The following is a 72,089-nucleotide window of genomic DNA, read 5'->3' as shown; positions in this document are numbered from 1 at the left end:
GCCATCCTCCATGCAGGTGGCCAACAGTTTTTTCAAAGTATAGGAACACCTCTAGATTTGTGGCCTGGCATTATGCAGATGCCCACATTCTTAGTACTGTTCAAAATGCAATCCCATTTCTTTGTTAGCCAGGCCCCCTGAATCAGGAGACACTGCCAAATCAAAAGCCACGCCTTCCTCTTGCTTACATGTCCATTTCAAAAGCTTTTTAGGCCACCTCCAGATGTACTAGATCAGCGGTTGGCAAACTAAGGGCCGCGAGCCAGATCGGGTCCAATTGCCTTCAGGATCCGGACCGCGGACTGTCCGTGGATTGGCATGGGGATTCTGTTCGTTCGGGCTGCGCCATTTTTTCCCCTGCGCCGTTCCATTCCCCCCCCCCCACAAGTGGTACCTCCTCCCTCCCTCCTCCTGGCTTCTCCCCACCCTGCCTAGAGGAGGAAGAGGGCTGGGCTGAGCTGGCTGAGCGCCATTTTAAGCAGACCCTCTCCGGAGCCAGCCCTTTCGCGCCACTCATCTCCCCCCTCCTCCTCCGCCCTGGTGCTCCTGTGGGCCAGAGAGCGGAACGGACAAGCTTGCTCTGCCTACCCACGAGAAGTAGTGGCGGCAGCGGTGACAGCCTCTGGGAAGGCAAGCGCAGCAGCTGGGGCTGGGGAGGAGGACTACTTGCCCCCCTCACCTCTTCTTCCAGTCCCCCCCCCCCACCAGTGCTGCTTCTCTGGACCGCCACAAGGTCTGAGGGACAGTGGACCAGACCGCAGCTAAAAAAAATTGCCAACCCCTGTACTAGAGTCTCTCTTAGGAACTTCTCAAATCTGCCACAGAGAGGTGGGCATGGGTGGGCATGCAGAAACTGAACTGTTGTAGAAACGAAAAATTTGCATTTAATGCTCTGCCCATGTTTGCACCATACTGCCCTTGGCAGGTTACACAGAAAGGAATGCAGCCCTCCTATGAAAAGCCTCCTCAAGCCCAGGCTATACAGAGTGCAACAGAGAAAACAGTCGATTTGCCACCTTCTCTTTTCCATCAGGTCTTGATTAAAAACCTTACTAGCTCCATCTGCTCTGTTACAAGCAATGCATTAATCACATATTTTGCTTTGGATTATAGGAGGGTACTGGACAGGTGCAGAGAAAGGACTAGCACACCCAGAAAGAGCAGCAAAATCAGAAAGGGAAGCATCCCAGCTAAACTTGCCCTCCCAGCTTTCTGCTTACAACTGCAGGAAACCTCGCGCAAAGAGGCGGAACATGAAAGGAGAGCTGGAGGGGTGGGGAAGGCAACCCATCTGGTACGAGGGACATGTGCGTCTGCACACTTTAGGGCTCGCGCCAGCCCAAATACGAACAGCCTGCGGCCCGTGCTCTTGTGTTTGCAGCAGCTGAGCACCACCTGCTCAGCTCTGGGGACAGACAAGGGAAGTCAAGCAGAAAGATTGTGCTAAAGTCCGTGGGAATTCAGAGCAGAGCCCGCCACCCTCCCCACCCCCAAATTAGGCAGCAAAAACTGCAGTGTGTGAAGATGGCTTTCCTGGCAGCTGAGCTGGGGAGTGGGGGACGGAGGGGGGGATGTAGCAGAGGGAGGGGTGCACAGAGGTTCCCGGTGTGATGTGCAGAAAAACGGTAATTCAGAGGCAGTTGCTAATGTTTGACCCGTCTGGTAGGGCGTCAAGCTCCCAAGGTCATTGGGGAGAAGCGGGAATTGGAAGGTAAAAAGCGCCAGCTTTTGCAGCTTCCATTGCAATTCTTCCATTAACTCTTCCCTCACTTCCCAGATCACCACACAGGCTTTCTGCCTGCATTCTTCTGGCCCCATCTACAGGGAACTCAGGATCTGTCTCAATGGCTGCTGCTGGTTCATGGGATGAAGAAAGGCTGGGCAGAGCAAAGGAAGGTCCAGTGGGATGGGGAAGAAAGGCAAGCAATGGTTGGGGGAGAAGCAAGTTAAAGAGAGTTACCCTGCTGATCGGCAGATTTTGCCCAGGTTCTAAGCGTGCCTTGTAAGGTCCAATTAGGTCCCTGAAAAATGCCTTGTGCTTAAAGCCTCCAAGAGGCTTTGCAGGCACCACCAATCAGATGGTTTGTAAGGGCTGCAAAGCCCCTTTTGTGCAAGCCCCACTGCTACCTGATCCTCACCCAACATCCTGAGAGGTCAGCTGTGGGGCAGGTGGGTGTGGCTTGGCAGAAACAGCTTTGTGGGCCAAATGGGAAGACCTTGTGTGCCTAAACAAGCATGTCCCACTCATTGAGGACACTGGTTGGCCCCAATTCTTAATTTTCATTTTAAAAAAGTAGAAGAAAACAGTGACAGAGATGTTAAGGGGAACGCGCAGGCTGCATGTTTTTTCCTGACTCATAGGGAATAAGTCGTCTTCTTACCTTTCAGCATTCTAGCCAAGGTGGGAACTCACTATTAAGAATAATGTGTAGCTGCAAATGAAGAAGAGCTATTGTGTGGTTTGTTCGTTTTTTCTAATTGGCCAGAATCATAGAATCACAAAACTGTTGAGCTGGAAGAGACTCTGAGGGTCATCCAGTCCTACCCCCTGCAATGCAGGAATGACTACTAAAGTATCCATGACAAATGACCATCCAACTTCTGCTTAAGAAGTTCCAAGGAAAGAATGTGATGCATTTTTAGCACCCATCTGAACGCAGGAGTCCCTTGTAAGGTATGAAACAGGTACCTTCCCCCAACCCCAAGTAGAGCCAAGAACACAATTTACTTTGGGGGAAATGGCACAGGTGAAAGAATTAAGTCTCTCCCCATTGTATAGGGACGTTTTTAATTTTTAATGTTTTATTATGTTTTTATATATGTTGGAAGCCACCCAGAGTAGGTGGGGCAACTCAGTCAGATAGGCGAGGTAAAAATTATTATAATTATAATTATAATTATAAATGTCCCTATTTTCATTGGAAAAATTTTGGTGGGTAAGCACTGTTCCAATCAAAACCAGCACTCCATGGCTATTTCTAATTTCAACATAATTGTGAAATCCTCTCATTCCTACATCCCCCCCACCCCCACTTTTTTTTTAACCCTAATGGAGCCCTTTCTCCATTCCTACCATTGTTCAACTTCAGTCCTCCATTCAATTTTATTTCCACTTACATATTTATAAGGCTACTCACTAGCATTGTCAGAAATATAATGATAAAACAGACTCTCATAAATTAACATTCTGCAGCATAGATATTTTCAAGCAGGGAAAGGAATATACCTATCATATAAAGTGTTTCCAAACATTAAAACTGCAATTTTACAGAGTTTGGGAGAATGAAGTAAAGCTTTCACCTGGGGCCAAAACGAGCTTAAAGGAGGTGCCCGGCCAGCTTCCCTGGGGTGCTACCACCAAGAATACCCACCCTATGATAAACATCTGCCTAACTTCGCTTGGCAGAGGCATTTAAAGGAGGTCCCCTGAAGAATATCTCAAGATGTGGAAAGGTACAATTAGGGGGGGGGGCACTGATTTTTCAGCAATACTGGCCTCAAGTCGCTAAGGGCTTTGTGGGTTAATCTGGACACCTTGAGCTGGGTCCAGAAACAAGCCTGGGAGACAGTACTTGTTACTCCTTCTCTTGTAGGGTAGCTACTTGCTAAGCAATGAGAAAGTCAGGCAGGCTTGGCCCAACAAGGTCAGAGGTCCAACCAGGGGCTTGCGATCTGGCTACAACTCACCCTTGTTGTAGATGAAAGCACATCAGCTTGGCAAAAACACCATCGGGCTTCCGATTCAAATGATGATGTGAGACAGCAAGGTCAGAAGCAGCGTCTCAAAAATCCTGGCTCACCAATCTGTGAACCAACCCCCTCCTCATGCTCCAGGCACAGGAACCCTGCCCCCCAAATGCTCTGGGCCTACCAAAGTCCTGGAATTAATTGCAAGGTAGGCTAGTTTTGACCTTTGACCTTCCCTGCTTTCTTGTTAATTTGTTCACCTGCCAGCTGAGGCCTACAGCGTGGCCTGATTCTGAAATAACTCACTGATTTCAGACCAGGGTAGACATGGTTCCCCAGGAAACCTAGCTCCTCGCCTTGCAAGGGCAAATTTCCAGTCCCTCACAGCTCCAGGAAAACATTACATCTAGACTGAGTAAGTTGAAATCAATTGGACACTTCAGTCATGATATTACTTAATTCCAACTATATCAAGAGCTTAACTAAGTCAGGTTCATTCTCACCCAGGAAGTGAAATGAGGCGGCTGAATTGTCTTGATAAATTTGGCTTGTTTCTCATGGGCCATTTGTTTCCAGCAGCCATACAGTCCAGTGGGGCGGTTACTTCATGCCCCTTCCGGGTGTACCTGCTGCAGTTTCAGTGCAGCATTTCACTGCAGAAATACCGCATTATTCTGGTCCTCATTGGCATGTGCAGAGCTTTTAAGCTGCAGCCCATTCAGAAGAATTTGCCTTTGCTGCACTCTTAGACTCAGAGAAGAAAGGCAGGCGGAACAGATGAAAAAGGCCACTCTTCTCTCCTGGCATGAGCAAGCGGCCCGATATCTTCCCCCCAAATTTTGTGGAAGTTTTGAGCCAGGAGCAAACACAAAGCAATTGGTAGAACGTACCCAATTAAGATGCTTGATTTGCATAATTAGCAAGCAATTTACATAATATGCAAATGAGGCTGCACAGATCTGGGATGTGTCCCTCTGCTGCTCAGGCCAAAGAGGCAGACCCCTGTCTCAAAAAAGCTCCTAGAATCACAGAACTGTAGAACTGGAAGATACCCCAGGGGTCATCTAGTCCAACACCCTGAAATGCAGGAATCTGAACTAGATCATACATGACAGACAGCCATCCAACCTCTGCTTAAAAACCTCCAAGGAAGGAGAGTCCACTGTCAAACAGCTCTTACCATCAGCAAATTCTTCCTGGTGTTTATAAAGGTCAAGCCTTTTCACAAGCTTTTCTCTGGTCTACTGGCAGCACAGGAGACTCAGTAGCAGCACACAGGCTGAACTCCACAGGTCCTGGGTTCAAGCTCCACTGCAGGTTTGAGTTCCCTTATTCCACAATAGATTTGGACAAGGCCACTTAACATCTCTTGCCTGCTGTTTTCCATATGTGAGTCGTGGATAAAGCTAATCGCGAGAATTAGCTCTCAGCCCATTGTGGCCACGTGTCCTACTTTAAAAAGAACAATTCTCCACTCAAAGCCTGTCTATGTTTGATGGGAAATCTAGCTCACATCCAGTTAAAAAAAAAAATCCATATGAAGGCAGAGCAGTTGCCCATCAACAGGGAGCACCTAGTCAGCTGACTGAGCAGGCCTGCAGGTCACCCTCCTCCTCACTATGGTAAGATATATTTAAATAATAGCAATTATTTCATGCATAAATATGCATGCCTATGATCATACCTCAATGCAGGGTTTCCAGCTGTTCTGCACTACAACTCCCATCATCCCTAGCTAGCAGGACCAATGGTCAGGGCTGATGGAAATTGTAGTGCAAAAGCAGCTTGGAGACCCAAGTTTGGAGAACACTGCCTTAGTGCATTCTGTGCAACTCTGTGCCATCTTTTGCCCTGTTTTTGGTAAGGCAATTCCTCCTTTTGGGCAATGCCTAAGTGGCCAACCTATCATTACTTTACTGTTTGGATAAAAATGTTCAGCTACATCCAGTCTGGGCCACATCCAATCTCCAAATAGTCCCCCCCCCCTCCATGATTAGGTCATACCTTTTTTTGCTTTCTACTCGATTACTAAGATTTGTGTAAAACAATACATCTCCTTCATGGACCTGGTGCAGGCTGCTGCCCACCAAATCTGCTCTTGCCACAATGCACCAGCAAGTCTCCAGCACAAATTGGCACTGTTTGCCCTTTCGCTGCTGCAAGCCTCCCCATGGCTGCCCTTCTGGATACTGTGTAAAACATTGTGTGTGTTTTCACTTGTACCAGAACAACAGTTGGAGGGTGTGTAGGTGTTATGAGGAATTCTTTCCAGGGGCAGCATTTGCTGCTATGCTGAGGAAGAGGCTGCCAGAAAAGAATATGCATGCGCATGGTATCTGAATATGCAGGGCCGTCTTACCCATTAGGGTTAGTGGTGCCCTACGCCACGGCGCCCACCCATCAGGGGCGCCTAGCAGCGAGAGTCCGGGACCGACTGGTAACAGTTGCGAGGGCATGCTGGATGGTGGCAGCAGCGGATCTTCCTATGGCCAGCCGCGCTCTCTCACTTCCTGCCTGGGAGAGGAGGCAGCGTCAGCAGTGCGCAAAGCTACGTTGCGCCCCTCTTCCTCCTGTCCGCCCTACGGCAGTAGCGGGACTGCTTAGGAAGCCTATGTGGCAAGCGAGCCTCGAGCTGCCCAGATCAGGGGGTGGGAAGGAGGAGGAGGGGTGCCAAGAACATCACCCCCTGCCCCTTCCATTGAGGAAAAGGGTGGAGGAGGGATTCGTTCAGATTTGGGGCAGTGGGAGGGGAAAGCTGGGGGGCGCACTACCATTAGGACTCAGTTTGGAGGTAAGTTTGGATTCGAGAGTGTGCTCTCCATGCAGTTAGTGGTTAAAAACAAACACACACCAACAAAAAATCCTTTAAAGACAGGGGCGGGTTTTAAGATCCTATTAGATTCAGCAGGGCTTACTCTCAGGTAAGTGCAGTTAGGGCTGCAGCCTTTGTGGCCCAAGTTTTGGGTCCTTTTTAGGTTCAGGATGTCACTGCTTTACACCCACCCCCCACAATATTTGAAAACGTCAGCTTTGTACTTAAAACACAAATTGGCCAGGAACTTCATTCTCTGTGTCTTTATCAATTTGTTTAAAGTAGAACAAACTGGTGATTGCTTTAACTTTTTGATATGTGCTGATTTGTATCATGAGGATGAATTAGAAGAACTGCTGAGTCTTGAATGAGTCTTGCTTTGGAATTGAGGACGTCATTAGATTTTCTTCTGCCTTTTCATGTTATTTTGTTCTAAGGGCTTAGTAGAAATAATGTGTAAGCCTGGTGTCAGCTCCCTAAAAAAAAAGGCCAACAACTATGGGGGTACCCCCCCTTAAAAAAGGTCGACAACTCTGGGAAATGGGGGGTGTGGGGTGTGGAGGGATCTTTGCACCACGGCACCAGATATGCTTAAGACGGCCCTGTGAATATGGCATGCAAACCAAAGAAGTAGAGTTTGTGTGTTGTATAGTATATGCTCTTCTTTTCCTCCTTGAGAACCAGCATGGAGTAGTGGTTAGAGTGTCAGACTAGGACCTGGGAGAACAGGGTTCAAATTCCCATTTAGCCATGATAAAACTCACAGTGTAACCTTGGGCCAGCCATGGCCTCTCAGCCCAACCAACCTGACAAGGTTGCTGTAGGGATCAAATGAGAAGTGGGAGAAGCATGTATGCCACTTTGAACTCCTTGGAGGAAAAGGGAGGATGTAAATGCAATAAATGAATAAATGGATCACCAGCATTGCCATTGTTAGAGGAGGAAGGATCTCATGAACTATTGGCATCATCATATATGGCCACCAATTTGCTGGTCCTTAATCTGAACTACTGTCCTCCTTTATCTCCACAAAGGCCAAAACTGGCATGTAACTAAGGAAGTAGATTGATCATGTTTAATAGCACCAATGGAGGTTCATATAACTGGTCTTCACTTCACTTTATAACCAGATGATCCTATGCAACTCACTCAAGATGACACAGTCCTGCCTGAATTCTCTGAACATGTCATCCCCCAGTATATACCTATCAGATGAACAGGTGCCATTTACTAAAAGTAGGAGAAATGTCATTTCAACCCTGTCTTGGTGCTGTGTTTCAGTGTTCTTTCCCTTATTTGAACAGAACTGGTCATAGTTGTGAAATATATAGTTTTCTTTGCTTACTATGGTGTGGTGCCCTACAGTCTGACTCCATAATTTTATTATTATTATTTATTATTATTATTATTTATATGCCACCCATCTGACTAAGTTGCCCCAGCCACAGTCCCAACAAAATATTATGCCATCTGTTTACATGTACACAGGCTGAGACCCTACCTGCCCGTGGACTGTCTCGACAGAGTTGTGCATGCAGAGTTGTGCAGAGTTGTGCATAGTTATCTCCCGCTTGGACTACTGCAATGCACTCTACGTGGGGCTACCTTTGAAGGTGAACCGGAAACTGCAACTAATCCAGAATGCGGCAGCTAGACTGGTGACGGGAAGCGGCCGCCAAGACCACATAACACCGGTCTTGAAAGACCTACATTGGCTCCCTGTACGTTTCCGAGCACAATTCAAAGTGTTGGTACTGACCTTTAAAGCCTTAAACGACCTTGGCCCAGTATACCTGAAGGCGCGTCTTCACCCCCATCTTTCTGCCCGGACACTGAGGTCCAGCTTTGAGGGCCTTCTGGCGGTTCCCTCACTGCGAGAAGCCAAGTTACAGGGAACCAGGCAGAGGGCCTTCTCGGTAGTGGCACCCGCCCTGTGGAACGCCCTCCCATCAGATGTCAAAGAAATAAACAACTATCTGATGTTTAGAAGACATCTGAAGGCAGCCATTTTTAGGGAAGTTTTTAATTACTGATGTTTTAATGTATTTTTAATATTTTGTTGGAAGCTGCCCAGAGTGGCTGGGGAAACCAAGCCAGGTGTGTGGGGTAGAAATAATATATTATTATTACAGTGGTACCTCAGGTTAAGTACTTAATTCGTTCCGGAGGTCCATACTTAACCTGAAACTGTTCTTAACCTGAAGCACCACTTTAGCTAATGGGGCCTCCCGCTGCTCCTGCACCGCTGGAGCCTGATTTCTGTTCTCATCCTGAAGCAAAGTTCTTAACCTGAAGCACTATTTCTGGGTTAGCGGAGTCTGTAAACTGAAGCATATGTAACCTGAAGCATATGTAACCTGAGGTACCACTGTATTACTATTATTATTATTATTATTATTATTATTATTATTATTATGTGACACCCATGGAATGCCTGATTTCTACCTAGAAAGGGCTTTAAAGTGAGCACACTGAACCTTTAAAAAGGGATGGTGAGGTGTTATTGATAGGACTGTATTTCTGACCAAGTTGTTTTTGCACATCTGTCAGGGTAAAGTTATACTATATTTAAGGAGCAAGGCCTGGCTAAGCCTCATGCTCAGTTTCATTAGCATGACGGGGATGGCTCTACACGGCTCGCTCCCACCCCCACGTTGCACCCTTTCAGTCTTACATGCCTGTAGAAAGCAGAACAGATACCTAAGAAAGGTACACATCTTGCCAGCATCTACTGCATAATTTCCCACATACTTTGCAGTTTCCATTTGCTTTGAAACCTGCTTGCTCTGTGCAACTGGCAAGTATCGCCACCAGGCCTGGAAGTTCTGAGGTGTGACGGACGTTGACTCATCTATGTTAGTAGCGTTGAGCTAAGCAAATATCCCTGCAAGGTTTGCTGCTCTGCACAGCTATCTCTCTGCAACTATGCTACCTGGTGCGGCACTTCCTGAAGCCACGCCTAACAGTCAAATTCAGCACAACCTTTTGTTTCCGATGCAGAAGTTTCAGTTCTGCAGAACTGACCAGCTGTGCATATCAATGCACACGCCGCAGACGCGTGCAGCTGCACCTCTGGGACAAAGACAGAAAAGGGGGCAGGTTTGCAGAGGAGTCCAAGATTAGGCACCCAGCTGCTTGGCAATGACCACCAAACTCTGGTTTTGTACAAAATTATACACACTGAAATAACAAGCATTTTCCCCAGCTGAGTACATATGTTCCACCTTCTGCACAATCCTGAAAATCTGGTTCTTAACTATCAAAAGGCAAAAGAACAGGCACATTTGAATACATGTAAATGTTACCTGCTATAACCTAGAGGAGTTCCAGTTACAGATAGGTAGCCGTGTTGGTCTGCCATAGTCAGAACAAAATAAAAAAATTCCTTCCAGTAGCACCTTAAAGACCAACTAAGTTAGTTCTTGGTATGAGCTGAAGAAGTGTGCATGCACACGAAAGCTCATACCAAGAACTAACTTAGTTGGTCTTTAAGGTGCTACTGGAAGGAATTTTTTTATTTTGTTCTAACCTAGAGGAGGTGTGACTGCATCAGGGCATGGCTATCAGCACACTGTATCCCAGTTTCTCTGATAACTGCTGGAGGGCTTTTGCGTTAAGATGTTCAAACACTTCTGATATTTAAGACATCATCTTCCTGCAGAAATTAAGGGACTTCAGTGCTTCAGTTCCCATTCCCAAGTCTCTCTCTGGATGCTGAGTCACTGGATTTCTGTATATGATCATGGCCACCATCCAACAGATTGTCCCTGACTTCATAGGAAGTTTAAGATAGTACTGAGCAGTAGTAAAAGGCAAAGGTAAAGGATCCCTGACAGTTAAGTCCAGTCGCAAACGATTCTGGGGTTGTGGTGCTCATCTCACTTTACTGGCCAAGGGAGTCGACGTTTGTCCGCAGACAGTTTTTCCGGGTCATGTGGTCAGCATGACTAAGCTGCTTCTGGCAAAACCAGAGCAGCACACGGAAATGCCGTTTACCTTCCTGCTGGAGTGGTACCTATTTATCTACTTGCACTTTGACGTGCTTTCAAACTGCTAGGTTGGCAAGAGCTGGGACAGAGCAACGGGAGCTCACCCCGTCACGGAGATTCGAATTGCTGACCTTCCAATCGGCAAGCCCATGAGGCTCAGTGGTTTAGACCACAGCGCCACCCGCGTCCCTGAGTTGTAGTTGTTGAGTGCAAAGTCACAGTTGTGTGAGCTGGCTCCAAATCCAAGGCAACATCCTAACTGGAATGCCCATCTTTCCTTGGCGTAGCCTTCCTTGGCTACATCAGCGCAGGCATATCCTTCCAACCATCACCTAAACCTGCCTTCCCCAATTGAGTGCCCTCTAGATGTTTTAGACTACAGCTCCCATCAATCACATCCAGCATGGTCAGTGGTTGGGGATTATGGGAGTTGTGGCCTGGAACATCCGGAGGCACCACAGGTTAGGGAAAAGGCTGACCTAAATGCATGACATTCATAACAGGCAGCATGATGGAGCCAAAGTAAGTTTCCTTGACAGGTAATGCAGCAAGACAACAGGAGGTTATGCACCTTTCACATAGTCTCTCTCAACTCACTTTCTGAATCACTAGAAGGCTGGGTTGTCAAGTCCTGCCCTAAAGTGACACACTCCTGTGTTTTGCAAAACCAGATCCTGATTCAACCATAAACATACTTTCAGGCTGCAGGAAATAAGGCCTAGTTAAAATAAGGACACCCAAAGCCAGGGGGTGTGGGAGAGAGTAGGTGGAATATCAGCCGTCACATGAGAAGCAGGGCTTTAGCCCTTCATATGCCTTCTCTTCCCTCTGACTTTTTATAAATGAGTGAATTGTAAATCTTTGCAATGTCCCTCAGGCAGTGCTTCCCAGAGCCTATGCTGAGTCCAATGTCAGATTCATGTCTGGGTAATACAGTGGTACCTCTGGTTGCAAATGGGATCCATTCTGGAGGCCCGTTTGCAACATGAAAAAAGTGCAACCCGCAGCAGCACGTCTGTGCATGCGCGGGTTGCGATTCGCCACTTCTGCGCATGTGCGTGATGTCATTTTTGCGCTTCTGCGCATGCGGCAAAACCCAGAAGTAACCATTTCCGGTACTTCCGGGTCACCACGGGACGTAACCTGAAAGAACGTAACCTGAAACGGACGTAACATGAGGTATGACTGTATTTCTGAGGAAATACCCTACATTAGGAAAATTAGGTCATAGGTTCCAGCCCACCCCACCCTACTAATAAATCCTTAGCTTCATTCTTTCACTCCTGTTCCATTTCTGCCATTCCTTGTGTCATGCTGAGCACCCCACTTTGATTCACAGGATGCTAGAGCAGGTACTAGAAACACCACAAGCAGACACTTTTCCTCTGGGGAAGAAAGGATAGCATTTGCCTGCGTACATTATCTAAAGTAGGTCTTATTTGGCAAATTATAGCTGGAGCAGCTGTGGACCTCCTTCACTGCCATCAGATTAAGCACATGGGAATCTGTCTCATAAAGAGACAGACCACCAGTCTGTATAACTCAGTATTATCTACTGACTGCCAGATGTTCTCCAAGGGCTCCAGACAAGCTTTCCCAGACCAATCAGGAGAGGATGGGGTTTCAACATGGAACCTTTTGCATGTGCTCCACCATCGAGGTACAACCCTCGCTCAAAGTACCCAAAGCGCGAATGCAATATGAGCAGAACTACAGCTCAGTGGAAGAGCTTTGAAGGCTCAACTGCTGGTGACTTTCAGTCAGGCTGGAAAAAAGGACTTCTGCCTGAAACCCTGGAGAACTGCTGCCAGTTAGTGCAGACGACACTGCGTGAGATGGATCAGTATTCTGACTTGATATAAAGCAGCTACCTACATTGCACCATGCAGAATATAAGTGGTTTGTCATCATTCTATTAATTAATCATTTCATTTGTATGCCACCTTTCCATAGTTAAAATGCTCAAGGCGGCTTACAACATGAAAAAAATGTGCATAATGACAAACATCACAAAAGTAGTCATAAACAATAAATAAAACTCATCAAAAAGTAAACAACCAAATTGAACATTTTCCACAGAAATCTAAAAAGATACTGATTTTTTTTGTATCTTTATTTTTATATCAACAACAACCCCTCTTCCAACAAAACCCCTGAAACAACACCCCGGTGCAAGAGTCTGTTCCTCTGGTCTGTGGCCCCCCTGCACTCTGGATCTGCTCATTTCTTAAGAACTTAGAAAACTACTTTCCATCACCTTCAGGCCACTGGTTCCTTTTGCTCACTATTGTACACACTGGCAGCAGTTTTCATTCTAGGGAGCCAGCAATGTATACTTTGTACATCTTTCCATCTCAATCCACAAAGGCATGGAGCTTTAATGATTGCTATCCTGGCCTTGGAATGCATTTCAGCTTTCCTCCTGGGAACAACGCATGCAAACGTTCAGCCTGATCCCAACCACGCTCTGTATTTTGTTTCACACAAATCCATGGTAATGCAGCTAATGAGCCCTGACCAGGACAGCCTTGCTAGCTGGGCTAGACATCCTCCCTTGTCAATCAGATTTCAGTGCAGATAAATCTCCACTGGTGGGCATTAAAATGGAATATATATATATATATGCATGGATGCTAGTGGTACTGGCTTTCTCTAAAGGTTGCTGAAAATCAATAGCAAAGCTTCCAGTTATTCCAACAGCCCTGTCAGGAACGGACTTGTTGCATTTGCTTAAAGGAAAGCGTACCTGTGACATAAAAGGCCTAAGAAGCAGGAAACTATATGGCATACTATAACACAATCACAGAGTGGCCATTGATTCATTTTAAGCCAATATCAAATCAACACATAGCAAACTTGTTTTGCTGTGAAGGGATCATATCCCTGTCTATCGCCACTACAAGGAGGGAGAGTCTAAGAAGCACATATGTAAACATTGCTCCAGTTTGGCACCTGAGAAGGCAGCATGTCTCACTGTCCAAGGTTTCTAAAGTTACAACTGGTGTGCAATTTTATAACTTGTGGATTCCTTTTTATCGCAAGTAAAGGAAATGGCTTTCTACTATTGCCCATTTCAGTGCAAGGCTATGGTCTTTCCCACCAAACGGTTGAACACATCCACTTTTCCAAATCCAGTTTTATCATTTGCTTTTTATTTTATGTTTAGCATTTATGTTGCTTGGGCGGAGGAGGGACACTGACAGCACAGTTGGCACAAAGGAAAAACAACCCAAAGCCTGATTTAAAAAAATCCCCACAACACTATTTTTCTTAGTAGGTCAATGGCTCTTCCCCCCTCCATGCATTCCTAAAAAGAAAAACAGGGATGACCCTCTAATTAAGGATTCTGCTCCCCTGCTCATCACTTTAACCAGGATTATAGTAAGAACCCTATAAATTACATATAAAGCAGTCTACACACAGGAATCGTAAGCTCCTTACATTTTCCTAAATGCAAGAGCCAGGCTTTAAAAATACATATTCATGACACAGACAGTAGTCATAATTATAATACTAGACAAAGGAATAATGGTGCTAACATTGCTGCTGGCTCCTGGAATCGATTATCCCAAGGGATAGATTATTATTATTATTATTATTATTATTGATCCTAGGAATTTTGCAGAAACCAACCAACATAAACGGAACAGAGGCCCAACCTTGTATTCTCGCTCAAGCTTGGGCAATTCTTGTCCATTCCTCGGAGAGTTATTAGGGGGCGGGGAAGAGGAAGAAGAGGAATTGTAGTATTACAACTTTCAGAAAAGTCAGAGATCCATCGTGCCCCGTCAGCTTGGGGAAGTTTGCCCAGAACGAGAGATTCTGCTGCCCATGTCCGAGGTACTGGATTTATCCCTCTTACGCGACCCCCCGCCCCACCGGCACCGCGCCCCTTTTGCGGTCCGTTCTCCCCGCTTTTTGCTTTGCCCAAAAGCTCGTCGCTTTGTAAGAGGGAGGAACGCAAAGCGAGCAGGAATTTGCAAGGAGATCCGAGCACATGTGGTTCAAGCTATACGGGTGGGGAGAGAAAGGCCAACACCAAGGGAAAGATTAAAGTAAAGCCAGCTTTAGCTTTTAAGAGAGAGAGATCGCTGCAACTGGGGGAGAGATTATTGGAGGAACTGAGCAGGATCCCGCTCCAGAAGCATTCCTCTGCAAGCCAGGCTCAGCCTCCATGCGCGCAACCTGCTCGCCAAGGCTTGCTGCGCCTGCTGCACTGCATCCAAAGGCTGGGACTGCAGTGGAAGCGGGCTTCCCTGCACAAGCTTCCTCCCTCCCCGATTTCCATGTTGCGAAAGAGAGAACTGGTTGGTTTCCAAACCTGCGCCTCGCACATCTTCTCTGCCGGTGCCTCCCTAAGTCCATTTCGCAAACGCCTCCTCCTGCTCCCTGCTTACCTGGTGTCTGCCCAGCGATTTCCTGGTCTGTTGCTGCCGTTTCCAAGCGATCGTCTTTTCCCTGCGCGCCTCCCTCCCTCTCCTCTCTCTCTCTCTCTCTTCCACAATGCCTTTTCCTTTCCCCCCTTTCCTCCTCCTCCTCCGCCTCCTCCTGTGGTAATTCCAGGATAGCTCCTCGGGGCGATCTGCTAATCCTCGTGCATCTGGCATTAAAATCCAAGCAGCAGCTCCGGGAACGGGTCTCTTCTTCGGAGGGGAGCTGGCGAGCGAAAGCGGCGAGCTGCAGATTCCCAGCACAGCCAAGCGAGGCGGGCGATGCGAGCGAGCCAGACAATGGAGACGAGAGGCGCCGCAAAGGCGCGCGCCATCTCCTGGAGACCTCGCGCACGGCCGCCGTGAACCCTGGCGCTTTAAAAAGGGCTCCGGCTGCTTTCTGGACTTTGTGGAGGAGCCGAAGGCATATATGATCGTGTCCGCCTTTCTGCAGAAGCTCATCCGCTGGAGTTTGATGCTGCATTGCGCGCGGGGGAACCGACAGGCCCCTTTGCATTTCACACGGCAAAGTTCTTTGCTCCTCTGCTCGTCTCTGAGTCCAAGGAAGGTGCCAGGCCCCAGGCAGCGGCGCCAAGACTCGCCATATCTGCAGTTCTTGCATACATGCATGCAAAAATAAATTACGGTTAAGATGTTTCTGTTTCCTGCTGGGGACACGATCCAAGGAGTTTTGTGGAAGACCCCGTTGAAATGATTAAGAAACCAGCAACAGTTCAAAATATTTAAAAAGGAAACGGCAACTTCATCTCATTTCTTCAAAATGTCACTGTTTCGGGGTGGGATTCAGTCATATGTTGTTGTTTAGTCGTTTAGTCGTGTCCGACTCTTCGTGACCCCATGGACCAGAGAACACCAGGCACCTCTGTCCTCCACTGCCTCCCGCAGTTTGGTCAAACTCATGCTGGTAACCTCGAAAACACTATCCAACCATCTCGTCCTAGTCAATTCAGGTTGCACAGTTTAAGTCGATTTGGTGCTCTTGCACAGCAAACCCACTTCTCCACCCACCAAAAAACCTTTGGACATTTTGCAGTAAGGAAAATGATTGGAAGGTCAGAGGTAACATTTGTTTAACACAGCGTTGCCTAACCTCGCCAACACATCCAAATCAATTCTCATTAAACAAGTCCTCTCATTACTGGGCTGTTGTATTTCCTTTTCCTGATTGTAATTTCATGATTGGTCCTAGTTAACGAGAAGTTGGATGGAAGATTTTGCTTTTCCTATAGTAGTATGAAGAATAAGATTCCGAAACAGGCTTCTGGTAGATGTTTACAGACATTGAGAGGCCCCAAATGACAATTCTGGAAGGTAGTTGGGGTAGCCCTATTGTACTCTGAAGACAAACATATTTACTGTGGCATAAGCTTTTGTGGGCCTGAGCCCACTTCATCAGAATGGTGATGACAGTTTGCATCAAGACCCGAGTTGAATGAAGCTGGCCATTTCCCAGATACGGGAGTGACTTGCGCTAGAGCACTAGCAACACTGACATGTTTCAAACAAAACCTAGTAAATAATGCAATAATAAGCCTACTCTCTGCAACAGACATCATCAAATGGTTTATGATGTTCTTCGGTACCCGAGTTTAAAAGCCCTACTATTACACACAGAAATCTGCTTCTGGTTCCATAACCCTATTGATTTCAGCAGCCAAATTTAACAAATAAAAATATTGCTGCTGAGATTCATTGACTTCTCTTCTTTCAATCACAGGCTTTAAATGGATAAAAGGAGTTGACCTTTGGTCCTGAAATGGCCAAGCCTCCTCAAAACAAGAGGTAAGAACGTGAAGAGCTCTGCTCGATGCGTCCAAATGCCTATCTAAACTGGCATTCTGTTCTGGCGGTGGCCAACCAAATACCCATGGGAAACCCACAATCAGGACACATCTGCAACATCACTCTCTCCAGCTCATGCTCTCTGGCAACTGGCCTTCTGATAAATTTAGGGGGTGCATCCAGAGGACAGCAGCTGCCACGCTGAACGGAACAGAGTTAGTGCTAGTTTTGCATTAACGAAAGGTTATTGATGTGAAACTAACCCTAAAGTAACATTAACTTTGTTTGGCGATTGTGCACAACAGCAAAACATAACCCCACGCATTAACAAAAATGAATATTTTCAAGTCAAGGAAGGGCAAAGGGACAGAAGCAGGCAATGTTGCAACCCCAGATAGGCAGTGCAGCGGAGAGCGGCGTTACTTTGCAGAACCTTGGTGGGAACTAACTTGCCTATCTCTGCCTGCTTCTGCCCATGGCACATCCTTTCTGATAATTCACATCCTTTCCCTGCCTTATCGCTGTAAGGACAGGGGTCTTTTAGGTTATATTTGCATCAAAGTGCATGTGTGTTCTCAATCAGAGTTTTTTCTTTCTTTTTTGAGGTAAAGAACAGGAAAGGCTCCCCGCCCTGTGGCAATCACACAGGGTTCCCGGACATTTCACTGTCTATTGATCCCTGTGTCACCACTTTATTTCTCGCTGCCACAACCCAGGCCCTACCTCGGACAATACTGAGTCCAGTCAGGATTAAATTGAAACGTAAACTTTTGTTTATTTATTACAGTTTAACAAGTGCGTGGTTTCATAAACAGTATCAGTCAATTACATTCATGGGGTGCCTATCCAGACCTATAACTTTTGCTACCTGCTCTCACTCACTAAACCACCTCTCAGATATTTACTTGTCTGCCTAGCCCCTAACTGTTCCTGACTCAGCCTATTTCGCTACACTAACTCAACCTATCCACAAACTGTATCTCAACTGTATCTCCCACTCCAACCAACCTCCCAACGAACTCCCCAACGAACACACCCCTTTGCCCCTCCCAGAGCTGGTTTTATAGTCCCTCTGACTCCACCCCCCCTGAGTTCTGATAGGGTAACCTGTTTAACTATTTCACCTCCAGTACTCTCATATGGTAACGTCACACCCCCATCCTGTCAATTTCACTGAAGAGCAGAGGAAGGGACAGTGGTGAGCAGGGCCGTCTTAAGCATATCCAGCACCATGGTGCAAAGATCCCTCCGGTGCCCCCCCCCCCCGCAGCAACTCCCAAAAAAGGGAGGGGGCGGTGGAAAATGTCCTCTGCCTCCCCCCACCACCCCGATCCCCGCCATGACAGCGGCGATCAAGCAGGAAAACGTGCTGGCGGACATGTCCTCTGGCATCGGGGCGCCTGAGAAGGCAGCCCAGGAAGGCTGTGCACCAAGAAGCAGGAGGAGGATAACGACGCCGTCTTTAGCAGATGCAGAGGCTTGAGAGGGAAGCTGCACGCAGCTTCCATCCTAAGCCTCTGTGGTGATCGCTCTCCTCCTGTGGAGGTTTGGGAAGGAAGCTGCACACCCGCCAGCCATATACAGTGGTACCTCGGGTTACATACGCTTCAGGTTACAGACTCTGCTAACCCAGAAATAGTGCCTCAGGTTAAGAACTTTGCTTCAGGATGAGAACAGAAATCGTGCTCCGGCGGCGCAGCGGCAGCGGGAGGCCCCATTTTATAAAGTGGTGCTTCAGGTTAAGAACAGTTTCAGGTTAAGAACGGACCTCCGGAACGAATTAAGTACTTAATCCGAGGTACCACTGTAGTTGGCGTGGCGCAGCTGGCAGGCGTGCAGGGAAAAGGGAGGCTGCTGGCAAAGCCACACAGCCCCCCCCCCCTGAGAGGGCGCCCCTGAGAGGCCGGCACCCTGGTGCAACAAACCACTAAGACCAATGGGAAAGACGGCTCTGGTGGTGAAGCTGCCAAACAAGGGAGGCAGGCAGGGTTCCACACTGTTGCCAGCTATATCACAAGTAAGGCCTGCGAACCAGCTGAGTCAACAGCATCAGTCAGTTCACACCTGAAAGCCTTGTACTGTTCTTGTGTTGTTTGTTTGAGAAACCGTGATGGTCTAGCACTTGGAAGGGAGGAAACTGACAGCCAAAGACCACCAACACCAGAACAGGAGAAGAAAGGGCAAAACATGGAAATGCATAGGATTGGGATAGATGCTTCTAGTTCATGTGTGAGCAAACGATGCTGTCGATACCAGAAAAAAGGGTTAGTGTGGAAAATTACCTAGATCGCAATCCTATGGATATTTCCTAGGGAGGTCACCTCTGCTGAACTCTGTAAGACGTATTTCTCAACAAGCCTGACTGAGAGGATTACATTTGCAGTCTTCTCTTGTGTCCTCATCCAAAGCTTAAGGGCAAGCAGATCGTCAGGAAAATGAAAGAGCAGGATTTTTGAGCCCCACAATATTAATCTCAGAGCAAAAGATTGGAGTGTGTATGGGGCAAAGGAATAGCTCCACCGATATCTAACCCTTGATCATCATGAGAGGAATTTGTACTTTGATCTGGGTCACAGTCAAGATACATTCTGGGGTGGTAGGGAAGGGATGGTCTTTGAGGATCACTGATATTATTATTATTATTATTATTATTATTTTATTATTTTATTTATATCCTGCCCATCTGAGAGCCCATTGGGCGGCTCCCAACAGAGGACTAAAAACAGAATAAAACTTCAAATATTAAAAACTTCCCTAAACAGGGCTGCCTTCAGATGTCTTCTAAAAGTCAGATAGCTGTTTATTTTCTTGACATCTGATGGGAGGGCATTCTACAGGGCGGGCGCAGCTACCGAGAAGGCCCTCTGCCTGGTTCCCTGCAACCTCACTTCTCGCAGTGAGGGAACCACATAAGGTCCTGGACCTCAGTATCTGGGCTAAATGATGTGGGTGGAGACACTGTTGGTTGCTATTCTTGATCCAGTCCAGTATGGAAGAGTGTAAATGGCTTATGGACATTGTAAAGGTTATTCTGACTAATGGCTTAAATATCACATTTCAACAATTTGTAATGAATGACTGGAGTTGCTCTAAGAATGTTAAGGACACTGGAAAATGAATAATGAAGAAGTCATCTTAGATGTTTTATCAGTGTAACAACTATCATCATCCTCTGTTCAATTCCTGGCCAAGTTGGGCTGGAAGAGACCCTTGTCCCAAACCCTGGAGAGCTGCAGCCAATCAGTGTAAGTAATACTGAGCTAGATGGACCAATGGCGTGATTTGACATAGGGCAGCTTCCTACAATCCTAACAACAGCAAAACCAATTTATACCCTGTTGTCTGCAGTTAACATCCCTAGTGTCAGTTTACAGCAAGGAAAAATCAAAACTCTATAATAATGAAATGCAAAATAATAACAAAACAAAATACAAAACAAATATATTGTGTTTCAAGCATTGTACTTAGGGAAGCTGGGTTTCAGTTCTCCATTCATCCCTAAAGCTCAGTGGGTCAGTCACACTCTTTCAGTCCAGCCTACTCCTCAGGATTGTTATGATGATAAAATGGTGTTTGGGGAGAGGGAGAAGTGTGAATTTGCCCTGGGCTCCTTGGGTTAGGCAAAGAATAGAAATATAATAAACAAAAAAAAAAATTCTTCTGCCAAGAGACAGTCTTTACCTCTGGCTTGTCAGCTTGGGATTATGTCCCAGAAATGGATTAATTAAAATGAAAATGTCAACGCACACAGAGAAAATGAGCCCCTGTGTGCTTGTAACTAAGTGGCCATTTATTGTGCTGATCTCATGCCATGCCAGCTGAGGTTGCTGTCACTGATACAACTAATAAATGGGCTGGCTGTGATGAGCGCATGGTAATGCACATCCATAATAATTGTCCCAGCCTCTTTCTTTCTTTGATGTAGAGCTGAGAGGAACACAGCTTTTATACACACAAACACACACACACCCTCTACATCCTGAACACATACATGTTCATGTAATTCTGAGTGCACATTATCTCAACTTGGTGAGGAAAAATTCTCTGAATGATCTTTGCTTCCAGTACATGTGTTAAGGGCTGGGATAGCAGCAAAATTCATTTAGTCCTTTTGCTGGCTTTTCGGATTCTGTTTCATATGGCGATTTGTTTCAGCTTCCAAAACCTGAAAGGAAAAAAAAGGGAATGTAGCAGTTTAGTACAAGCAATACCAAAACTATCCCACACACTCCTACGCAAACACCACGGCAAAGTCTCCACGCAGTCATTCACCAGGTGAAGCTTTTTCCTATCATTGCTCCTGCACACTTGGAAGACTTTACCTACTGCATTTCTGGATGTCAGGCAGCTCTCAGAAGCACAGGAGCCCTGCCAGATAAAAAGCCGACAGCCCTGCTAACAACATCCTGGCTTAGAACAGGGGCCAAATGCAGCCTTCCAGGGTTCTCTACCTGGCTGTCAGCCTCCTAGACTTGTGTTTGCCTGGCTGGAATGTGTCCTTCAACTCCAATAATATCTCTTCCTACATTCACTGCTCCACCCAGTTTTGTCCCTGCCAACAGAGGCATGTGGCCCTCAGAAAATTACCCAAAATGGGATATGGCCTCCGATTGTAAATGGCTCCGCACTTAGGATATACTTAGAAGTCATGCTCATTGCTGAAACTAAATTTATTTTGTGGTTTTATATTTTGTATTTTGAGACCTCTGCGTATAGGGCGGTATATAAATTCAAAAAATAATAACAATTTCTGAGTGATCACAGACGTGCGAGAACATACGCAATCATTCTCCTGATGTTCCTTAGAGAGGCTGTGCTCACAGCAGCAGAAATTCAACAAGTGCAGCTTTTTATTCATTTCATTTAAGGTATTTATATACCACTTAATTACCAAAGTTTTCTATACGAGGGGAAACTATACCGGTTGGATTTCTGCCTGTCATGGGACTGTTATAAGCACACAGGTTCCACAAGGGGGAGAAGGTAGGAAACTCCCTGCTCACTGTGCTTGGGACCTTGGCTTTGGTGAATTGCAAATGTCACCTTGCCAACAAAGGTCCGTATAGTTAATGCTATGGTTTTCCCAGTAGTGATGTATGGAAGTGAGAGCTGGACCATCAAGAAGGCTGATCGCCGAAGAATTGATGCTTTTGAATTATGGTGCTGGAAGAGACTCTTGAGAGTCCCATGGACTGCAAGAAGATAAAACCTCTCCATTCTTAAGGAAATTAGCCCTGAGTGCTCACTGGAAGGACAGATTGTGAAGCTGAGGCTCCAATACTTTGGCCACCTCATGAGAAGAGAAGACTCCCTGGAAAAGACCTTGATGTTGGGAAAGATGGAGGGCACAAGGAGAAGGGGACGACAGAGGACGAGATGGTTGGACAGTGCTCTGAAAGCTACCAACATGAGTTTGACCAAACTGCGGGAGGCAGTGGAAGACAGAAGTGCCTGGCGTTCTCTGGTCCATGGGGTCACGAAGAGTCGGACACGACTAAACAACTAAACAACAACAACAAACGCAAGGCATTTACAGAATTTAATTCCTGGTACACAAATGCACAAAATACAGATTCCACTTTTAATATTACGTTGTACTGTATCTGAAAGTAAGTGGGCCATTGCCAGCCAGCCTCTCAGGTGCCACAGCACTTCCTCCACTGCTTCTCAATCTACTTTCAGTTCCTCACACTCATTTCAGTAGCATTAAGGACGTTGTGCACACTCCCATCTATTCTCCATCGTGCACTTCCAGGTTAGCCATATCTAGCCTGCATCTATCCTGTCCTTTTATGAAATACCATGCTTTAAATTGGGTCCCCCCTGCTTCAATTCTAATTGAGAAAAAGGGGCACACCCACACCATCATTCCCATCACCATCGCATGACTTTCCCCAAAGAATCCTGTGTATTAAGGATGCTGGGAGCTGTAGCTCTGTGAAGGGGGAAAAGAAGATTTCCCAGGATTCTTTGGGGGTAAGTGATGTGCTTTAAAGGTACAGGATAGATCTGCTAGCTGCATTTGAAACTGGTAGTATGTACACAGCCTATGTCACAGCTATTCCTTTTTGCTTCCACAGCCCCATGCCTTAGAAGCATAGGGCTATCCCATTTCCAGGGTCCAGTCAAGGGGTCACATTCCCTTCTGGGCAAAAGTGGGCACAGCAGTGAATGTAAATTTTGCTTTTGTACAGTAGGTAGGTTTTTGCATGATGTTTCCTCCACTGAAATCATGCACCTTTGCAGCTAAGGAAATGTCACTCCCCAGTTCCTTTGCCTAAAGCAGGGGGCCGGTCCACTGTCCCTCAGACCATGTGGGGGGCCGGACTATATTTTGAAAAGAAAAAAAAAAAGAATGAATTCCTATGCCCTACAAATAACCCAGAGATGCATTTTAAATAAAAGCACACATGTAAAAACACACTGATTCCCAGACCATCTGTGGGCCGGATTGAGAAGGCGATTGGGCCAGATCCAGCCCCCGGGCCTTAGTTTGCCTACCCATGACCTAGAGCTTCACATTTGTGCAACTCACAAGTCTTATGGAAAGAGGAACGGTGAACTATAGCCCGTCTTAAGACTTGTGAAGCCTGGAATCATCTGCACTCTTCTTTAGTCACTGATGCTTGCAGATCTTCTCTAACCCACCCGCAGCTACGTCTCATGGAAGCCTAAAAACGCTTTGCTAAATCGGCAATGAATTTTAAACTGCTAATGTAAAGGCAGTATATTATGCATGTCCAAAACAGAGTGACGCTGAGGTGTGATGCAGACACTGCAGAAGAAAACAAAATGGGGTAAGGCGATCGATATTATACATTTGCTGCAATGTAAGTAGCATATGCTGAAAGTCTGCTTGTCTGTAGTGCCTCTTCGGACGGTGCTAATTCTACTTTCAAGCACATTGCCTGAATCTCTTGTCCTTAAGAGCCACACAATCTGCTGGTAAAACCTGCCCCCTAGTGGAAAGAACCAAACAATGCACTGAAGAGCGAACAAATACGTAAGAGTAAGTGACGATTAAGCCTGAACTGTGAAATGCAGAGTCTACAACAGTATTCTTTCCAGAGGGGTAGCTGCGCTAGTCCCTTCATTGTATTTGTACAGCGATCACTGCTGTTATCCTGTGCCATCCAAGGCTTCTGATAAGCACTCCTGTCCTCTGAGAACAGAAAGCCAAAAAATATGCTGTAATAATTAGGTGGGATTCACCTAACCAGCTCTGTCAGCAGAATCTTTGCACAAGGACTTCTGTTCATGCAACAGGATTCCCGCCCCCTTCCCTCCCCATGCCCTAAAATCAACCTTGGGGGGTTGTGACTGAGAACCCCAAGAGCAGCATGTGGTGTATGGGGGGGGTATGGGGGATATTTCCATCTGGCAAGTTTCTCGCAGAGATGGAACAATTGGAAGAGCGCAATTTGGAATTTGTCCCTTTGTGTTTCTCAGATGCCTTATACCTAGAAAGTCTAAAGATGGCCTATAAAAAAAATAAATACAGAATTTTAAACTCAAGTTGTTAACGGAGAAATCTGAGGGCTCCCTTGGACAAAAAACAAGGACACCAGCCAGGAATACCAGCCAGGAATACCAGAGCAAAACAGCAGCCAGTAGGCTTGGTCTTTATTGAAGACTGTTGCGACAGGACTCCCACCTGCCACCAGGTGAAACAAGATGGAAGCCCCATACAAAAGAGAACCCAAACTTTTATTAGCTGCTAACCTAGCAGCTTGAAAGCACACCAAGTGCAAGTAGGTACCTGCTCCAGCGGGAAGGTAAACAGCATTTCCGTGCGCTGCTCTGGTTCACCAGAAGCGGCTTAGTCATGCTGGCCACATGACCTGGAAGCTGTCTGCGGACAAATGCCGGCTCCCTTGGCCTATAGAGCGAGATGAGCACCGCAACCCCAGAGTTCGTCCGTGACTGGACCTAATGGTCAGGGGTACCTTTACCTTTTTAGTAACCCCCATGTTACACCCCCAAAACGACATCACTAATACATCATGGTTACACAATGAAAGGGGAGGTCTGGTGGCAGTAATCTGAGCATCCTGGACCCTGCCCCATTCCTCCCCTTGCCAAACACCCGTCAAGTGAAACAAAAGAGATATTTACATTTCCCTGTTTCCCAGTCAAGTTAATCACACCCTTTTGTCTTCATCTGGGTTTCTTATTTCTGGAATGGCTTCCTGTCTGGCACTCAGGTATCAAGATGCCAGGGATTATCACTCAGGCAAGAGGGGCTGCTGAGTAGCTGAGCTCACATGTCTATATAAATTTCTGAAGTTCTCCCAGTGAGCCAGTACATAGATACAGTACATTTCACAGTGAATTGTTACATTTGGTATTGTGCAGCAAAGGCCCTTTGAATAGATTGGAAGAAACTGTGATGAAGTGTTTTGTGGGGACAAATCACAAAAGTCACAAAAGTAATTGTGCTGATTTTGGTAGTGGGGTGCATGTGCATGATATCTGCTGGAAGGGCACCCCCCCAACCTATACATAAATTCCTGCAACAAAGTCAACACAGGAACAGTACAATATATTTTAAAAGCACCCCACTAATATATCCACCCACCAGCTGGCCAATAATGCACAACAGAAAAAAGTAGTTTATGAAACACGGCAGATACCATTAAATGTCTGGGAGTAGAGAAAGGTCTTAATATGACCTCCAATGATAGGTTCAATGCCAAGCTGGCCTCACTGGGGAGAACATTGCATAGACAGGAGGCCACCACTGAAAAGGCCCTCTTCCTCATTCTTGCCCACTCAACATCTCTTGGAGGGACAGTAATGTATCCAGGAGAATCCCCAAGCTATGAACCTGTTCCTTCAGGAGAAATGCAGCAACAGCTTGTCTACTTTTGAGCATTGTTTGTTAACCTTCATTTCCCCCATTCAAATAAGAGTCGTTTACACCCACATGTATTTGAATCTGTATGTAAGTAGCAGCATTGGTCAAACCAGTGGATGTTCTTTTTTGCGTATGTCACTGCCTTGTGTCTTCTAATCCGTTGATTCTATCATGCCAATTAAGTACCAACAGGGCATGAGCACAGAAAACCGCACACACACCATGCTTAAAAAAATATATATCCTTGGCCATGAAGTATGCAAAAACACAGGCAACTGTAAATTTGCTAGCACATTTTTTTCTGGTTTTGTGCAAATCTGTGGGCTCTATATACCAGTATACCTATAGCTAAATTTCCAGTGCACCCTTACTAGCATGCTGGAATGGAAAAGAAATGAAAGCAATGGTAAATTCTCAGCACACACTTTTTAGGTTGACGTCCAATGTTATCTGGTGAATAATTTTATTTTAATGTTGTTTACCTTTGCAGTTTTCTGCTTTTGTCCAAATGTGTAGGAACTTCTGTTCAAGAACTCCCCAGACATAGTCAAAACAAAATAAAAAAATTCCTTCCAGTAGCACCTTAAAGACCAACTAAGTTAATTCTTGGTATGAGCTTTCGTGTGCATGCACACTTCTTCAGATACACAGTGTGCATGCACACGAAAGCTCATACCAAGAACTAACTTAGTTGGTCTTTAAGGTGCTACTGGAAGGAATTTTTTTATTTTGTTTTGACTATGGCAGACCAACACGGCTACCTATCTGTCCCCAGACATAGTTACAATCACAGCCAGAAAGTGATGACTTATGCATCCACACTAAAAACAATTCATCTGTAACCTGAAGTGGAGGGAATAGAGCGTGATTTACCTCAATTTATCCATGCAAAATCCAGGTAAACCCAGATTTACAGGGAGAAAGCATAGAGATGGTTGTTTTTTGAGGGCAATGTCATGCGGACCAAGCAAATTGAATGGGAGAAGAAACACACATTAAACTTCAGTATGGACAAGCCTGCCATCAGGGACTAGTTAACACCATACATAGAGGGTGGATGGATGATCTAGTTAGGAGTCTTGCATTGCATGGAGTTGGGCTCGATCACCCTCAGGCTCCCTTCTTATTCTATGAAATCTCTGTCTTGTGCCTGGAAGGTGCAGCTTTGACTGTGGTGCATAAGAAGCATGGCACTCAGAAGATCTGATTAACAATATGCACAGAGCTTTTGAAAACAAGGATAGGCGTTGGAAAACAAAAGCTAAGAGCTCAGTCCCTCTGCCTTCTGAGCCGAGATATTTCAGCTGCACTTTTGGAAATATTGAAGTGCCACGTTGCATTCATTTTATTGTTTTATTTATTTCTAAGTAGTCAGGTATAGAATTGCAGTGTTAAAGAATATCAGAGATTTGATACGTGCTTTGCTTGTTTAAACAGTCGCATGGGGGACTGAAGTTGGGGGAACACTTTGCTAGCATCTTGTTATTTGCAGAAGGTTCACCCCCGCATGCTCGCTTTTCTAAAGTACTGTATATAAATTGAAGCCCGGTTATTCCAATGCTTTTTCCTCTTTCCTTCATTACTCATGCAGAATCTGAGATTTAAAAAAAAACGAGGCAGGAAGGAAACATCACTGCAGCAAGAAATTAACAAAAGGGGCGAGCAAGTACAGTAATCTGTACTACTATACACACGAAGAAAGGATGCACATACAGTACTCAAGCCACAAAGAGACAGGTTGCCAGGATAAACGAGAAAGACCATCTACAGTGTGGAAACAAAAGTTTGTAGAGCGCCCGGATAGCTCAGTCGGTAGAGCATCAGACTTTTAATCTGAGGGTCCAGGGTTCAAGTCCCTGTTCGGGCGAGTACGATTTTTAATAGAAAATGGCAAATAAAAATTCTATCAAAGTGCAAAAAGGTGGTTTTAATAGCAAAAATTAAGTTACAGGGTTCCTTTGCAATATGTCTCGGGGTTTTCTTTTTAATGCACGTTAGAAGTGTAGCTTCTCGCCATCATCTAGTCTCTAGCACAACACAGCGAAAAAGACTATTTAAAGGAAATCGGACTGCAGAAAGTAGTAAGAACACTAAAACAGAAAATTTAATGAAGCTTTTTTTTAAAATAAAAAAAACTGAATCCGCCCGAACAGGGACTTGAACCCTGGACCCTCAGATTAAAAGTCTGATGCTCTACCGACTGAGCTATCCGGGCTCCGTGCTGAGTATCTCCACTACGGCGCTAGACAAAGCGAAGCTACTGGAGAGCGCGCAATGTGCTAATTACTCCCATTGCCCTGCGATAACCAATCAGAGCAACGGAGGTTGGTTATTTCCCCCGTAAAATAAATCCTGCCCCCATTTCCGCCTGCCAACCCCCGTTTCAGGAAACAGCGTATCAGTTTTGCATTGACAAAGACACCCACAAACAGCTGCACACGTTATATTAATTTGCACAGCGGCTCAGGGCTATTCTATACACACTGCTTGGCAGGGAGCAAAACAAATAAATCAGTATTTGCGCAGGCGCAGCCTAGGGACCTCGGTTTGCAGCATGCATGCAAGAACTGCTGCTGCAGCAGCTCCCCTAGTTTTGCTTTCCTAGCGGGCGAAGCTTCCCCTTCCCTTCCTTTGGAGCCCATAAAGAAAAAAAGGTTCCCCAGTTGGCAAAGAGACGCGCAGAAGGCCAACGTTCCACGCGAGCCTCCACTTCCGGATCTGGAGGGAAGCCGCCATGTGCGGGGCAAAAGTGAACGAATCCCCCTTGCTCCCCAGTCCCGCTCCGTCAAACTGGGCAGGGTTAGAGACCTTCCTTTCGCCTGAGTCGTTTGCAGTAACCAGCGGCACGGGCCCCAAAGGTTATTTTGCTCACCGCATGGATCTGTCTCATTGTTTGTTGGTGGCAAGCTTGCAATGCGGACGGGGCAGCCTTGTGGCATCTCATACAACATGAACACATTTTCTTATGCCATTAATGAGCTGCTGTGGGCTAGAGCCCATTTCAAAAGCCAGCGACATATTTTACCCCCTTGATGCGCCTTTGCAGTGTTGTAAACAAAATCTGGTCTTGTTCCCTTATGGGTTACACAAGTCCTTTGTAGGTTCTCCATCCGTAGGAGAAAATAACAGAGGCCAACCAGAGAATATTGAGAAGCAAAGCAGCTAGTAAGCCTGATCTTTATTAACGCTGTTGCAACAGGGTGCTCCCCTCACAAGCAGGAGAGAGGAGGAGGACCCAGAACAAATGTGTGCCTCCCTTTATATAGACATTTTGAAATTCCCTACCTTGGAGCTCAAGACCACCCCCAGATACATCATATCTACATCACAGAAAAGGCGGTTTACAACAGAAATCCGAGTGCTTTGTTTATCTCCGGTCTGCCAGATTATCTGATAATGCCTTATCTGATTGCCTTTCATGGTAGTCTGGCCATTCCTTTGAGATGGTAATCACTTAATTCCTGAGACAAGGGGAAGGTTCCCTCACATTTTCCCTCCTTGCAGAGAAACATTTGGTCAGTCACAATGGTTTCAGGACTGTATTCCTGTGCTGCTCCAGACATGTGGTTTATATATTTATGTTTGCTTGGTACATTTATGAACATTTATGAACATTTATTATATATCTAAGTCCTTAAAATTCTTATAATAGCAGCTTGGGTCTTAACTGGATCTGGGGTGCACCACTTTATATATATATATATACACACACACTCACACTCTGGCTGTTGGCATCAGACACAGCATCAAATTGCTTTTGTAGCTTTGGGAACAAAATCACTGCTCCCCCACATTCCCAAACTCACAGGGAATGCATGAGAAGAATTCTATCTTCTCAAAGTTCATGTCTGCTACTTCAACGCGGCATTGGAGGAAACTGCTCCCTCCCCCATAGATGATGTTCCATATACAGCTATTGTCCTGGCAAAGCTTGCTGCTGTGTGAATCCAGCTTCATAAGCATCGGGGTATGTCCTCCCTTCTGTAGCATATAAATCAAGGCTACTTTCTCAGCAAAGACCTGCCGCGTCAGGCATTCCCTCTATGTAACTCAGGGACTTGAGATTCGTTCCTGTTCATTCTCTGTCCCAGAGATTAAATGGAGTCAGGAACACTCAGAAGCAGTCATAAATCAAAGCTTCTCTGTGCGAGCTGCTTTGGCAGCTGCACAAACAGTCCAGCCTGCCTACTTTAGCTTTTAGGCACAGTTTTTACTTACTGTTTGTCTCCTCGCAGCTTTTCTCCCTTCTGTCTCTGAAGAGGCTTGCCTCACGCTGCCAGTTCAAGAGACCCCAACAGGAACAAAAACAGCCCCCAGTCCTTCTGCTGACACTGGTTCTGTGGCCTCGATCCCTGGGCCCATAACCGTTGTATCTGGGGGGTGGTCTTGGGCTACACCCCTTCTGTGGTGTATGTATGATGTTTCTGGGGGTGTTCTTGGACTCCAGGGTGGGAAATTTAAAATGTCTATATAAGAGCTTGCACACATGGTTCAGGGTTCTCCTCCTCTCTCCTGCATGCGGGGGAGCACCCTGTTGCAACAGTTAATAAAGATCAGGTTTACTAGCTGCATTGCTTCTCAATATTCTCTGGTTGGTCTCTGTTATTTTCTCCTACCAATAGAGAACCTACCAAAGGACTCTATATGGGCTCTTGGGTACCCCATAAGGGAAAAGAAGCAGATTTTTTTACTTACACATTCGAAGTTACAAAACTTTTCAAATAAAATTAAAAATTAACAAGTGCCTAATTTTGAGGCTCCCTTTGAGATTGAGGCTGCAGGTGAAGTGAGCCTCCGGACACCCCACTCTGGCTGGCCCTAATTGCAGGTTAGGGGGCGATGCTAAAAGATAATTTACTTAGATGATTTACCCTTCAATGTAATCCGCTGTTAACATTGCAAACTGTTAACTTCATCTCACACAATTATAGAGGGCCCATGTACATAAACGCTCCCTGTTCAAATGAACCCCAAAAGCTAGGTATTGCTTATCTAGACTAACTGTTAAAGGAATTCAACAGCGCCACCGTGTCTAGGAAACAGGTTCAGCTATGCAAAACCAGCAATACTCCAATTCAAAAGGGAAACATTCAATTCCTTTCTGAAATAACCTGAAAAAAAATAATAATAATGCAACAATGATAAAGTCTACACACAAAGTTTATTTCACTCATGTCACAGTGTGGGAAAAGGTGGAAAGGGAAGGTTACAAGAAGTGGTGATCTGTCAGATGTCATGCAAATTTACGAACTGGTTGGCTATCTCATGCAAATCTCTTCACTGTAAAGAGAAACAATGGTAGAACAATATAAGACTATTGTTCCTGTTATCTTTTTGCGAAGGAACACCTGGGATGTACTGATAAACTCATGACCTGTAAAAACCTTACACGTGGTGCCTCCCCTTCAGTGACACTGGCCTGACATTTTCTAGGTGCACACCTATAGACCACCCAAATCAACGGGTATAAATGGAACCTTTTGGTGGTTGTTGTTCAGGTTCTCTCTTTCCTGCGAGTTGTGAGTGGGGACCCTGTGGCAGCAGTATTTCTAATCAATACCTGGCTTAGCAGCCGCCTTGCTCAGAATTACTCAGCATCTCTCGCTTCTTCCCAACCGACAGAGGAGCCTCCCGGGAACTCTGGACGCTGGTTGGACTTCCCAGCCAGCTTTTCCCGGGTGAATTTTTAAAACAAAGTCAGGTGGGGCTGAGACTACACCGGATTGCCAGTCCAAAATCTCCCGTGCAGAAGAAGCAAGTCTAACTGAAATCGCCTCCTCCCAGACTAAGCGCAGAGCATATTTCCGTGCGGAAGCCTCGTGCTCCACTGGTTTACATACAGCCAATATCGCGCTTTTAAAGATTCAGAGGCTGAACCCAATTTTCCCACTTGGGAGTAAGATCCGAATTGGGCGCGGGGGAAACACCCCAACCAGGGGACACCTGTTTCGGCCGCGTGCGAACGAGAGGCAGGTGCTGCCAATCACCTGCAACCCGCCTCGTGCGGCGAAGCAAACTCCGTAGAAACCTCCTCTTGCTGGTGAGCATCTCTCTCCTCCTTATCTCTGTGGCTTCCACTCTACCCGCCCGCTATTCCGCTCTAGCCTTTGTTTGCCATTAACCTCTATGGTGTAGTGCGTGGCTTGGTGGGACACTCTCTGTTAGCTGATCCCGCGTGTCGCTGGTCCCGCCATAGGCACGTGGGCGCTGGCCTATCCCTGCGGCCTGGGCGGAAGTGCGCGGGTATCCATGTTGAGAGGCTGGGCGGAAACTGAGGCCTGCTGCCTTCCCGCCCTCGCTAAGATGGAGGCGACGAGCCGCCGGGGGTTTTAAGCGCCCCGTCCTCCCCACCCCGCCCCACCCCCCGTAACTAGCCGGGAGTTGCTGGGCGTCGTGGAGCGGCCTTAGGGTGAGTCCCGGAGGAGGCGGTGAGGGGCCCGAGATCTTCGCGGCTTCTCCGTAGGAGGGCGAACGGTGGCCGGATGCCGAACAGCTCGGGGGGGGGCTCCAAGTTCCCCCTCAGCGAAAGGAACTTTTAGGGAAAAGGCGGGTCGGTGGCGGAGCTGAGGCGGGGGAAAACCGCGGGGAGGGGAGCGGAGGGGACGGGGGTTGCCGACTTTTGGGACCGGCCGCTTCGAGAGCCCCCTTGACCTGGGATGTACAGAAAAGCCCTTGTGGTAAAAAAGCGCTGTCCGTCGACTTGCGCCCACGGTGGCGTGTTTTTACACGCTAATATAGGGAACGGTTGCTAGCGGAGGTGGGGGGGGGAGCAAGGGGAGGCAGGCTGCTCCTCTCCCTCTTCTTCCCTGCTCAGTTGGCAACTGTAGCTCCTGGAGTCATTGCGGGCGCAAATGTTAGTCTTGGGAGGTTGGAGGTGGCGTGTTGCGAGGGGGGCCGTGAAGAAGCTGCCCCAAGCATTTGAGACGCTCTGTTTTCCTTGGCGTGGAAAAGTCTTATTCTTTGGCGATCACTCCTAGCCGAGTAATACTGTCTTCCATAGTCTCCAGTTCCAGGCTGTGGGAGAAGGCACCGCTTGCTTGGCTTTGGAGAGGGGAGGTCCCTGCTGTGTCAATAGCACCTGGGTATTCTGGGACTTTTGACTGCCTTTTCTTAGTGTAAGGAGGGGAGAACACAGCGGAGGGTTATTATTACAGCATTCACTAGTCTGAAAAGCAAAATTAAAGCAGGTATATATTTTTTAAAGGACTGGCTCTCATTTTGACATTTCTTATAATTAAACTCGCCAAGTTCAGACACATTGCTTTTTTTTTTTTTTTAAGGAAGGGTATCTTTCATCTGACTTCCATGCACTTGTGCTTTGTGTAAGCACCCCATCACTAAGGGCTTTGTCTAAAGTAGCTTTCTTTGCTACCCCCCAAGCAACTTTTGAAATTACTTTTTTGTTTGTTTATAACTAATCTGGAGCTGGCTCTGACATCGTGGAAAAATGGTTGGAGAATGTGTTAAATATTTTAGAGGGAAAGTTTAAAAATAAGGAAGTGCGCAGGTCCTTACATCATTCAGTGCGCCCGTCATTTTTACGTAAGACGCTGAAATGAAAGTTGCTGAATGACAGCCGGCATTTGCTGCTTAGTTGTCCTGCATAGCCATTTTAAGTAAAGCTTGGAAACAAGGAAGTGATTTTTAAGAGATTAGTAATGCATTGGAAAGTGAACAATTAGACAGCAGTGTATGCTCATCATCGTATGGCAATCTCAATTCTAGGAGTGTCCGTCTTTATATAACCGAAACGGCACCTTCCATACACAAGCTGGAGATATTACCAGGCTTGAGGGAATGCCCAAGGTTCCCAGAAAACATTTAGGAAAACAAGGACCCTAAAGTTTGGGAAACTCAATAGCCCAGTGAGTTCTTACCATCCTCCATTGCAACAGAATACAGTGGTGCCCCGCAAGACGAATGCCTCGCAAGCCGAAAAACTCGCTAGACGAAAGAGTTTTTCCGTTTTTGAGGTGCTTTGCAAGACGAATTTCCCTATGGGCTTGCTTCGCAAGACGAAAATGTCTTGCGAGTTCTTGCGAGTCCCCCCCCCCCTTTTCTAAGCCGCTAATAGCCACTAATAGCCGTGCTTCGCAAGACGAAAAAACCGCAAGACGAAGAGACTTGCGGAACGGATTAATTTCGTCTTGCGAGGCACCACTGTACTAACTGACCGTTGGGGATGGGTGGAAGGCGAATAGAAAGTAGTATCCTGAACAGGAGCATTCTCACTGCATCACTTGTTTGATTATTTTAAATCCCCAAACAATTCACGGGGGACTGATCATTTTCTGTGATCTCAGAATTCTGGATGACTGTTAGAGGGTGTGGGATGGTATTTCTTCATATTTTTCTGTGTCATCTTAAAGGGCATAAATGAATGCTTGTAGAATCAGAATTGTAGAATTAGAAGATATTCCAAGGGTCTTCTCGTCCAACCCTAACCCCCTGCAATGCTTGATAGTACCAGCTTGCAACAATGTGTTTTTGCCCCCTCTCCCTAATATTGTTATAGCTGCTAATCTCATATGGCTATTTACAACCATTGGGCCCAAAAATAAGTGAAAAGATCCTAGGGGATACTTACACGACCAAAACTAAGACCACCTTATTACTCTTTTTTCAGTTGGTGACAACTTAAAAAACCTACAGGTACACTTACCAGTCAAGTATAAATAAAGCTATTATGAATGAAAAGCCTGCAACTCATTTATAAGACCTTAATGGGGTATTTATCTTCCCTCTGAAATAGCTTCTTCAAAGTGAAGTCCCAAGCAATCTTTACTCTTCTGACCCTTTGAACCCAAAGAAAACCAAGTCCCCTAGGACATGCTCAGGCAAGTCCTAAAACAGTGAATGTGTTCAGATGAGTCACTTGAACAGCGGAGTCATTCAACTAGTACGTACTGGAAATTCTACCTGTTATGAGAAAAAAACTGCTCCTTTTCCCTTATGGGGTACCCAAGAGCCCATGTAGAGTCCTTTTGTAGGTTCTCTATTGGTAGGAGAAAATACCAGAGACCAACCAGAGAATATTGAGAAGCAAAGCAGCTAGTAAGCCTGATCTTTATTAAAGCTGTTGCAACAGTGTGCTACCCTCTCCACACACAGGAGGGGGGGAGGGACCCAGAACAAAGGTGCATCTGCCCTTATACAGTCATACCTCAGGTTACAGATGCTTCAGGTTGCATGTTTTCAGGTTGCTCACTGCGCCGAACCCGGAAGCACCGGAATAGGTTACTTCCGGGTTTCAGCGCTTGCACTTTGCGCGTGTGCAGAAGTGCCAAATAACAACCCGTGCATGTGCAGACATGGTGCTGCGGGTTGCGAACATACCTCCTGTACGGATCACATTCGCAACCCGAGCGTCCACTGTATAGACTTTGAAATTGCCCATGCTCAAACTCCAGACCACCCCCAGAAACATCATACATACATCACAGAAGGTGTGTAGCCCAGGACCACCTCCCCCAATACATCATACATACATCACAGGGGGCGGTCTAAAACAGAATCCTGAGTGTGTTGTTTATCTCCTGTCTGCCATTTACCTGATTGCATTATCTGGGTTTTGGCCACTCTTCTGTTGCTATAACTACTTAATTCCTGAACCCAGGAAAAATGCTCACCCTATTCACACATTAAATGTGCCCTTAAGGCAGGATTTGTGAGCACAGAGACACTTGGGAGATTTCCCCCATTTCGTTTGACCTTGCAGAGAAATATTTGAGGTCATTTTGGGAGAGAGAAAATGGTTTTCTGTGGGTTTCAGACATGTGGTTTACATATTTGTATGTGTTTGCTTGGGACATTTGTGAACATCTATTTTATTGGGAAGTACATCCATGTGTCTAGTGTTTTATGGTTTTAAATTGTGGCCATCGTGTTCTGTTAAGCTAAATATATTTTTTAGCTGTTTTAAAACTATTTTCTGAATTCTTAAACTTCAAGTGCTGTTGTGAGCTCTAAGAGAAAGTCATAGTTATACATAGATGTCATACTTTTTGCCAGCCATCATTTACAAGGTTATCCAAAGATCCAAACCTGGTTTAGCCTACTATTAGTATTCTTTACTGAGCACCATGGAAAATCCAGCTGGAGGGATTTACTTATTCCGTCAGAGGTTAAGAAACATGACATGAACTGCCATTACTCCTAGCCTGTTATTTTAAACCCCACCACTAGGACATGCAGGTCTGTACATGTTTTATAGTTATTTTGAAAACTGCCACATTAGAGAACAAGGCTGTCAATTCAGTGCATGAAAAATGTCTTCCCTTAATTTCATTCTGAAGTATTGGAATTTGGATGTAATCCTTTTTCTATTTAATGAATTAATGTGTACTAACTAAGTTTGTGTCTATACATAGGTTGCATAGGTTTTTAATCAGTTCGACTTTTCAGTCTGATTTGTTTAAATCTGATAATACACAAGCCATAGATCTACTGAGATCTCATGCTTTTCATTTAGTAGCCATCTCATTTAGCCTCTAGATATCACAGTCTCTCCACAAGTTGCAATATCCATACCAAACCCAACATTTGCAATAAAGCTCATGTCCATGCATGCTTCATATGATTTACTTCAGAATAAATACCATAGGAGAGAGCTCTGATACTGCCATTTTAACTGGCTGTTTATTGTAAATGATGCCACAATAAATAATTCTGGATTCTGATTTAGGGATTTTTGCTATCTCATGCTTTCTTTGCTGGAACTGAGTGAAAATAAAGCTTGCTGATTTGAAAGCTCTGCATAAAGCATACTGTATTTTTCATAAACACTTGTGGAACTTTTCAGTTTATAGGATAAACTGTATTTATATCATTAGCTTTAGGCACTAGTACATTCAGTTGCTTGCCCCAGCCCTGCTTGCTGACCAAGTTAACCATGATTGGGTACAAGTTTAATGACTCAGCTGTTAGTGTTCAAGTGACTCATCCTAACACAGGCACTGTTTTAGGGATTTGCCTCAACATGCCAGAGGGGACTTGGTTATATTAGGGCTCAAAGGGTCAGAAGAGTAAAGACTGATTGGGACTGCACTTCGAAGAAGTTGTTTCAGACACTGGTCTCTAGAAGAAGAGGAAAGATATCTAGTTAAGGTGCAATAAATGAGGAGTTGCAGGCTTTTCCTTCATAATTGCCTAATTTATGTTAGACTAGTAGGTGTTGGATTTTTTAAAGTTGTAAACCAAACTTAAAAAATGGTAATAGGGTGGTCTTAATATTAGACATGTAAGTACTCCTAGGATCCTATTACTTAATTTTATGCCAAATGGTTTTCTAAGACTTCTGAATAGTATCTGTTCTGGCATAGTTTTGTGTGTGCTTTCTTTCAGACTAATTGATAAATCTTATTTTTGATTTAGGCTTGTATTGAGGATAGACAGCTACTTCACTGCCAAAATGTCATCTTCCACCTCTACACAATATCTATCACCAGAGAGTGCCTGCAGAACATCACCTCAACAAGTCAAACAGGTAACCTATTATTATGAGTTTTTTGGGAGGAGGGGTTTGACTGAAGCCTGGGCCCCATTTTAATTCCTGGATCCAGCATGGATTCTCTTGCTGGAATAGCCAGGCCAGCCTGCTAAAGGCCTGCTAAATATGGGTCCTAAGTGGAACAAAGGGAGTGGCTCCAGTCAGAGGGCAAATGGGTGGGCTACCCTCCCTCAGCTGTCTGTTAGAAAGACAAAAGGTCAGATTTGTATTATTTGAACCAGAAGGTCAGACTGGAAAGGCAGAGAGAGAGAGAGAGAGAGAGAACCATGTTCCATTTGGCTTGAATCCAAAACTGCAGGTATGTAAGAAGCAATACCATTTTTGGCTGTTAATGCTGTGAACCCCTCCATCGTAGGCTCAGGTTGTATATATGTATAAATACAGGCAACGAGATTTACGCATGTCCAATTGATGTGCAATGGGACGCGGGTGGCGCTGTGGGTAAAACCTCAGCGCCTAGGACTTGCCGATCGCATGGTCGGCGGTTCGAATCCCCGCGGCGGGGTGCGCTCCTGTCGTTCGGTCCCAGCGCCTGCCAACCTAGCAGTTCGAAAGCACCTCCGGGTGCAAGTAGATAAATAGGGACCGCTTACCAGCGGGTAGGTAAATGGCGTTCCGTGTGCTGCGCTGGCTTGCCAGATGCAGCTTGTCACGCTGGCCACATGACCCGGAAGTGTCTGCAGACAGTGCTGGCTCCCGGCCTCTTGAGTGAGATGGGCGCACAACCCTAGAGTCTGGTAAGACTGGCTCGTACGGGCAGGGGTACCTTTACCTTTACCTTTAATTGATGTGCAACCACACATGCGTCACGGCGACCCAGAAGTGGCTGGAAAAGAGGGTGTTACACGCAGCAATATAGATGGAAGCGGGAAAGACAAGTGCAGTCAACAGTGGGTGCCAATCAAGCAGGAAGGAGTTCAACTTCTAATTTTGCCATCAATGACAACTGGCTTTTCCATTGGGATTTAGTTCCCTAGTATATTAATTTAGAAGTGGTACTATCTATCATAGTTCCCAGGTAATATGATTAAGCATGTTTGTTTATTCTCACTGCTGGGAGAAAATATTGAATAATAAAGACATTTGAGTTAATGGCCATATATTAGCTGTCAAATTTAGTATCCTGGGGAGCTGAGAATAATCTAATCTTTATATCCAATTTGGCTATGCTGGAGTTCTTAGGGTCCCAAGTGAAATACATTGAGGTGGTTCAGGTGTTCCTCTTTGAAGTTAGAATGAAATGCAGAGGGCAGGGTGTCTTAAAATGAAGAAATCAAACCATATGACAGAGGCCCCTTAAGTTGGAATCTGGAACTATTCTCTCATTTAATTATTTGGTTGTGTATGAGCCTTGTGTTTGATTACTGTAGCACTGAACTTTAAGTGAGCTTAATTTGTGTCCTGCTGCCCGCAAACGGTTTCAAAAGCCGGCATGCAGTTTTGATGCTTCCCTTGGGCTTGATTTCGGAAAACACAGGAGTCCCTAAATGGTTGGTCTTTTCAATTTGTAGTGAGAGCGCTGGGAAACAGTTTCCAACAAAATCCTGAGCTAAAGATGGGTAACATTTTGGAATTTGCTGCCTGGGTACTGTTTGGAAACTGTGATTAAAAGCTGTTGGTGACACAGAGCTGCATAACTCCACAGACATGTGGGGAAATGGTAGTCAGTACAACCAGTGTAATTTTGAAACTGGTCCAGAATGACTCTAGGTTGCTAACTCCCTTGTTCTGCCCGCTTAGCCTGAACATATCAACACTTCACCTTTGTCTCTCATTTTAGCATTGGGAATATAGAGGGTAATGAGGTGTTTAATACAGACGAATGGGCCTTCTTGCTTCAGGCATTTCATCGTTTCAGCCTTATGAAAGCTCTCATATAATGTTTCACTTGGAGTTGATATAACATAATTGTGGCCCTAATTGGGTATTATGACTACTGCAGTGAGAGAGGGTGGGGAAGCAACATATGTGTTATGATACTTGGGATTTGTATGTTGCTGTTACCTCTCATGCTCGTTCTCGTTAAATCTCTCTTTCTCTCTCTGGTAAAGTGAAATGTATGATTTACATTGAGGTTATGCATTGTAGTGACTGCATCTCCTTAGAATTATTTGTTTCAAAGGTGCATTGGTGGGGATGGGACATTGCAGCTGTGTGTTTCAGGCTTGCATGAAGCATTTAGTTTACTGTTCTGGGATAGTTATGGGCAGCATTTAATCTGTCACCTCACACAAGTTATGGAACATGGCTTATAGAAAACTCTCTTTATCACATATCTTAGCTACGACCAAAACCACCACTCCTGAAGATTCTGCGAGCTGCAGGTGCTCAAGGTGAAACTTTCACACTAAAGGAGGTGAGTTGATACGTACACTCTTCTGTATTAGAAACAGTTTTGATGGTTGCCTTATTTTATGTATTTCTATGCCACTCTTCAACCACACCTAATATTGCTGAAATGCCCCCCTTTGACTTCATAGCCCAAACAAATGAAGTTGCGAACATATTTTGGCTCACCCCTATTGGAAAACCCCTCTCACTTCCCAGTTTAGGCTGTTGAAACAGGAAAGTGTAATAGTAACTTCCACAAAATGAGGACTGTGCATGTGGTCTTTGAATTATATATGCTGTCTTATGCTCCCTAATATTTACTTCTTTTTGGTGGTCAATGTGTATTTGACACAAGCATTTGCCACTTTCAGATGCTGTTTCATCTGCTCGCTTAACATTTCCAGTTTGCTACCTTTTGATTTCCTTCTGGTGATTGATATGCTGCTGTGTGTAATTTTGCAATTTTATTCTGGATAATTTAGTTGCTAGAACGAAATGTTTCTGCTTCTTCCCAATAACCTGAGTGAGCAGTGTTGGTGAAAGTGGTTTTTTGGGGGAGGGGGAGGGTGTCCCTAAAGACTATCTATAACTATTCTTAATAATTCATCCCCTAGTTTGAGCATGGAGGTTGAAATATGGAGGGGCAGATTTTGGTCTCAGCACTTCTGAACCTTTCATGTGAAATAGGCACATCCTTATTGCCATGGGTGTGTGTTTTATTCATCAAAAGGTTTTTTGAGCTGCCTCTTGCAGATGCTAAAAGAGCAGCAGCTTTTTTATTGTTGAATAGCTATTATAAAATGATTTAGGGCTATCGGTCAGTATTAAAGAGTGGGAGGGAAACTGCATTAGTTGTAATCCTGAGAGACTGTTAGAAATGTTTATTGTTGCCAATTGAAGCTTGAAAGTTTTTGAATTATACTTTTTTATTTTCTCTCATTTCATTGGAAATGTCTTGTCAGCTAAACCCAAGACACCCTGTGAAATCATTTATTTTAAGATGAAAATGCAAAGTGTGTACAAGATTAGAAAAATGACACTAGCTGTGATTTACAGGGGTATCCTGTCAGCTAGGAATTAAATGCAGTGGCTTTTCATTAGGAATGTGTCAGATATTCCTGTAGTGCTCCGTGACTTATTTTAAACACTTATGCATTTAAATAACTTATTTAGCTTCTAATATTTTTGCAAAAAACAAATTGAATACTTTGAATGGAAGGGGTTTTAGTGTTAAAATGTTAATTTGCCACACCAGACTACATTTAGCGCAGTAAGGGCTTGTCCCCCAGCAGTGGGTGGAAGCTGCTAGTAGTTGTTCATTTTGCATTTATCTTCTCTAGGTGAGACTCCCCCCTCCCTTTTGCTGGAGACAGAGAGGGGTGACTAGGCTATTATGCTTAATGTATTACATGAGGGATAGGCTCCACTTGTGTGTTATATACTAGTATGTGGCTGCACCACTTCAGTTGGATCTGGTTTGCAGTTCAAGAAATATCTGATTGCAGGGTCACTGCCTTAATTTTAATCTTGCAACTCTCACACAAGCAGTGGGGCTCTGTGTCTATTGCCCTTATTTCTGAAGGCAGCCCTGTATCGGGATGTTTTTAATGTTTGATATTTCATTATGTTTTTATATGTGTTGAAAGCCACCCAGATTGTCAGGGGCAACCCAGCTAGTTGAGTGGGGCATAATAATAATAATAATAATAATAATAATAATAGTAGTAGTAGTAGTAATTAATTATTATTTAATAATTAAAAAAGATGATTGGGAATACTTGACCTAGATGCTGAATCTGCCACTGTGCTTGAATGCCCATAGTATGACTTGGCTTCTGAAGGGATGCAGTGTATCTGAGCAGTGTTTGGGACACCCATGGGAAAGTGGCCCTAAGCTTCTCAGAAGGAGGTTTGGGTATTTGTAACAAACTTTTATTACACTGTGAATATATATAAAATCTTCTCTGATGGTTATAATGACAACTACTTTACATCTGCTTAATACAGAATTCCCAGCTTTTAAAAATCTACCTAATACAATAAAATAAACATTGAGCATATGTATTATTTACATATTACTGTCTCCTGCATTATAACTAGTGCCACTTTCTGTTACCACTGTTAAGCTGTAGTCCAGGGATGGTGAACCTTTGAGCCTCAAGATGTTGCTGGACTCTGATTCTCACCAGCCCCAGCCAGCATGGCCAGTGGTTAGGGATGATGGGCGTTGTAGTCCAGCAATGCTAGAAGGATCAGTGGTTTCTCAGCCCTGCTCTAGACTGGTTATATTTCCAGACAATTTAAGGTCCACAGACATCAATGTTCAGATCTACAGTTGTGACATCTTTGAGATCCCCATATATTCAAACTCCAGCCAGTGGGGTTCTAATTAGGGAATGAATATGGACTATAAAAATTACCCATGTCTGTTTATTCTGTCCTATTTCCCCCCCACAGTTGCTGATGCCTTAAGTGGTTTGCAGAGTTATCCCTGAAGTGCTTTCTCCAGCGCTTTGAATGCAAACTGCTTTCTAAGGGGAGAGAGAAATGTTCTCGTTTTAAAAATGTGCACATTTTTTTGTGGTTTGGATGTGGGAGTTCCATTTTAGCTGGATTGTGGAGTTCCGTTTAGAGCTCATATAACTCCGATTCTGTGAACCCCTATTTTAAAACAGTTACGTTGGTTGTCATTATGATTCCAGGCCCAGTTCAAGGTGGTAATTATTCTGATTTTACTTATCAACCCTATGACCCACTTGCACAGGCTTCTCAGCCCACTTGTGTGCCACGACCTGCAGGTTGGGGAGCACTTGATATATATATATATATATGACCCTCTTATGCCACATGGGTAGCTGAAAGATAAAGGACTGAAATTAGAGGAATTAAAAGTCTGTTGTCTCAATTGCCCCATTAGCACAAGCATTCCTGCTTGCCAGATGGAGTGATTCCCCCTCTCCTCCCCACCAGTATTATGGGGATTCTCCTGACCATCTAGAGTGGAATTGGGGCAGGAGAGAATGGGAGAGCCCTGTTGCACTTGTGGAAGCTCTTGTGCTCCATTCTGCTTGCTCCCTGTATTAGTTGAATCCAACCCTCAGTATCTACGTTGGTTCAAAGGATGATAAGCTTTAATTCATAAAATAAGAGAGCTTTAATTCATGAGATGCGTGGGAGCCATATAAAATTACAACAGTGTTTTTACTGACTAGGAGCACTATTTTATAGGAGCACTAATTTTATAATGAATGATTTTAGAGTGTTGCGTTGTGTTGTGTTGTACTGTTGTACTGTTTTATTGTTAGCTGCCCTGATCCGGGCTTCGGCTGGGGAGGGCGGGATATAAATAAAAAGTTGTTGTTGTTGTTGTTGTTGTTGTTGTTGTTGTTGTTGTGTGATGTTATTTACAGAGGAAAATGTTCAACAAATGCTGAAACAGTTGTAATAGAGAACAATCCTTACTGGTTTAATTCTTGCTGCATGTCTTATTAAGTGTTGTTGTTTTTTTTATTTGCCTAGCTTGTACATTACCTTGGGGAGTATATCTCAAAGAAGCAGCTATATGACAAAAAACAGCAGCACATGGTGTATTGTGGAGGAGACCAGCTGGGGGATCTTCTAGGTTGTGAAAGCTTCTCTGTGAACGACCCAAGGTAGGAAATCTTTAAAACATACATAGAACAAGTTTCCTGTGTGTAAAGCAACTTTCTAATCTATGGTCCCTCTTCAGCTTGGGTGGTATAGATAACTCGTGACACGAGTGATCCCTCCTTCCCCATACATGAACAAAAGATTTTCAAAGGGGAACTCCAGTGTGAAATAGCTAAATAAAAAATCATCCAGAAGTTCAAGCCTCTTCATTTGGGATTGAATGGAGTCATTGGATTTTTCACACTTCAGATGTTGATTAACTCAGCAGAGCCTAGTTGATTGTTTTATTGCCTACCACTGCTCTTATAAATGGTTATCATATTTGTCTCACAAACTTTCCACCATAAATTAATTGCCACTTATTTGTATACTTTTTGTACCTTATTTCCCCAGCCTTATCACATTTGTATATGTAGCTGCGGATGAGAGTTACGCCATGGATATGATGAAGTAGACTTTAGTATCTGAAAGCTTAAGGCACAATAAATGTGTTGGTATTTAAGGTGCCATAAGACACTTCATTAAATAGACTTATGCTGCTTTTGGTCACATACAGCAGTGCTGCTTTCGAATTCTTCTCCATATTAAAACAAAACCGCACAGCAAATAGAAAACCAGCATGACAGGGAGAGAAGTTGTAGCCTTGCTCTGTAACTTACGTGCTGATTTTTATTTGCAGGGAGTTTTTAGAATGGGGAGAGGTGGTCATTCAAAAACTGACTTCTGCCTAATGACCTGCTCCGTGCTGCCACTTAACACCACCTGGCTATGTTGCATATGTAGGTCAGACCTTGAGGCCTGGAATGGGACAAAATGCTAGCCTTGTATGCAGGCTTAACCAAGCCTCCCAACGATACTGCATTTTTTGTTATTTATTTTGTCTACCCGAGGCCATTTCAAAAGATAAAATACGTAAAACAGAATAAAAGCAGAACAAAATACACTATACCACTAAAATAAATATTAGAACCAGGTGTTCAATCAGATAAGAGTTTGCTGCCTGAAGAACTTAGCTTCTCACCCCCACAAACGTTTCTCCTTAAAATGGCCACTCTAAAGGCAAAACAGGGCACTTTCTCAGAGGTATGGGGGAACATGTCCCCTAATAAAAAGTTAATCAAATGCCCAATTGATCACTCAACTGGGGTATTTAAAACTTTGAAGAAAGCTGCTCTTACATCCTCGTAGCTGGGGCAAACCTGTGTGTAGTGGGGTAAGTCTTCAGGCATGTTACCTCCGCATGGGCAAATGCTCTCTTCGTAGGGTAGCTGGCGATGGTGTCCTTAAACTATGGCAGAGCACCTAGACGAGCCACAGAGCTGTAAAGGCTTTTCTCCATTTTATATTTGTGATATTGTTAAACTGAGGGTGAGGAGTCTGATAGGGTAGTTTGTCATACCAGGGGTCACATTTGGACAGACATGCTGAAGTGTGATCACAAAAATCCTGCTTTAAAATATGAGATTTCATGTGACAAGATGTCATCTCACAGTCGTAACAAACTTGGAGTCCAAAGAAAGGCCATACATCTCAATAAGTAATTAAAGACAAGTAAAATTTACTCTCCTGATGATCCCTTTTAGAAATTGCTTGTCAACCCACCACAGCTAGATTCCTTTTAAAGGGAAAAAATGCATTGTTAACCTAAAAATCTTTGAGATACTTAATTGTGCTTGCACTCTAGATAGGGTGGCAACTGTATGAGTTAGGCTTATGGAAATTTGCAGGCTGTGTTGGCTGTTTCTACTTTCTTTAAAGATTAAGTGGAAGGGTGAGAAGGTTTGATAAGTGTGATAATACCACAATCTGTCCTATGAATGAACTTAACTTTAAAAATACATACTTTTCCACAGACCAGTTTATGAGATGCTGAAACGGAATGTGACTTCTGTTACTGTTACTGTTACAGGTAGGTTACATTTTATATTAGCCAAGTTTATGCATTGCTTTATAAAATTTAATTTTGGTAAGTAAAAGCATGTAAAGTCTGCTGATGAAAGTATTGAGACACTACAGCCTTCTCACACCCCCGACACATTTTGGGCAATAGTTTCAAGACTTAGGATGATGAAATTGTTAAATACAGTTGGTGGTTGTCTGATTTTTTTTTTTTCCTGAATGAACTTAAGTTAATTTTTTTCAGTGGGTCTGTTCTGAGTAATAGTCAAACACAACCCTGTGAATACAGTTGAGAGAACCTTCAGTCCAAGTGAAATCATAAATACCATCCATTCCTCTGGCTAAAGTTCATTTATCTTTCTCTGGATTCTGCTAAATGGATGAACTAGCTTAATTTGTCAGCAGGTAATAGAATCCCAATGGTTATCTATCATTGAGATTTAAAAATGAGCCTGTGGCCCTCCAGTTATTGTTGGATTCTTGTTCAATCTTCTCCATTTAGCATGGCGATTGATTGGTGAAATGGAAGTTGTGGCCCATTAACAATGAGGACCACAGGTTTCCCCATACCTGATGCATACTCTACCATTGGTTTATTTCCAGTTCTTATATTTTGAACAGAACACGTGGGGTATAAAATACAATTTTTCATCTTTATTTGTCTGGCAACTTAACAAAAATTTACTTGTGGAACTCTTCCCATGCCCCCTCATTTTTGGCAAGGTCCTCAATTTGCTCACTCCCTGCCATTTGGGGGGAAATGATTTGATTTATTTTATTTCTATGCTATGTTTCATTCAAATGAATCCAAAAGTGGCTTACAGGCAAGAAATAATAACATGATAGAACATAATACAGTTGTACCTTGGTAGTTGAACGGCTTTGCTCCCGAACAAATCTGCTCCCAAATGCTGCAAACCTGGAAGTGAGTGTTCCAGTTTGCGAACGTTTTTCAGAAGACAAACGTCCGATGCGGCTTCCATGACTTCCGGTTGAGTGCAGGAAGCTCCTGCAGCCAATCGGAAGTCTTGCCTTGGTTTTCGAACCGTTTCGGGAGTTGAATGGACTCCCGGAATGCATTAAATTTGAGAACCCAAGGTACCACTGTAGCTACTTAACAATATTTGTTCCAGTTAGTTGGCAAACTATATCCTGCAAGTAGTGGCTGTATTCACCTCGTATGAAATGGCAAGCATAGAAATCATGAGAAACACAAATAAAATGTGAAGGAAAACCAATTTTTGTAGTGATCCTCTCCACTCTTGATAGTTGTGCACCAGTTTTTCATTAGTCATTTAAATTCAGCCCGAGCAAATCCTGTGATAAACAATTATTGACGGTTCATTCTTGTAATAGTAATTCACACCTAGGTGACAACCATGGAGATATCCTCAGGTTGAATTTGAGTATTGCCTGAATGCACCTTGAGTTGTGCTGGTGCAAGATCCAAAAACAAAACTGACTTTGCAGGGCTGGCCCTTGTATTGTGCATGATAGTAGCTATTTCCAACACCAGTGCTTTAAGGCTTCAGAACTTTTCTTCATCACTTTTGTGGTGCCAGTTGGCCATATTTGCAGGCAGGTAAAATTGGGAGTTTCATATGAAATGAAAATAGTAGCATCAGAACCTTGGTAGAATGAGAAAACTAAACTTTGTTTCCCCACTTCTCACAGTCCTGAGGCTGCTATGGCTTCCCCACTGTTTATATAACATACACATTTTTGTTTGCATTCATAACGTTTTACATCCAGCTTGGTTTTTATTCATAAGGTGTGTTTTGGTGATGTTCTCTTGGAATTTTAATGAAGATTAATTGTGGCATAGTTCTTTATTTGCGCACTATTGGAAGTCATTTGCACGTTCTTGAGTGATCCACAGAATCCTTTGAGGAGCAAACAAGTGGGCTTCTACTACAGTAGAAAGTATAGCTTGGCCTGGTTTGCAGATAATGCTAAGCTATAGTTTGTTTCTCTAAAATTTGATTTGTTTTCTAGGTTCTCTTGTCTTGCACCTTTATAGTTTGGTGAGTGTCTTGGGGTGGGAGGCCAAATTATGGTTAAGGAAGGGTGCTGGGTTCATGCATATCACTAAGCTATAGTTTTAAAAAATCCAAATCCAAGTATGGTTCCTTGGCAGTAAGCAAGCCAGTTAAGCTGCTGGGCACAATTCACACATAATGCTAAACCGTGGTTTAATAAACCATAGTTTAATAAAGTCAGGATTATATACAAGCCACTCTGAGACTTCTGAAGCCATCCTGAGTTCAGTGGGCATCTTGTTCACTTGCATTGGAGATGTTTGTAGAATCAAATGGGTGGCTCAGAAGAACTCAGAGGGTGACTCTTGAAGCCCAACAAAGTGGTATTGGGGAAAATATAGAAAAAGTGAACTTTCAGAAATTTTTTGACGCTACCAAATAAAATCAGAAGAGAAGAGATGGCCTGAAAAATTAAGAAAACTATTAACAAATTAACAAGCATTTAAAGGCTTGAACAATCTGTGCATTTTGGGCATTCTGACTCCAACTTCGGCCACAAATAAGTATTCCTAACTGTAGTTTTATCCCTCCAATTTTGTTATTGGCTAATTACAGCTAATTAATTTGAGTGGATTTGCACATTTCAAGTCAGTGCAAATATCAGTATTGAAAGATGGAATTCCTGTGAAGTGGCCCTGAATCATCATTCTCTGGCTAGAGAGCAGTTTTTCAGTTAGCCTCATTTGTTGCTAACCTATCTGTTTCTGGTTTATTGGACCATTTTTGGAAAACTACTGTAAATGCTCACAAGCAGGGTGGATTTGATTTAAAACAAATCAATTTAAATCACTAGACAGATTTGATTTAAATCATTTTTTAACAGAAAGACTCATTTTTGCTGATATAATCTTAATATTTACAACCAGATGAAGATTTCATTTTTGGAATAATAAATGTTCAGAGTAGTTTTTACAGTTATATCAAAAATTACTGATTTGGTTATACTTTTAGAAATACATAGATAATTATGAAATTATTGTAAGGTTTAATAAATTAACTGTTTATAGGGGCTATATCTCCCAGCAACCCTGGCTTTGGATAGGCTGGCCTTCCTTTTTCTAGAGGGGAGGAGAGAGACAGTTGGTAGGCCTAGGCTGGAACAGGCTTGCAGAAAGAACAGACCGAGGAGAAACAGGCTGGTGGAAAGCTGGAAAAAGGGAACCAAGGACTGGAGCAGAGAATTTCAGGGATTCCTGCTGCAGGACCGACGTTCCAAGCAGAGACTTTATTGTTTGGACAATGTCAGGCGAGTCCTGGGAAGAAGGGCCTGGAACCAGTGAACTCTTATAAGTTGACTGGCAAGCACTTCAAGGTCTCGCCAAGGACTTACAGGTCCCAGTTACTATTTCCACCCCCACCCCCCGGATTTGCTTCTATATTCAGGTGCCTATTCTGTACAGTTAAGTGTTCGTGCAGTTGTTGGAACCCAGTGGGATTGAGAAGAGGTTGCCAGCCCTGAAGTGCCTTCAGCACTTGTCTCAAGTCTGAGTTGCACAGACATGCAACTGACTTGCACAATTATTACGCAAAGATCCCAAGACTTGAGTATTCTGCTCACAAGGTTGCACTTTCATTTTTACTGCTTCACACTTAGCTACTTGTGCAGATCTATTCCACTCCAAACAATCTATTCATTGAACCTCTTGGAACTTAGCATTTAAGAGGTAAGGGGTTGATTCTGTGTATATAAATTTGCAAAGGAACAAGGGGATTAAGGATTTTTCCTCAACTCGGTATGCTTATTTTATAACATTTTTCCTGTGAAGAAAAGGCATGTTATCTCTGCAGACACAAATTCACACTTTTGAGAACTGCAAAAACAAGCATCTGTGATAATAACTTCTCGTTAGAAAAACTGCCCCAAATAATTTTACAGAAACCTCTGGAAGAGCATGACATTGTGAAATGAATTAATGGAATTCATTTACCAAAAAAGTTAAACATCGCATATAAAGCCTCATGCTACATAATTAAAAACAAGCCCTTATTTCCTGATGGATAATAGCATTTGGACTATAATGTAACTTAAATAGAAGATTATCTTTGGAAAGCTTTTTCCTCCAAAAGCATTTTATTTTTAAAAATCCAACTTAAATAAAAAAATCTGATTTATTCATTTTTTTTTTAAAATTGATTTTTATCTACCCTGCTGACAAGGATGAAGGCCTTGCTGGAACAGATCTTCCTTTGTAGCAGTGAAAGGACTAAACTGTCTCCCTTGCTGAGCATTAGCAGAAGTAATGAATGGATGGGCATTGGTACATTTCTATGTGTTGGTTAATAAGCTGGTTTATGTATCTTGAGCAAGGTGCTTTCATGCCACTTCTGTGTTGCTTGAAAACAGAATTGGAGCCTGGGATCTAGAACCCCTTTTCTATTTCCCATTAAACTTGCTGTTCTAATGTTGAGGCGCTTACAGACGTTTGTCACTTGAAAGTGCTAGGAAGATGTGGCACAAAGTGCCATGTAGGAGGTCAGCTAAAGGGTCAGGAGCTTGAAGGTGCATATTCCATTCCTCAAGTGTGAATAGCCTAGGAATTTGAGCAGGGTTTTTGATGGATAGGACTATATGCCCTCATCTTTAACACTTCTAACCCTACAGCTGCCAAACCTATTTGTTGGTTGCTTGTCAAGGGACCCCTCTGTGTTGTGAGAATGGTTATTACCAGGGAAGGTTTTTTCTTTCTTTACCTGCTGTCTAGATGCTGCACAGAGACTTGCTCTCGCAAAGGATCAAAGCACGAATAATCCAAGTCAAGAACAACTGAAGGTAAACCCTGATGGGTGGTTTCTTTTGTCGTACAGAGTTGCCCCTTCTCTGTACCTGTGCACGGTGGACTGCTAGAACTTTTGAATTTCTTGACAGGTGGGCTTCTGCCTTCCTCAGAAGTTTTGCGGAGTCCACAGACCAGGGACAGAGTGACCATTCTCTGTTCTCTACCTAACAGAGTTCCATTCTCTGAACATGTTTACTGGGGTGTAACACTTCCTGTCCTCAGTCACACCAGCTTGTGTTGTTGTCAGTATTCTTGGATGGGATTTTTTGAACAGAGGGTGATTTAGAGTTACTTAGTAGTGTCCTCCTTTAAACGCTTCTAATACCAGGCAGGTCTTTTTCTGGTACTATTGTTGGATACATCTAGGCCAGCTTGAGAGTTATATGATTTGTGATGGAGGTAAGGAGTTAGATGTCACTAGTAGATAGCAGCTTTATTTATTTATTTTGCTGTTTTATAACGTAGGAATGCTGCTTGATATTACCAGATTCTTGATTGGTTAATATGCTTTGTTAATTTTGCTTTGTATGCTCAAACCTTGACACTCTTAACTCCTCGGTGTTTCTCTGCAACTGGTGACTCAGAAAGGAAGTGTTACATCCCTGTGTCTCTTTAAGACCTGTTGGGCTAATGAGTCTCTCTCTCCTTCTTCCTTTAAGCAGAGTAGCACAGACAGAAATTGCACTTATGGGCGAAAAGAGAATGAAGTTGACACACCTGCCTTGTCTGTCTCGAATACGTTCAAGGAGGATGAAGGTGAGTACAAGTCTTTGAAGCTGATGAAAGCCATGAGTGCCACAAGATGAGTTCCTTTGTTCTACATTTGGCCAAGATTTTGCTGTTCTTTATTATATTCGGATCTGGGCTCTATTCTCAGTATTGCTTCCGTTATATGTGATCATATGCACAGGTTCAGACTTTACACATTGGTCAACAAGCACTAAGAGTAAGTCACAGTTCTCTGTTCATCTCTGTTGTAACAGGTGGGTTCTTTATTCTCACTAGAGTCCTTCTGCACATTTTGTAGAAATGCGTGTCCTGTCAGTGGTATTGACTAGTGGTAGATAAGGGATGGCATCTCACTGTAGGCAATGTGCCTTTTTATTTAAAAGTTTCTTTGGATGGCAGGAGCTTAATCTTGTGACGAGTTGGGGGCAGATATGATGCATCATCATCATTTTATTTGGATGCTGCCTTTCCGTAGTTAAAACCATGTCCAAGGTGACTTACAACATGAAAAGATTTACATAAGTATTAAGGAGTCATACACAATAAACAAATCAAAAGGTATGTGACAAAATTGAACAATTCCACATAAGTCATAATAAGATCTAACAAAAAAGATACAAAAATATAACACCAACAAAAACTCCCAAAGAAATCTCCTAAACCAGTGGTTTTCAACCAGTGGGGTGCCGTGCGGGCAACACTGGCCTCTATCCCTCTTTCCTTCCCTTGCTTTCTGATGTCCTCTTATGTCTCTGCCTCCTAAAGGCTTGCACAGCTGTTTATTGCAGTAGCTCTGGCTACAAGCTCCGCAGGTGAATGGTGCTTCTGGGGCTGGTCCTGGGGTGCTGGTTGCGAGGAGCTGAGATGACCTCAGAGTAAGCAAGCGGGCAAGGAAGCCCAGTCAGCCAGTCCACCGGCCCTTGATGTTGGGAACAGACAGACAAGTCCCAGGCCCATGTGGAGCAGTGTGAGGAGGCACCTCTCTTTGGGGCAGGGGGGACAGCTCAAAGACCAGAGCAGCAGCAGCAGCAGCTACCCAGAGGACTCCCAAGGAGAAGGGAGAGGATGCTGAGGGAACACTCCACAAGGGAGGGTATTGGAAAAAGGGTAAGAGGCTGCCAGCTTTGCAGGCAAGGGGTGACATAACTGGGCTCCTGAGGTCCACAGGAGTGCTGCAGAAAGAATGTAGTTGGTCAAGGGAGCTATGGACTCAAAAAGGTTGAAAACCTCTGTCCTAAACAATACTCCAGCTCAAGAATCTGTACAGCAGCCTCAGCTTTTGTAGCTGGAGTCACATGGTTTAAAAACATCCCGCTCTGATCATCTTGTCTGTGAATCCTTTGATTTTAGTTGAATTTAAGGTGGGAAACTGTTACAGAAACAACAGCCCCTTATCAAAATTGATACTGCATGTGAGCAAAAGTGAGCTTGAAGGTCCTACAATCTGTATAATCTTTAAGGAATGGCAGAGAGTCTTGCTGGGTAGTCATTTAGTTATTCCATGGGGAAGTTGGGTGGCTCAGTAGTAGAATATCTGTTTTGCATGTAGAATGTCCCAGGTTCAAGCCTTGGCATATCCAGGTGGGTCTGCAGGGGAAGACTCATGGTCTGAAGCCCTGGATATCAGCTACCAGTCATTGTGAACAACATTAAACTTGATGGAATGGTATGACTTGGTATAGAGCAGTTTCCTATGTTTTGAGAGTATCTACATGCTTTGCTCTGCCTTATTTCTTCATGCAAGTGTAGCCGATATGGTGCCCTCCTGATGTTGGGGATTATCACTCACATCAGCTATTGCTCATTCTCCCTGGGGTTGATGGGAGTTGGTGTCTACAACCATGTTGGCTACTCCTGCCAAAGTACTTCAGGCAGAAGGATATTAATTTGAGAGTGAGCTGTGTCTCAATGCGTAGGATTATCAGTCAGTTCAAAATAAATACATTTTAATCTGAACTTCGGTTGTTTCCTATAGATAACCTTTCAAAAGAGCAACCCACACTGGATTTGGTGCTTGAAGAGTGGGATGTAGCTGGTCTTCCATGGTGGTTTTTAGGGAATCTGAGAAACAACTACAAGTCTAGAAGTAATGGCTCAACTGATATACATACGAATCAGGTAACTGTTGGTCGACATTAATTCCTGAGTTCTTTATAGGCTCTTTCCAGCTCAAGCTTTCTTTACTGCTGAGACTCTCCATAGTTTGACTTTGCTGATGATGAGTAGACTTCAGGAAAGAAAGGGCCTGCAAAATATGACTTGTGAAAGTAGTGCAGGGTAAATGGCACCTGCAAAGACTTTGAATCATCCATTTGAATGCTGTTGAACTCTGCTGAGGGCTCATCATCGAGCCTACGTAGTGGCAGTGAAGCCAGCAAAGAAAGCATACGTTGCTGCTTCCATTACATTCTCATTGTGCCATCCAGTAGAGCTTTTCCAGGTAGTGCAGGGCCTTTTACGGTCTGGCCAGAAGGAGGTGACAACCAATGGTAGCTTGCTGTGACTGGTTTGCAAATCATTTTAAGGATAAAATTGCTTGCATCTGCCAGGACCTTGACTCCACTGTTAGAGCAGTTGAATCTCAAGAGGTGTCCAGAGCCCTGTCGAGTCCTGTTGTATTGGATGAGTATATGCCTCCTAAGGGTGGCAACATGAGAGCATGTTTTTACGATGCTCTACCAAGTTGTTCTGGCACCATGTCTGATTCAGTGGTGAAGAAATTTTGCAATATCGTATATTGTAGCTTTATTCAGGCATCATTGAATATAATGAGAACAAGTCTTTGTAGATCAGTAAATGCCATGTCTGTCTTCTCTTTTTGCTCTAGGATGTAGACACCACCATTGTTTCAGATACCACTGATGACTTGTGGTTCCTCAATGAAGCTGCTTCGGATCAGTTTGGTGTTACAATCCCAGCTAAAACAATTGACTGTGACCATGCCAGTGAAGAAGGAAAAGATGGCAGCAAAACTGTAAGTCCCAAGAGCAAAGGAACGGAATGGTGCTTGTTCCACCAAATGAGCATGGATGTTAAGCTGGAAGTGTAAGCCATCAGAGCACTAAAGAGAACCAGTGTTATGAGAGCCAGTGGTGTATTGGTTAAGGGTGGTAGACTCGAAATCTGGTGAACCGGGTTCGTGTCTCCACTCCTCCACGTGCAGCTGCTGGGTGACCTTGGGCTAGTCACACTTCTCTGAAGTCTCTCAGCCTCACTCATCTCAGAGTGTTTGTTGGGGAGGAAGGGAAAGGAGAATGTTAGCCGCTTTGAGACTCCTTAGGTAGTGATAAAGCGGGATTTCAAATCTAAACTACTACTACTACTACTACTACTACTACTACTTCTACTTTTTCTACAAGTGTGTTCCTAGACTCACATGTGCACCACCAGCACTCATCTATGATCAAATATATCCTGCTGAGAGATTTAGGATGTTTTGCTGGTGTTATGACATGCGTTTGTTATGGATGTGTTGTTAACCCTTAATTTTATGCCTACAAGAAGCTCTCACACAAAGAAATAAAGAAAGCATAGTTTATTATAGAAAATAGGAGTCACACAGGAAATATAAATATGCTGCTTTAGACAGCAAAGTTAGTCTATGCTGGTAGCAAATTACAATACATGCACACCCTAATTAAGGAGTAAAAGATACCTAACTATTCTAAAAGGCCCACAGAAGCACGGACATGACAATTTTGCAATAAACCAACACTAGAAAGGGGGGCGGGAAGGAAAGTATACCTATCCTTAAGGCAAAGCAGAAGTATGCAGAGGCCTAGGGAGTACTGGATAAGTTCTGTCCTGTTGGAGCTATGAGAGCCCACTAGCCTTGGACTCTAATGTTTTTTTCATACATTTTTGCCAATGCATGCCAGTGGAGTGGGGAGGGGGCTGTGAAATGAGTGGTTCTTACAATTTCCATAACCCCTTCCAGATTTTCCTGCCTATTTCTCACCTTGCCCATCCTGCTCCTGTTTGCTTAACAAAAAGATGAAAGATTTGTGATCATGAGGATTTATGTGAACCTAGGCATCTGTCTGTGGTCTACCTTTAAATCACCTCACCATTGTGCAACCATATATTTGCATGTGTTCATCTTTAGATCAGATGTGTGTGAACTCAGGATATTCCTGAATGCCTTTCAGCAGGTGATTGGGATCAGGCTTGTTTCCTGGTTCATGGTGATTTTTGTGTCATATTATAGTTAAGCCAATCTTATACTTAGGCCATGATCTACAGAGATAAACCATATCATAAATTCAGATTCACACACCTTTTGTCACACCAGTTCTGCCATTATCTTTAGTAATCTGATGGCTTGCACTTTCAGTGGTTTATTTTTCTTTTTAGCAAAGGTTTCCATGCAATGTCATGGGCTTGTCACATTGGATGACAGTTCCCTCTGTGATTCATTTCATGGTAATAGATGGGTGAGAAGCTCTCCATATTTCAGTAGTTCGCAGGAATTCATGTCTAGATTTTCAGCAAGTTTTTAAGACAAGAACAACTTGCATAAAAAACAACCTGCAGATTTCCCCCTCAAGAGTAATGCATGATTACATGAGTCAACTGACATACTCGTTATTTAATCTGTTTTACAGATGGGCAGAATCTGAGAGCCATCATAGACTAGCAGCTGATGCACACCATTTTGGCCATGGGACACTGGTCTTGCTTTGTGATCTTTTGCGAGATGCAATTTATTCCCATTCTCTAGATAGCAGTGATGACATGGGGGTTGTGAGGGGAGAATACAGTCACTAAAAGTGTTGCAATGATCTGGTGCAGTGGCTTTCAATCTTTTTGACAAACCACATTCATTCTTCAGCTCCCCTGTTGGATACGGGGGAGTCCACACTTACATGGGGGTTCCATTCTGGGCCACCACACACGCTACTGGCCTCATCCATTTTCAACACACGTGTTAGCAGGAGCGCTTGTGCTAATAGCACACAAGTGGGCTTTTAACCTAGTGCTTGTCAAACTAAAGAATATTTCCATATTGCTGCATTTTAAATTTAAATGTTGGCCCTGGCTGCAAGGAATTCTGGAAGCAGAAGGAATTAAGTAGCAGGCAACGTTAGGCCAAAACAGGCATCAGTTGACCATAATTGCTGGCAGTCATAGGAGAATGCCATCAGTGTTGACACCTGCTTTGATTTCACAGTTTTACATCTTTCTTTTTATCCAAATTGTTTTATTTATTGCAAGATTTTTTGTTGTTGTGCAGCATGCAAATAATGACAGTAAAGAAGTGCTTTCTTAGGGGGGGGTGCACTTATTTATGGCCATACATGTTCCTTTTTGTTTTATGTACTTTTTGCAGCTGAGTGAAGCTGAATCATCTGATGACTTTGAAGATTCACAGTCCTTAAACGATGATACAGACATAGATCCTCCCTCCAAGGTAAATGTACTTGAGGCTTAATAGCCCTAATTTGGCTACAAAGTTGAGTATCAGAAGTTAGAAGCATTTTTTTATTCAGGTAGTTGAAGTTCCTTATTGCATCCATAACAACAAAATACAGTGCATCTTTTTGTCCCTTTATTGTGTTTAAAAGGGCAGATGTGTCAAATCAATTTGTAGGTTTTATTGGACCATGTGAACCGGTGGTAATTCAGCTTGTCATCATCCAAAGATTGAGCTAAGGAAACTGAACACAATAGTTTCCATGATTCAACAGTTGCAGTCTGCTTAGTTGCAGGCTTTCAGCCTTCTTACCATTTTCCCATTCTTCCGATAGCTGGTTATGAGTACGTTTATGACCAGTATAAAAAACTACTTTATTTCCTGTATGGAAAACTACTTTAACCTCATAGCTTACAGCTCAGGTGTTCAGAGGCCAGTTTTTAGCAAGTGGCTGAGGAAAACTGATATGTGACACAAACTGATATGTGACCAATTCATATCTTCTGAGAAGTGAGGGATTTAGAGCATCTATAGAGTTTTTAGAGGCCCTTATAGCATAGTAAATATCTAAACTGATAACTGAAGGTCAAAGTAGACCATCATTCATGGGCCTATGCTTTTAGTATGGTTTGGAAAGGGGTGTCTTGCTTAAGCAGTAAAAATAGTGTGCTGGTGAAGGCAACCTTGCCTCCCCAGAGAATGTTGTTCCAGGTATTCTTTCCCTTCCTTGCTGTGATTCAGGGAGTGAGTCTGAAATAGTGAAAAGTTGGCTAGAACAATGGGGGAGGTTTTAGCCCTTTTCACTTATACTCCTTGACAGTTAAAGCAAAACACCCCATCCCCATGTTACATATGAATGATGCAGACGTGAAAAGAAGTGTGTGTCTGCATCCCATCTTATCTCATTTGGTCATGATCTTTCCACATTTGGAGAAGGGACAAAAAATTAATCTTTCGCTGCCTGGAATATATTCATTGGGATATTTTTGCAGAGCTGGTTGAATATAGTCTCACTACATGACTACACTGTTCTGTGTCATTGTGGGAGCATTTTGATACTCAGTGGATCAGCACAGAGGTTTCATGGTTTCTAGTCTTCCAAATGAATCAAGTCTATAGGGAGGGAAGAGATATGATCTCTATCATTGTGGCAGTGTTCTGGTTAGTTTCTGAAATTGCCCTTTTAATCCCAGCACAAAGACACTTTCTCAGTACTTATCAGTGGACAACAGAATTTATTTCATTATTCTCTGCTCAGTTTTTCCTTTTTATGGTTTTGCATTGCAATGGAAGTAGTAGTCATCCTGTTCTTCATAGCATGCAGAACCAAGTTTTGCTGCTGCTTGAGTATAGTTTAGAGTCTGTGCCAGTTTGACAAATTGGACTGTCCCTGGCACCAGACAACTGAACTATAGCTCTAAACTCAAAAAGCCATTGCCCTTGGTATATGAGGTAATCAAGTAAGCCACCATCAATTGTGTAGGTTCAATAGATTTTATATATTTATAGAGTCTGAGAAATATCCTTCTAACTGACTCAAGGAGCCTATCTACTTTTGAATTTAGAATAAGACATTGAAAATTCAATATAGAGAACAGGGTAGAGACTTTGTTCTTCCAAAGATATTATGGGAAGGGGCACAATAAAGATGAGGTTCAGCAAAAAGGACATCTCATTTAGAGGGTTCAGCTACAATGGTCCCCAACCATTTTGGAAAATCTAAGAAATAGTTACACAAAAAATACCAATTTCACCAAGACAAGTGTTGCTCAAACACAGAGAGAGCTAAACATAGGCAGCCCCCCCCCCAAGAAACACCTTTTTTAAAAAGTTAGAATTGGAAGAGGTTTTTTGGTGGGAACTAAGGGTGGATATCTGAGGTGCTGAGTGCCTATGGACACTCTTGAGTAGGTAGTAACCATTCTCTTAATCCATGACTTAAGAGCAGAATTGATGGAGCTGGTTACTGCTTCTACTGTAAGAAAGCCTTTATGTGAATGCACAAACCTGTGATTGGTTTGATTGTCTTTCTTTCATCAGGACTATTGGCAGTGCACAAAATGCAAGAAGTTTAACTCTCCCATTAAACGGTACTGTTTCCGCTGCTGGGCCTTGCGGAAAGACTGGTTCTCTGACTGCCCCATGTTAGCACATTCTCTCTCCTCATCCAACATTGCCACAATGCAAAGCAAAGAGGACACAGAAGGGATAGATGTCCCAGACTGCCGAAGGACAGTATCTGCTCCACTTATGCAGTCCAAAGACCTGTGCAGATCAGAAATCAAACCCAACCTACGTCCTGGAAGCTCTGTGGATTCTCTGGATCTTGCAGGCAAAGAGCCTTTGTTGCAGTTTGGTAAGCAAAAAGAAAAATGGTCCCTTGAGAGTAGCAAAGAATTGCTGAAACCTTGCATTATGTGTCAGAAGAGGCCACGGAACGGGAATATTGTCCATGGAAGGACAGCTCACCTGGTGGCTTGTTTCACTTGTGCAAAAATGTTAAAAAAGGGCCAGTCACCTTGCCCAGTGTGTAAGAGACAGATTCAGATGGTGATCAGGACCTTTATAGCATAGCAACGTCGCTTGTCAGGTGCTGCGGAGCAAGGAACATCATTCAGTGGACTATAACTAAAGGATAAAGATTTATATTTAGAAGTATATTTATATATATTTTTTTACCAGAGAGGGGAATGTGAACTCCAAAAAGAAATACGTCAAACCCTGTTAGCAGCAAAACGTGGAAAACCCATGAAATTTCTTGACTACACAACCTGGAAATTAGCATGCAGTCATCAGACTGACTGGCTAAGGGTTCTTTGTTATAACTATGTCAGCTGCCTATGTAAAAGCCGTAAGATGAGCAATTCTCTGTGCAGAATGGTGCTAGTTCTGAAGTGCAGAAATCTTATTGTGTGGCTATGTATTGAGCTGTGTTTTTCTCTTACTGTGCAATTTAACCCATGAGCAGAGATACCTGCTCTTTGCATAACTTTTGTTGTGGTATTGGAAATATTCACAAAGGTTAGTGTGAATGCTTGTTAGAAAATATAGCTGTGCAATTCTCACCCCTCAGAATTAGGGAATAAAGCACCTTCAATTTGAGTTTATGTGCATGGGGCTATTCTTAATGATGGCCCCTCTTTTGTGAAATGTTAATGCGGTGGTGCTCCATGTCCCTCTCTGGGTGTAGGCTCTTCACAATATGATAATGTAGCTAACGCTTAAATCAGCCTTCACGAACCCAGTGCCTTCCAGATCTTGGGTTGATGACTGTTGCAATTGAAAACATCTGGAAGGCACCAGCTTGAAGGCTGGCTTACACCCTCTTTCAGTTTTCTAAGTTATTTGTAGCTTTAAGAATAGTCCACAATTTATGTAGTATCTGAAAGAATTGATTTTTGGACAGTCAGTTTTTCAAGAGTGACCGGCTAGAGCCTTTGAGAAGCTGAAAAAGATTTAATAAGGGCAAATATAGTTGCCCATCATAAAATATAATTTTAAAAAGTTTTTATTTTGCCATGATGGACATTCTTTTCGAACCCGTACATTACTAGATGCAAAGATAAATGCCCTGTCTATATTCACTGTAGATATTCAATGTCCAATGTATATCCAGTGTAGCATAACCCTACCAGTCATTTTGCCAAAGATCTTGCCATTGCAGATATCTGGAGTAATGGTGCACAAGAGAGAGAGAATCGGGTTCTTTGAAGGGTCTTCTGCCTCCCCCTTTATATCTGCCTGTTCCCCAGCAGTTGCTTCTGAACTTCTGTAGCATGGCATTGCTCTTGCTACTTCCTCGTTATTGCTCCTTAACTCTTTTCTTGTCCCACTTTCGATGTAAGGGTATGGGATACCTTTTCAGGAAGATTCAGGGCTGGGCAGAAACAGACCTTATAACAGTAGGACCTCTAGGAACTCTATATATTTGTGGACTTAAACTCCTATCATCCCTGGTCCTTGACCATTCTGGCTGGGACTGAAAGGTGTTGGCATCCAACATCATCTGTTAAGCTGCAGATTCCCCATCTCTGTAGTTTAAATGCAAATAGCTCTGTGAACCCTGAAGATAGGCCTACTCAAATAGTCCTGAATATGAAACTAATATTCTTCAACTCTTTTGGCACCCTTCGTTCCTTCTAAGGGTTCGTGTTGGTGAGTCTTCTAATGAGGCATCTTGCACTTTAAAGCCTATAAGATACATCTTGTCATCTATTTACTCCATTCTTTCGGGATCGCTACAGGATTGTTCCCAGACATATGTTTTCTTTGGCATATTGAAACTGGCATATATAGTGAATGCCCTATTGCTTTAGAATTCCAAATGCAGCTTTATGGTACTGGTTGGGTGATGCACCTGACATTGACCTCCCTCAGGCATGTTGTCTGCTAGAATCCCTTCCTGGTCTCTTCTAAGCCCCCTTTGACCAAGATATCCCCTGAGGGCATACAGTTCAACTGGCCCTGTAACCGCTGTAACTTTTTTCTTCATCTGTGGCCATTAACAATTTGTTTTGGCAAATTTTTTGTGGGTGGCTTTTTGTGTGAGTTTAGCAAACATTTGTATGGATGATTCTTAATTTTTCTGCTATTTTAGTGTTTACCTACCAGCAAGCTGCTTATGGTTGCTATTTCCCAAATGGGGAAGCTTGAAAGAAGAAGAAAGCAAAAACCTATTTTCCTTAAAACGCCCCTGGCAGTGGGGGTCTGAAGTACCACTGCTGAGTTTTTGTCTATTACAGTGATGCTGTTTATAAATATTGTGGGTGGTGGTGAAGGGAGGGGCTTGTTTCTCCTTTAGTGGAGGAAGGAGTGTGGGTTGTCACCACCCACTGGCAGGAAGTCAGACTTTTGAGAGCGCACACCTGGTGGATAGGGCAGCCCCCTGACTGGTTCATCTTCCTGCCAGCTCCACTGCAGGTTGCTCTTGCCAGCAGCTTCAGACACGGCTAAAGAGAAAAGGCAGGAATGCCATTTTGGAAGGGATTTTCCTTGGCTCTTCTTTGGTTTGTTTTTCCTGTCTCCTCTTTCTGCTCTTGCTCTGCTATTCCTGCTCTCTCCTGGCTCCCCAGATTCACCCCTAGTGTCAAGAAGGGTTGAAACACAGCTGATGGGGAGGAGGAGATCTGTTCTCTGCCAACTCATCACATGAGTCATTGGGAAGCCGGGCCACCCGTGCAGGGGTGCCAGGGATTTCCCTGATCACAGCACTATGAAAACCTGCTTTTCTCTGTGATAATCAAAATCACTGTTAAAATTGTATGCATATATACATATGTGAAACCTTTTAAAACCAAAACAGTTTAGAATTACCTGTTTCAAGAAACTTCTAAATACCGAGATCCGAAGGATGTCCTCCTCAGTCTGGGGCTACCACTGAAAATAATAGCCTCAGAGTTCTCAACCTTCTCCTTGTGTCATGATGTTGCTTTGGGAATTTACACATCCTCGCTCATGGTTGAGATAATGCAAAATTTATTTATATAAAGGTAAAACATTTATTAATGTGGGATGAAGGATTGAGATAACTCAAGTGTGTTTGGTAGCAGCAAAATGTTGAGCATAACATCTTGACCTGTTTTAAAGCCTGGGCTGGTCCGTCTCCCACCTTCTCTCCCTCTCATCCCCTCCTCTCCTGGCTGAGGAGAGATGTGGTGCAGAATGGAAGTGGTCTTTTTTGTGGGGTGGGTGGGTGTTTCTGTAGGCTTAATCGGGCCTCTGCTTTGTACTTTCTGTCATTGTTTCAAATTAAAAATTGCTAGTGTGTGAAATGCAATTCTACCCTATTCTTTGATCAGACATGTGTCATGTGATGCTTTGTTCAAATGTTAAGATTTATCTCTGATGCAAAGTTGACTTACAGAGCAGCAACGAGGTTAAATTTCAAGATAAAACGATTAGCATGCCACAGCACCTTTTCTTCCAGCCAGATCTGCAAATGCTCACTGCAGAATGCACCTAAAATAGCTATCTCAGCAAACACTGTTACCCCTGAAATACTGTTATCTGTACTGGAAGGCCTGTGACTTTTTAGCTTCTGGAATTTAGTTGCTCCAAATGCATCTCATCTTTAAACAATGCTGAACTTCATTATTGCACTGACTGAAATTACAGTTTGAAATTAAATAAATGGGCCTTCTGCTATCCTAGCTAATACTGGTCTCCTGTGATTTTGAAATGGCTGTGATGACCTGAATTGCATGTTTATGTTTGAAGGTACAAGAGAACTTTTACGGGTTTTTCTCTGGGGTAACATTCTGTAGACTGTTGTAAACAAAGTCTGCCCTTATTCCCTTATGGGGTACACAAGAGCCCTTATAGAGTCCTTTGTAGGTTCTCCATTGGTAGGAGAAAATAAGAGGCCAACCAGAGAATATTGAGAAGCAAAGCAGCTAGTAAGCCTGATCTTTATTAAAACTGTTGCAACAGGGTGCTCCCCTCACACGCAGGAGAGAGGAGGAGGAGGAGGAGGAGGACCTCGAACAATGGCGCGCAAGGCCTTATATATCGATTTTGAAATCCCCTGCTCTGGAGCTCAAGACCACCCCTTCATACATACATCAGAGAAGGGGCGTTGCCCAAGACCACCCCCCACAAACATCATACCTACATCACAGAAAAGGTGGTCTACAACAGAAATTTGAATGTTGTTGTTTTTCCTATCTGCCAGGTTATCTGATAATGCCTTATCTGATTGCCTTTTCTGGTAGTCTGGCCATTCCTTTGAGATGGTAATTACTTAATTCCTGAGACAATGGGAAGGTTTTTTTCATTTCCTCTTTCCTTGTAGAGAAACATTTGGTCAGTTTGGAAGAGTTAAAATGGTTTCAGGACTGTCTTCCTGTGATGCTTCAGACATGTGATTTATATATTTATGTACATGTTTGTTTGGTACATTTATGAACATTGAATATATATATATATATATATAAAAACACCTTAAAATTCTTATTGCAAGACATTTATAAGAACTGATGTGGTGTAGCCATTAGTGTGTTAGACTATGATCAGAAGGACCGATCCAAATTGCCATTAATCCATGGTCAAGAGTGGTTGTGATGCTAAAGGAAGGAGAGGACCATGAGCTTTTGGGGGGGGGGTTAAAATGTAATAAGCATCCTGTCCAAGCCATTTTCAGCTGCTAAGAGAATGAGCATTTGTGGGAATGCAGTTTAACAATGGGGACAAGATAAGCATAGTTTAATCCCAAACTGCCAAATGGAGAGTGGTCAGAAGCATAGTGTGTAAACCTCTCTTTTATCCTTATCTTAATAAATGGTGTGTGTTTTGAGATAGCGGTAAGAGCCAAAGAAAGGTGTTAGTCTGCGTACACTACTGCTTGACTACTCGTAGCACTGAAGTAGGCTATAGATAACAAATTAGTTAATTTTTCAATGTGACACATAATTTATTTTTAAAAATAGTTGGTTTTTAAAAAATCGCACACAGCATTCGTGTTCTGTTTGTGTTCTTGGCTGACTGTACAAATACGAATTAAATGCAAACTTAAGATGCACCCAGTGTTTGCCTTAGTGTTGTTTGAGGACTTTTGAAAACATTTGTTTTTCCAAGTGGTAGGAAGCTCGGAGCAGAGTTAACTAGGTGGGTGAGGAACCCTGTTGTTGAAGTTGGCCAAAAATGCTCCATAGGTAGTCGAAGCATTATATTTGTATGTCTGTATTCGTATTCCAGAAAAGGAAATGTGCTAATCTTTACTTTTGCTATATTTTTATTTGAATATAGTTCAATGAAAAGTGAAAGTCCTTCCTGCCTGCTAGCTGGCCGATAGACATAAGGAGAACATGTAGTGCTCTTAATGCACTATATTGATATGCTTTTAGTATCCAATTAAATTGTCAGTGCTGTTCCGTTGACGTTCTTACACAAATAAAATCTAGTGACTTGCTAACTTGGATGTTTTCTCTTAGCTTCACAGAAGAACCGTGAGAATTTAAACACAAATGTTGACCAACTTTAAGGAGCAGGCAGATACAATTAATTAATGTGGAACATTAGGGGAACTGTGGGTTAGGTTTGAAACTTCCTTACTGGAAGTTTCTCCCCTAGACCTGCAACTGTTCTGAATGAAGATGTGTTACTGTATTTTTCGCTCCATAGGACGCACCGGACCATAGGGCACACCTAGATTTTTTTGGGGGGGGAATAAAGAAAATTTTTTGTATTGCCCCACCTCCCAGCCCCAAAGAGCAAAGAAGCCAGGACAGCGAGCGGGATGGATCTTGGCTTCGTTTTTAGCCGTGGGGCTGGGGCGGGGGAAGTCAGAGCTTCCCCTGACCCCAGAACAGGTCCGGGAGTGGCGGCAAGGTTGCGTGCAGCCTTGCCGCCGCTCCCGGAGCTTGCGGGGCTGGGGGCACGCTTCGAAGGCTTGCGGATAGCTGCCTGAAGCCTGGAGAGCAAGAGGGGTTGGTGCGCACCGACCCCTCTCGCTTTCCAGGGTTCAGCGAAAGCCTGCATTCGCTCCATAGGACGCACACACATTTCCCCTTCATTTTTGGAGGGGGAAAAAGAGCGTCCTATAGAGCGAAAAATACAGTAATCTGTGTAACATTTTGACATGCAAATGCTTGGCAGTCCTTGGTTTCAAAAGTTGGCACTACTACAGGTGCCACATAATACCCATTCCCCATTTGTAAGAACTCGGTTGTTTAGTGCAATTTGGAACTCCCTGTCTATTGAGATCAAGCAGGTACCTTCACTGTACACTTTTCGGGGCCGGATAAAAACACAATTGTTCAGACAAGCTTACCTTGATGCTTAGAGAGTTGAGAGGTAGATCTGTTTTAGTATTTTAATTTTATATATTTTAATGTATGATTGTATTTTTTTCTGGACTTTACTGTTTTATGTTTTAGTAAAACACTTTTGAGGTTTTTTTTACAATCAAGCGGGGTATAAATTTTATGAAATAAATAATAACATCTGTATGCAAAATTACTAAGCCTGGAACATTGTTTTTTGCTTCCGTGTCTCCATCATAAACAACTTCAGGTGGTAAGAGAGGAGATCAAAATTACCCGCAACTTAAAAGGAAAAAGGCTTTTTGCTCTACAGAAATGTCTGAAGTTTTGTTCAGCTGCAGCTAGATGGCATCAGTTACTTACAAGAAGGAACCTCCTGCTCAAACTTTTGTAGCATTTAGACAGTTCTCAGCTTAGCTAGGGAACTTTAGTGCATGAATGAATGAGAATGTGGTCTGCTACATCCAATTCAGCATAGTTAACCAGATTGATGTCTTGTCTTAAAAATGGTACAGCCATATAAATTTTTATGATATTAGGGGTTATATACTGGCTTGAATAGCATCACCATTGATGCCAGGTTCAGTGCAAATTGGCAAGATAACTTTTACTTTAGTTCCATTGGGCCCTATACGGCCTAGGACCCTCGTACCTACGGGACCGCCTCTCCTGGTATGCCCCATAGAGAAACTTACGGTCTTCAAATAAAAACATCTTGAAGGTCCCAGGCCTCAGAGAAGTTAGGCTGGCCTCAACTAGAGCCAGGGCTTTTTCGGCTGTGGCTCCGATCTGGTGGAACACTCTGTCACAAGAGACCAGGGCCCTGCGGGGCTTGACATCTTTCCGCAGGGCCTGCAAGACAGAGCTGTTCCGCCAGGCCTTTGGCCAGTGCACAGCCTGACTCCCTCCCTTGGCAATCTTTGCGGAGCTCTGGCCCAATGGTGGCCAGTGGCTTGAATTTAATTAATTTTATAATGAATGATTTCAGAGTGTTGTTTATGCTGTACTTTTGTACTGTTTTATTGTTGTTAGCCGCCCTGAGCCCGGCTTCGGCTGGGGAGGGCGGGATATAAATAAAATGTATTATTATTATTATTTAGTACAACCTTTAAGCTCTTGGTATCATAATGGGTTAAACATAGTTGGGCCTGAAAAATCTAATTCCATTGAAAGTTTCTGCCTTACAAGGTACATATTTTAAATTTATGCATAAATTTACCACACACAGGAGTCAAATATGCTATGAGAGAAGTATTCATTTGATAAAGAACAGAAGCTGTTATTCAGCGGCCTGGAATTGTGACAGCAATATTCCTTCTCCTTGTCAGGTAGAGACTGTGGAAGTGCCTTGCGAGTGCCTGGATTCACTAATGGTTGAAGGAACACACAAGTTTAATTCTATGTATTATTTACTTATAAAATCTATGTGCTACTTTTGGGGGCATAGCCCACTCAAGGCTGCTCTTAACAACAAAATAGTCTTAAAGACACAGCAGCATCAACAGTTCCTTAAAACAGGCCAGCTAAAAAAACAAAAAACTGATGCAGCTCACTTGCAATAGCTGTCAGAGCTATATTCTCTATATTGCTCCATCTCGAAAATACTAGTTTTTAAAACCCAGTTGAAAACTCTTGTGTGGAGGTCATGCATGCCTTGGAGAATGGGGGTGGTTTCACAGTCTGGAGGGTATTGCACAAAAGGCCCTGTTCCTCATGCCTGCCAGCTGAATGGACCTTACGGCAGGCATAACATCTGGATGAGCCAGGCCTCTGGAGCAGATCTTAACATCCAAGTAGGTTTGTACAGATGCAGCAGCCTTTCAAATAATTTGATCCCAAATTCTTAAAAGATCAGAACCCACTTTTTGATTTGGGCTACAAAATCAAATTCAGGCAACTATTCAGGCAACTGGTGTCTGAATAGGTTCCATGTGCTCGAATCACCTTTCCCCCTACCAGTAGCATTTTGCTCCATTGGAAGTTTCAAAACCATTTTCAAAGGTAGGGCTCATTGCCCAATGTGGCTAGTGAATAATCCAATTTCTAGGCAAGGTTGTGGTCAGTATAGCAGCTTGAGCCATTACTTGTGCTTCCACAGATGGTGCCGAGTCCAGGACTAGCTCCCACCCTCCATCTAGGACTCGCCATCTCTTTCCACCGCACCTGCAAATTCACACTGCTATATCATGTCTGGATGAAGTTTCTCTCTATCCCCCTTACCTCCACAATAATCTCAAGGAGAGTTCCACAACCTCCCTGGATTTGCAGAGATGGCAATGAGGGAACTGGGTTTTGACTACAAGAGGAAATATTTTCCATAAATGTGAGGAAACAAGATTTCTAAAACTTAAGGCCAGTTCCAAAATGGATTTCTCATTTCTCCGAAACCTCTTAGCCAGTTAAACTTTGGTTAAATTTAGCTAAGGTGGAGATGAAAGACCTGTAGCTCTCCACATGTTATCCCTGAGACAGATGGATCCTTGTACACCTCCTTCCGTCAACTTCAGCCACGTTGGTGTCAAATGTATTGCTCTGCCTGCCTTTGGACCACATCAGTGAGGCCGAGAGGGAGATCTTGTCATCTGGACATCCCAGTACCTCCATATAGGCTGCCCAGTCTTGCACCTGGGGGAGGTTACTTTGGTGCTGCTAATGCAGAAGTTTGATTTCAGACACACCACCATTGTATATTGAGACAGACAAATGCTAACAGCCACCATGCATACTTTTCCTTGATCGTTGGCTGTGGTAAGTGAGGCTGATGGGAGTTGGGAGTCTTGACACCATCTGGAGGACCACAGATTCCCCATCCCTAAGCTAACAACTTTCCTATTTTCCTCACTGCTGGGTTCGCTACCTGCCTTGCTCTTTCAAACAATTACAGTGCAATCCAATGCATGTTTACTTGCAAAGGAATTTTTACTTGGAAATGCAAATTGCCATTGGATTACACCCCCTTATTGTGGAGACCTAGTACATCTAGTGCTTATTTGCTTTGGGGAGGGGGGAATTGCAGTTTGCTGTCTTCCTGATTGCATTCATTTTGAATTGCACTATTAATACCTGGCTAGCTCACTCTCCCCTACAAAACTCCAGGTGTCTGGGCCAGGCCTGTGAGAAAGAGTGAGAATATATTTATGTGAATCTGCACCATTGCCTTTGCCTGAAGAGCTCCTTTTTACCTGCTTCTGGTTGAAAAGGTGACACCTGACCCTGGATTGCCTTGTAGACATAGTGTATCTTTCTCTCTTTATTTAAAACATAGAAGAGTTTATTAGAGTGTGATGGAATTGTTCACCTTGGCATCAGACTACTTGATGGGATATCTTGTCAAGGAAATGCTTTCCAATTCTTTCAGTGCATTCGCTTGGTATTCAGTAAAGAAGAACAGGTGGCAATGGATTCTCTGCAGAGATCTGTCCGATGAGCTTCATGTCCATTGCTGCTTAAGGTGTTGCTAAAGTACCCTAGAAACGCAGGAAGGTCCTGCTGTATCAAGCTCTCTGCAAATATAGGAAGGCAGCCCTGTCTTTGGAAGACTTATTGATAAAGGGTACATACTCTAAAGACTGAGGTGGTAAGGAAAACAGTATGAGAAGTAGGAGCTAAGATGCATTGGTGAGCTATACCTGCTCTCTGGAACTTCCTGCTTCGTAAACCTTTGCCCTAATAAAGTTACAGTGGTACCTCAGGTTAAGAACTTAATTTGTTCTGGAGATCTGTTCTTAACCTGAAACTGTTATTAACCTGAAGCCCCACTTTAGCTAATGGGGCCTCCTGCTGCTGCTGCGCTGCCGGAGCCTGATTTCTGTTCTCATCCTGAAGCAAAGTTCTTAACCTGAAGCACTATTTCTGGGTTATTGGAGTCTGTAATTGAAGCGTATGTAACCTGAAGCATATGTAACCTGAGGTACCACTGTACTTCTAAGGGTGAAATGTGGTTTGTTTGTTTTTTTAAAAAATGAAGCATGTACCTTGGCTGAATTCTCAGCACCCACCAAAAACTTTCATTCAGTCAAGCTTACCAAGACACATAATTTTATTTTATTATGTGTACTTTAAAAACTGCTGATTTCACTTTGATAAAGTTAGGTCAGCTGGTTTCTAACATGTAATTTTCATCTGTGTTTTAATTGGATGTTTTATATTTTATGTAAACTACATTAATGATTAAAGGTAAAAAGGTAAAGGTACCCCTGCCCGTACGGGCTAGTCGTGTCCGACTCTAGGGTTGTGCGCCCATCTCACTTAAGAGGCCGGAGGCCAGCGCTGTCCGGAGACACTTCCGGGTCACGTGGCCAATGTGACGAAGCTGCTCTGGCGAGCACCAGCACAGCACACGGAAACACCATTTACCTTCCCGCTATAAAGCGGTACCTATTTATCTACTTGCACTTAGAGGTGCTTTCAAACTGCTAGGTGGGCAGGAGCTGGGACCGAAGGACGGGAGCTCACCCCGCCACGGGGATTCGAACCGCTGACCATGCGATCAGCAAGCCCTAGGCGCTGAGGTTTTACCCACAGCGCCACCCGCGTCCCACTTTAATGATTAAGTGGTATTTAAATCCTGTTAAGTAAATATGCAATGTTTCAGTTGAACTGGATAGGGTGAAGAAATTCATGCAAAAAACCCCCCATGCTTGTCGGTCCCGTTTTAAGGCAGAGCAGCTACCCTCTCTCACAGAGGTAGCCAATCTGGTGCTCTCCATATGTTGAAATATAGAACTCCAGATTATTACACTGACTGGAGTCCCACAGCATTTGGAGGGCACCATGTTGGCTATTCTTGCTCTTCCACGCTGAGTGGTAGCATAGTTGTGCCAACTGCCCCTTCTGCCTTTGAACCCTCTGTTGAAGATTCTCCCTGCAAGTCCCAAGAGATGAGAAATACAGGGACTCTATAACTTGGGCTGCCTCCTTCTCAGCATTTCCAATCTGAACAAACTGCAAATGAGGCAGCGGGAACTTGTTTGGTGATAGAAATCTTTGAGGGATGAGCCCATCTGAGTAATGTGTGTTCTTGAAGTTTTTCCATGTTCCATTTTATTTCCTGCTTTCTAGCTGTCAACTACACTGATGGCTTTGTGATTAATGTTGATGCCGTATCTCCTGTGTTTGTTTCCATGGCTTCTGATGTCACCAGAAATCCCCTCTTTTTGAACTGAAGCAGCTTGCCGCATTTGTAGATGAATATTGTATGTGGGCTAGCTAGCTGGCTCTGGAATTTCCTGTAAAATCTACAGTACAAGAGGCCTGCTGTTCTGCCTAATGAAGGCCTGTGAAGAGATCCCAAATCCCTGCAAGTAATAAACGGCAGTTGACAAAAGCTGGACATACTTTAGGTTATATTCCTAAGGAACTGACTGCTTGTTGTGTTAGCAAAAGGCCTAGAGGGACAGCCATCACACAGGAATAGAGAACTATTGCGGTGACATGCTAATAAGAAACTGGCAGGCTATCTAGAGCAATCTTTCCCATTGCAAACCTGCTCTTTACTAATCTGTCATCGGCAAGAGGTCTTAATCGGAGACAAGTGCACAGGCATGGCTCTTGCTATCTGTACACAAAAAGCGGCATGGAGCTGCTATCTAGGAGACGGCTTCCTTTCCTGCTGGACCACAATTAGGTGGGAAAGGCCCACGCAAGTCCCACCTCTGCCCTTCCCACAGGGTGCAGTGCAAGAGCTCACCCACTGCGACCTGGAGTCCAACAACATCTGGAGGGCCCCAACTCCCATCAGACTCAGCCAGTATGGCTAATGAGTTGTGAGGGCCACAGGTTCCCTATTCCTGCTGTAATAGCATCGGGTTTCCCTCTTGTGGTGCCTGAGCTCTTGTAGATTCATACCAACGGGGATGCAGAGGAACTGCTCAGAGGGTAAAGTGGAGTGTGGGCATTTGCCTTCTACTGAGTCCATGTCACTGGCCCATTTAGCTCAGTATGATCAGCGCCAGAGGGATCCTCCAGATGTTGGACTTCAGCGGCCATCAGTCCTAGGCAGCATAGCCATTGGTCGGGGATGATGGAAGTTGTTGTCTGGCAACATCTTCAGGGCACCATGTTCTATGTGGAGTGGAAACAGCTTTCCAGGTTTCTTGAGATGGAGCTTTTCCACCCCTTCCTGGAAATGCCAGAGTGCCTTTTGCACACAAAAACTATGCTCTAGTACTGATCTGTGGCCCTTCCCACTAGAATAGATGAAAATGTTGTCTCCACTAAGCCTTCCTGTCTGAAGCTTCCTTTTCAGCATCTCTTCTCAGCAATAATCATGGGATCCCTCCCCAGGCTTTAAGCACTAGGCTGAACACCTTAAATTGGGCCTGCAAACCATCTGGCAGCCAATGTATATATGCATCTTTTGTCTCTGAGATTGCTATAAGGTCTCAAGGTCCAGTTCTACCTCCTGGCTTAAGGTCTGAATGCAGTGGTTCCATTCCATAGCCACTGCAAGGCGCTCCAGATAGTGTTCCCTCCACAACACCACTATTTTGCTTCAAAGCTGAGTCAGGATTTGAAACTGGGTCTCCCTACTCCTAGCCTACCACTGTACTTATGACAACTATGCCAAGTTAAAAGTGGCATTGACAGGTGTTCCTGGGTTTAGACATGTCTGTGGCTGTGCTGAAAAAAATCCGATTTGCGAGGTCAGGTGGGTTTTTTTGGTGCTGAGAGAAGTCAAGGAAAAAGAATGGCTAGCTCTTTTTATTGCTTTTGATGTGAGTATGTGAAAACATTTTGGATAATTGGGCACTTTCACTTCCAGAAGTCCTTACCACGTAGAAGTGATACTGGCTGTTATCACATGTGCATTGTGTTTAGTGTGATTACGAGACTTAGGATTTGCTAATCATTTAACATTAAAAGCTTGTGCTTAAACAAAACATAATTACCACTGTTTAATTTTAATTTTAATTAATGTTATTAGTATTCTCATTAATAAGGCAATTAATTTTAAAATGAAATTAATGCAGGTTGACTTACTTGCATTAATTACTTGGCTGCTTAAATGATTGAATTCACATGGAATTAAATCCAGATATTCCAACTCTGAAGCCATTCAGATAAAGTTCACCAAGGTTGTGAATTTGAATATTTGCTCAAGTAAGCTAATATAGTTGAATTTTTTTGGTCTAAAAGCTGTTGATTGTACTCATGTTTCACTAATGGTTGGCCAAAATGTTACTGGATTCTGAGGTAAATGTTTGCACAGATCAACTATGTGAAAACTGCAGAGATCCCTAAGGCTACAATCCGAAACATGCTTACCTAGAAGTAAGCAGCTTTTAGTTCATTGGGATGCACAAAATGTGCCTTAAGGTCCATTTCCTTAACATCAGACAATTTTTTTGCTACATTGGAAAAAAAATTAGAAATAATGAGGGAAAATGGGGAAAGGGCATTTTC

At 43.8% G+C, this 72,089-nt stretch overlaps 1 protein-coding gene across 2 annotated transcripts; it reads left to right on the top strand.

Annotated features, from left to right (window-relative positions):
- Positions 1 to 31,832: 31,832 nt before the first annotated feature.
- Positions 31,833 to 59,028, top strand: MDM4 (MDM4 regulator of p53). 2 transcript variants are annotated; one of them, XM_081866342.1, is made up of 11 exons: positions 31,833 to 31,987; positions 36,952 to 37,063; positions 39,369 to 39,443; positions 42,938 to 43,071; positions 44,923 to 44,978; positions 49,710 to 49,777; positions 50,444 to 50,540; positions 52,489 to 52,631; positions 53,341 to 53,487; positions 55,843 to 55,923; positions 57,967 to 59,028. In XM_081866342.1, the coding sequence occupies exons 2-11, from the start codon at positions 36,989 to 36,991 to the stop codon at positions 58,498 to 58,500; spliced, it is 1,410 nt and encodes a 469-aa protein (XP_081722468.1). In that variant the 5' UTR covers positions 31,833 to 31,987; positions 36,952 to 36,988; the 3' UTR covers positions 58,501 to 59,028. The 2 variants fall into 2 exon arrangements, with proteins under 2 accessions (XP_081722468.1, XP_081722469.1); XM_081866343.1 differs by having other exon boundaries at positions 31,834 to 31,987; positions 50,447 to 50,540.
- The last annotated feature ends 13,061 nt before the right edge of the window (positions 59,029 to 72,089 follow it).

The sequence above is a fragment of the Podarcis erhardii genome (genome assembly GCF_964252035.2).
Source record: "Podarcis erhardii genome assembly, chromosome: 6".
In the NCBI taxonomy this organism is placed as follows: Eukaryota; Metazoa; Chordata; class Lepidosauria; order Squamata; family Lacertidae; genus Podarcis; species Podarcis erhardii.
This window is presented reverse-complemented; position numbering and strand designations above follow the sequence as displayed.

Bases quoted from the DNA above. Each gene is read 5' to 3' on its own strand.
- MDM4 (XM_081866342.1), top strand. From the start codon at position 36,989: ATGTCATCTTCCACCTCTACACAATATCTATCACCAGAGAGTGCCTGC. The intron at 50,541-52,488 runs GTGAGTACAAGT...TGTTTCCTATAG, and splicing joins TACGTTCAAGGAGGATGAAG to ATAACCTTTCAAAAGAGCAA. The intron at 53,488-55,842 runs GTAAGTCCCAAG...TACTTTTTGCAG, and splicing joins GAAAAGATGGCAGCAAAACT to CTGAGTGAAGCTGAATCATC.